The sequence below is a fragment of the Tenrec ecaudatus genome, chromosome 9 (genome assembly GCF_050624435.1).
Source record: "Tenrec ecaudatus isolate mTenEca1 chromosome 9, mTenEca1.hap1, whole genome shotgun sequence".
NCBI classification, from domain to species: Eukaryota; Metazoa; Chordata; class Mammalia; order Afrosoricida; family Tenrecidae; genus Tenrec; species Tenrec ecaudatus.
Genome location: NC_134538.1, coordinates 117,615,917 through 117,688,005, shown reverse-complemented (window position 1 = coordinate 117,688,005; position 72,089 = coordinate 117,615,917). Strand labels below are relative to the sequence as shown.

General features: G+C 38.7%; 1 protein-coding gene, 1 non-coding gene and 1 pseudogene across 2 annotated transcripts; all 3 read left to right on the top strand.

Moving 5' to 3' along the window:
- Positions 1 to 7,443: 7,443 nt before the first annotated feature.
- LOC142456496 (malate dehydrogenase, mitochondrial pseudogene) lies at positions 7,444 to 8,138 on the top strand (annotated as a pseudogene).
- An 18,806-nt stretch (positions 8,139 to 26,944) lies between these two features.
- On the top strand, positions 26,945 to 58,181 carry LOC142456093 (small ribosomal subunit protein uS5-like). The gene is made up of 2 exons (XM_075557358.1): positions 26,945 to 27,100; positions 57,620 to 58,181. Exons 1-2 carry the CDS (start codon positions 26,945 to 26,947, stop codon positions 58,124 to 58,126), a joined length of 663 nt encoding a protein of 220 aa, XP_075413473.1. The 3' UTR covers positions 58,127 to 58,181.
- Positions 57,422 to 57,553, top strand: LOC142457552 (small nucleolar RNA SNORA64/SNORA10 family). The gene has a single exon (XR_012786267.1). It is a non-coding gene; the product is annotated as a small nucleolar RNA SNORA64/SNORA10 family (small nucleolar RNA).
- Positions 58,182 to 72,089: the final 13,908 nt, after the last annotated feature.

Genomic DNA, 72,089 nt, shown 5'->3' with positions numbered 1-72,089 from the left:
CGTTATTGTAAGCGAGTGTGTCAAATAGAAACTTCTGGGTAAGGGTAGGTGTGTAGCTCAACCTAAGAATTGTGTCTAAGCTTGACGACACCTCTTTGAAAGAGAGAGTGAGCAGAGGCGATTCTTCTTTGGCCTTTCTTCTGTCAATGCTGGTTCCCTTAGCTCCTGGTGCCAATCTCAGGAGCGGTCAGTGAGCTACCACTGGTGGATTCATTCAGCGAACAGCCAACTTTGGATTCATGTAACCTCTATGCCAGCCTGCCTGTTCACTCTGCTTTGTTATCCTGCTTCTTGTTCATCACCTTTCAGGAGTCAGAAGAAGCCTGACTCGAGCCAAGCAGGACTTACGTATCTCTACAAATTTGGAGGCCATTTATTGGTATAAACATTTTCCAATATACAATACATGAAAGTGTCCTTGATTTTCTACTCTAGAGAACCCAAATGAACATGGATCCAAATCAATACTCAAAGAAGCTACCACCAATAAATCTAAAGGTGGATTGCTTGCCTTGAGAAAATCTGCACACAAGATAATTTATGAATTATTAAGGGTTCATGAGGTGGGGGCAGTGGGGAGGGAGGGGGAAAATGAGCAGCCAATATTAAGGGCTCAAATAAAAGGCAAATGTTTTGAGAATGGTGATGGCAACAAATGTACACATGTGTTTGACACTCTGGATGTGATAAGAATTATACGAACCCCCAATAAACTTATTTTTTTTAAAGAGTTTAAGAACATACAGGTCACTTTGAGGACTCAGATGAGCCTGACCCAAGCCATGGTGTTTTCATTCATCTCATATGAACGTCGGACAGTGAATAGGAAAGACCAAAAATAGTTGATGTCTTTGAATGATATTGCTGGAAAAGAATTTAGCAAACTCCCATGGATTGTCACAATAACAAAGAAATCTGTCTTTGGGGAAGTACAGAATGCTCCTCAGAAGTGAGAATGGTGAGACTTTTTCTCATGTCCTTTGGATATCTAATCAACAGAGACTAGTTCCTGGTACAGCACATCTTAATTGGCAAAGTCGACGGACAGTGAAAGAGAGGAAGACTTTCAATGGAGTGGAATGCACAATGGCAGTAACAAAGGGCTCAAACATAACAATTTTGAAGATGGTAAAGTACTGCCATAAAAAGTAGCAACAACACCAGCAAACAAACCTGCCCACTGCTCTCTAGTCAACCAGGCAGTGCTTAATTCTGTTAGCAACAGGGTCACTCTGCGTCAGACCTACTGGACGGCACCTAACAGTAGCAACAACAACAACAAAATGGAAGGCAGGTATGAGGATGTCAAAGGAACAGATTTCAAAGGGCAGCCCAAGAAGAGTAAATAAAGTGTTGTAATAAAATATGCAAAGACCTGGGATTAAAAAACAATCAGGAAAGGATGCGCTTGGCATTTTTCAAGCTTAAAAAGGTGAGGAAATCTCAAAAGCCTATGGTAGCTGTAGTAAAGGATTCTTGTGCCAACCGTGCGGATGGTGCAGGCCTGGGCAGCATGGCATTCTGTTTACATAGGGTTGCTATGCATTGGAACCCACTCTATGGCAACTAACAAAAACAATCTGAGCCAACCATTGAAGGACACAAGAAACAAAATGAAGAAGGAAGTAATGAAGCATCCCTGCACCACACAGAACTTGCTGACATTCAACTATTTCCAGAATATCAAGGGCTTACATAAAAGTAAATGTGTAGAAAATGATGATGGCCACTTATGTACAAATATACTTAACACAATGGATGTATGGAATGTTATAAGAGATGTAAGAGCCCCAATAAAATGATTTTTTTAAACAAGAACTAATAGCGTTGAAGGAAGAAATTCAAGCTGCACAGAAATTTAACAAAGAAAAATGATTTTAAGCACTTAAGGAATACCAATTGAAGTATTCCAACAAACTACTGCAGAAAGTGATCACTAATTGTTCCAAGAAACTCAGACAACAGCTACCTGGCCAACCAACTGTAATAGATCCGTTAGTGCCCATTCCAAAGAAAGGTGATCCAATATAATGAGGAAATAATGGACCAATATCATTAATTTCTCACCTAGAAAAATTTGGCTGAAGATCATTTTAAAACAATTGCAGGAAAGAGAGAATGCCAGAAATTCACGCTGGATCCAGAAGGGGCTTGAAATAACTTACTTGTAGCAAATGGATATAGACTGAAGCAGAAAATACCAGGAAGATGTGGAGCTAGGTACATTAATATGATCTATCTAGCCATCATTTCCTATGTGACACAATATAATTCTGGATTCCATGCCTGTGGTATGATCACATGTTGGAGGGAGTTGCCTGTTGTAGGAATAGCTCAACTCTTAACACACTGTTCTCGAGTCCCTGCTGGCTCATAGCACACTACAGTGGAGGGCAGGACTGCACCTGTAGGTTGTCAAGCCTGGAACTCAGTTTCCAAATCTTTTTCTTCCTGGACTCCTTGACATCATCTCCCTATTACACCACCCTCACCCCCAACACCATTAACCCTATTCTCCTTGTTGTCCCTATAGTTCATCAATCCTTGGATTTATGTACAGAAAAGCAGAGTGCGCAGTAGCTGGAGAAGGTCATTATCCTTAGTAGAAGGTCGTGGAAGAAGAGAAAAGCCTTCAGCAATATGACCTAACAAAGGGGACACCACCCTAAGCTCTGATACGGCTACACTGAGCAGAACAGAACTCCCCCTGCAGTGTTTTGGTCCATGGCACATAGGGGGTGGTTAGGGATCATGATCAACTCATGGGACATGCAAGCAATACACGGGTATGGGATGACCAGCTGTAACACTGACAATGATTTCCTAGAGTTGCTAATAATAGCAAAATAAACAATCATGGTGTAGTGGGTTACCAAAAGGCCATCAGTTTGAAACCACAAGCTGCTCCTCAGGGGAAAAACAAAACTTTCTACTCCTTAACCTACAGAGGCAGCTCTACCCTTTCCTACAGGATCACTCTGAGTGAGAATTGACTAAATATTGAAATAGCATAAGTAAAACATTTTGGTCAACACTAAAGGACTTTATTTAATTTAGTCCAAAATTGGTGAAATATATGTTTTTACTAATTGCCCAGAAACTTATAGATAAATATAGAGATCTATTCATAAAGTGATTAACAAGCTTTTCTAATAGGTTTATTTAGCTGCATCTTATAAATAATCAAAACTAAGAACTTAAATAGGCTAAAACATTACATTGGCTAAATACCAACATACCATATATTATTTTTATGACTCAGACATGTAGAATGTTATGTGTTTGATTTACCTGTAGTCATAAAGATCAACTTTACACTGATAATTATAGGCAATATTGTTCCTGGTTTGTTTGTTTTTTCTTCAGTACAACCACTAAGGATTTATTTATAAGGAGTCAGTACAATTTATGACATTTCATTTAGCTGGAAATCTCTGTACTTAGGAATAATTTTATGTACATTGCAGCTTCACTGTATAGTTTCATTCAAATAAACAGTTCTAAGGAATATGATCAACTTAGTTAGGTAAAACTAGGCTATAGAAATAGATGATACATTTTCTTAATAAAAATTAATGGGGGGTAGCCCTAATTTACTAACTGCAAAGAAAGTCCAACTTAATTTTTTATATCATAGCTAACTTACCCAAGAATTTAGAAACGTCAAGAATAACCAAAATTTTAAAGCAATAAGAAACTTATAATAACATTAAAATTAGAAATAAAAAATACCCTAAATTTTTTTTTTTAATTCTTCAAGAAAAAAGAAATGAACACTACTTGCCTCTTATGCAGAAAAGAGCAAGGCAGCTCTCACTGTGATAGCTCAGGAACTTTTACCAACATCTGGCAGAACAAAAACTAGTCAAATAAAAGTATATGCATGTCAGTGGATTGAATGATTTTATTAGTTAAATTATTAAAAATTTACTTGTGTAAAAAGTTATTCTGTAGTTAATGTTATGACAGGTCTCCAAAGAAAGCAAGGGTCCTTACAGGATTAGGAACAGGGAGAGAGAAGAGGAATGTTTCTACACATTCTCTATTATATGTACACCACTTGTGATTCTAATCAGCTTATTAAATTAATATTTGGATTTCAGATATCAAATATTATGCAGCAGTACATTTGCATTTGCTTTGCATTATATAGTGTAAAGATATGATGAAACCAAATAGAGAAATTAAACTACTTTTGAGCACATACACTAATTAATTTAAATATCTTGAATGCTACTGGCTTAAAAAATATTCTATTTATATGAGATGTTGAGATTCATATTGAAGTGATTAGATTTTGAGCACTGACCTGTCATCATGCTTTCCTCACACGCACTTTCACCTGCTCATGTGGTATGCACATGTGAAAAGAAAGCCATACCTTCAGATCCCATTCAAAGAGATACTTGTGTCTTGGCCGATATTAAATACAACCAGTAACTAATTCTCTGTTTAAAATGTCAGTTTGACATACAGTAGCTCTTTCATTGCTTTTAGTAATTAAAAAAATTACTTTTTCTGTGTTATGCAGCTGTAAATTGGCATGAATTAAATGTTCATTTGCTTTGGAATATAAATTTTATTTAAGTTTTTATTTATATGGTTTTAAAATAATGGGTGTGAAAACATTGATAAAAATACAATCATTTTTCTTATACAATTATTTTGGAAACCATCATTTTCTACTGCTTCTTATGAATGAACATCATGTAAGCAGGTAAATAAGTAATAATTTTAAGGGGAAAAGCTTGAAAGATTATTATTTGTTGTAATACACTGTTTCTATCCTATTTATTTAACTGTTTATTTACTTATCATAAGCCTACAGTTAATTTTTAAAATGTCAGATATAGGAAATTACTCCATATTCAAGTCACTTCCTGTCTGTGAGTACACCTTTGAGACAGTAAAAACAGAAAAATTATGAATTTTTCTTATTAAGAATTTTTTCTGCATAGTATTATTCTTGAATAAGATAGGTGGGATAAACAATCTGGAGGAGAAAACAATGGACCAATGGTTCTGGAGGAACATAGGAGAGAGGGAGGCAGGGAAAAGGAAGTGGGTGTTAGCAAACCCTGAGACAAAAGAACAACAAGTGATCCAAAATCGATTATGAAGAGGGTGTAGGAGGCCTAGTAATGCTTGATCAATGACAATGTAACCAAGAGGAATTACTGAAACCCAAATGAACGCTAAACATGATAGTCGGATAAGAGGTAAGTTAAAGGAAATAGAAGAAAGAACATTGATAGAGGTCTAAATACAGGCATGTACATATGTAAATATATTTATGTAGGACAAAGGGGAAATAGATCTATGTACATATATTTATAGTTTAGTAATAAGGTAGCAGATGAACATTGGGCCTCTAATTAAGTACTCCCTCAATGCAAGAACACTTTGTTCTATTAAATTGGCATTCCATGATGCTCACCTTCCGACAGGATTGCTGAATACAAAGCGGGTGCATAAGCAAATGGAGTAAAGAAAGCTGATGGTACCTGGCTATCAAAAGATATAGAATCTGGGGTCTTGAAGGCTTGAAGATAAACAAGCGGCCACCTATTTGAGAAACAACAAAGCCCACACGGAAGAAGCACACAAGCCTGTGTGATCATGAGGTATAAGGCATTAAAGAACAAAAAATCATATCATTTTGAATGAGGGGGAGTGCAGAGTGGAGACCCAAAGCCCATCTATAGGCAATTGGACATGCCTTTACAGAAGGTTGTGGGGAGGAGACAAGCAGGTCAGGGTGCAGTATACCACCGATGAAACATACAACTTTCCTCTAATTCTTTAATGCCCCCCCTCCCCGCCACTATCATGATCCCAATGCTACCTTACAAATCTGGCTAGACCAGACATTGTACATAGTACAGATAAGAACTGGAAACACAGGGAATCTAGGACAGATAAACCCCTTGGGACCAATATTGATAGTAGTGATACCAGGAGGGTAAGGGGAAGGTGGGAAGTGAAAGGGGGAACTGATCACAATGATCTACACATAACCCTCTCCCAGGGGAATGGACAAAAGAATAGTGGGTGAAGTGAGACATCGGTCAGTATAAGACATGGCTAGTAATGATAATTTATAAATTATCAATGGTTTGTAGGGAAAGGGGGGGCAGGGAGGAAAGGGAAAAAATGAGGAGCTGATACCAAGGGCTCAAGTAGAAAGCAAATGTTTTGAGAATGATGGTGACAACAAATGTACAAATGTGCTTGACAAAATGAATGTATGTGTGGATTGTGATAAGAGTTGTACAAGCCCCCAATGAAATGATTTAAAAAGAAAAAAATATTATAGCATTGTATATTTTGTAATACTCGATATTGTATTCAACTGCAAGCTACACATATAAAGTAGGTCTAGTTGATATTTGGTATCATTTATATTTGGTATCAGCTTGTTTGGGTTGTTAGTTGCTGTCGCATCCGTTACTCACAGCGCCCGCTGTTGCAGAGTAGAATTTCTCCAGAGCATCAGGACTGGCCTCCTCTGAGAGCAGCTAGCACGCCAGCAGGTCAGGGTGGATCGGCGTCACCCTGCTTTTATTTCTACAACAAAGCTGAATGTGTGATAAAGAGACTCAGCTTCCAAAGGCAAATCTTGATCAATTTTCTTGAAGGAGACAGGATGATTAAGGGGCTCATTAGGAATAAACTTTTAAAAAATGGCAAATGCTTTGGCTTCAAAAGGGGTAGGAAATGATGCTGAGGATTCTTTCCTTCCCATTTTAACAAGGTGCCTGCTCATTTAGGGAGGGTTGTATTGACTGTGCCGTGAGAATTTCTTTGAGAAACTTTACCCCATCCACTCTGTGCTCCTGATCTAGCCCCTTCTTTATGTTCCCGAAATTCAAAGAGCATTTAAAAGGAACACAATTTGAGTAGCAGGAAGATACTAAAAACTATTGTTTTGACAGGTATAAATTAAAGAACAAAGAATTATGCTGAGCAACGTAAAAGATATGGAAATATTGCCTTTGGAAGTATACCTGGATGGAGACGTTGTAAAACAAGTGTAACGACTCCCCCTCCACCCCCCCCCCCCCCGTGTGGAGGTCGTTTGAGTCACTTGCTTGCCGCCAGCTCCTTTGCTTCCCGGCCTGTGCCCCTCCCGCCCAGCCATGCTATCGGTCTTCGCCCGGCTGTGGCCGCTGCTCTCCGCAGCAGCTTCAGCACCTCGGCCCAGAACCATGCTAACGTAGCCATGCTTCTGGAGGAATCGGGCAGCCTCTCTCACTCCTCCTGAAGAACAGCCCCTTGGTGAGCCGCCTGACCCTCTACGATACCGCTCATACCCCTGGAGTAGCCGCGGACCTGAGCCACATCGAGACCAGAGCCCATGTGAAAGGGTACCTCGGACCCCAGCAGCTGCCCGGCTGCTTGAAAGGTTGCGACGTCCCAGCGGGAGTCCCAAGAAAGCCGGGCATGACGCGGGACGACCTGTTCAACTCCAACGCCACGATCGGGGCCACCCTGGCGGCCGCCTGTGCCCAGCATTGCCCCGAAGCCATGATCTGCATCATCGCCAATCCGGTCAACTCCACCAGCCGCATCACCGCAGAGACGTTCAAGAAGCACGGCGTGGACAACCCCAAGAAGATCTTCGGCGTGACCACCCTGGACGTCATCAGGGCCAACACTTCCATGGCGGAGCTGACGGGTTTGGACCCGGCTCCAGTCAACGTCCCCGTCATTGGCTGACACGCCGGGAAGCCCATCATCCCCCTGATCTCCCAGTGTACGCCCAAGGTGGACTTCCCCCAAGCCCAGCTGACGGCCCTCACGGGCACATCCAGGAGGCAGGCACGGAGGTGGTCAAGGCAAAAGCAGGGGCAGGCTCTCCCACCTTGTCCATGGCCTCTGCGGGCGCCCACTTCGTCTTCTCCATCATGGACGCGTTGAACGGCAAGGAGGGTGTCATCGAGCGCTCCTTTGTGAAGTCCCAGGAGACGGACTGCACCTACTTCTCCACGCCGTTGCTGCTGGGGAAAAACGGGCTGGAGAAGAACCTGGGCATCGGCAAGGTGTCCTCGTTCGAGGAGAAGATGATCACCGACGTCATCCCCGAGCTGAAAGCCTCCATCAAGAAGGGGGAGGAGTTTGTTAAGAACATGAAGTAGACGCTGCCAGAGGAGGCCGCCGGTCCCTTAACTTATTCGGGCTTCTTGTCACATAAAGTCATTTCAGAGATCTCCGTTGCTTTTCTAACTTGTCCTGGCAATGTTTGTTTTAAGAATGTTACCATCCCTTCCAAATCAGAGCATCAATAAAAGCCATCTTTGATTTCTTTTCCAAAAAAACAAGGGTAACATAATGATAAATTTATCTAATAAAGGTTTTTATGATTTTGTGGTAATACTATCTTATTTTTGGTAATATTTTATGTGTGTGTACATACATATTCATAACCATCTATGTATATACACATATTATATTGAATGCATATTATTCATTTGAAAAACATAATCCTATAGTTATCTTTGTAATTTATGACAAATAAATTGTCCCAGGATCAGGTTTGCTTCCTTACTGGCTTTTTTTGATTAACACAAATTCTTTTGTACCAAGTGGAATTTATCAGTAATTTCTATTATCATTATTTCTCTATTCTCCTTTTTATTTTCCTTTATTTCTATGTAGTTTGCCTTTCCCAAGATCATGATATAATCTCCTTAAATATTCTTCCTGAATTTTTATTGCTTAAGCTTAATTTTGTTGCTGATGTTTTTTTTAAATTATTTTATTAGGGGCTCATACATCTCTTATCACCATATATACATCAATTGTGTAAAGCACATTTTTACATTCATTGCCCTCATCATTTTCAAAACATTTGCTCTCCACCTAAGCCCTTGGCATCAGCTCCTCATTTTTCCCTTCTCCCCACTCCCTCATGAACCCTTGATAATTTATCAATTATTATTTTGTCATATCTTTCCCTGTCCAACATCGTCCTTCACCTGCTTTTCTGTTGTCTGTCCTCCAGAGAGGAGGTTATATGTAGATCCTTGTAATTGATTCCCCCTTTCCAAACCACCCTCTCTCCACCCTCCCAGTGTACATCCTCTGGTCTAGCCAGATTTGTAAGGTAGAATTGGGATTATGATAATGCGGGTGGTGGTGGTGGAAGAAGCATTTAGAAACTAGAGGAAAGTTGTGTTTCATCATTGCTACATCACACCCTGACTGGCTCATCTCCTCCCCAAGACCCTTCTGTAAGGGATGTCCAGTGGCCTACAAATGGGCTTTGGGTCTCCACTCCACACTCCCAACTCATTCACAGTGATATGATTTTTTGTTCTGATGATGGCTGATACCTGATCCCTTTGACATCTCGTGATTGTAAAGGCTGGCGTGCTTCTTCCATGTGGACTTTGTTGCTTATGAGCTAGATGGCTGCTTGTTTAACTTCTGGTGTGAGCAAGTGTAATATAACCAAGAGGAATTACTGAAACCCAAATGAAGACTAAGCATTATAGTGGGGCAAGAGATAAGTCAAAGGAAATAGAGGAAAACACTAAGCGGCAAAGGGCAGTTATAGAGGTCTAAATAAAGGCATGGACATATGTAAATATATTTATATATGAGGATGGAGAAATATGAGGATGGGGAAATATATTTATAGGTTTAGTATTAAGGTAGCAGAAGGACATTGGGCCTCCATTCAAGTACTCCCTCAATGTAAGAATACTTTCTTCTATTAAATTGGCATTCTATGATGCTCACCTTCCCAACACAACTGTGAAGACAAAACGGGTGAATAAGCAAATGTGTTGAGGAAAGCTGATGGTGCCCAGCTATCAAAAGATATAGTGTCTGGGGTCTTAAAGACTTGAAGGTAAACAAGCAACCATCTAGCTCAGAAGCAACTAAGCCCACATGGAAGAAGCACACCAGCCTGTGTGATCCCGAGATGCCAAAGGGATCAGCTATCAGGCATCAAAGAACCAAAAAAATCATATCATTGTGTGCTCACATCCCAAATGCCATCACTGAAGACAAATGGGTGCATAAGCAAATGTGGTGAAGAAAGCTGATGGTGCTTGGCTATCAAAAGATATAGCATCTGGGGTCTTAAAGGCTTGAAGGTAAACAAGCAGTCATCTAGCTTAAGCTTAATTTTAAGGAATCATAGCATTAATTAAATGTAATATTAGAAGATCTTGTGACAGTGGATGTATAGACATATAATGTGCTTAGTATAATTCCATTTTATAATATTTATTGAGTTGGCTATTATGAAAGGTATAGGAGCATTTAAAATTTTAGCATGACTTTCTTATCTTTATGCAGCACATGCCGTGATACACAAAGATAAACTGAGAATAAATAAAGGAAAATATCAGATGACTTCTTTATTCAAATAATTAATGAGATGTAGATTAAAGAATAATCAATATGGGTCTGAATCAGTAAAAGCATCAGAGAGATATATGTGAGGCAAAAAGTACAATAAATATTGGCAAAATGGCTTAAGAATATTGAAATCCACTCAATGGCAGAGAGTGTTTAGAATGTTTTGGGAAAATGGAATAATATTGAGGAATGAAGGTCAAAAGTTTATTTGAATAACCACACAAACCATGTAAGAGTCTTTGGAATGTATTCTCTTGGCAATAGGCACATTAAAAGTTAGACTTAGGTTTTAAAAAGTAACATGATTGAAACTGATTATAGTAGCAATTGCAAAATACTGCTTGCTGTGATTGAACTATGGGATGATATAGTACATGTATTAATTCTCAATTAAAATAATAGATTAGAAAATAACATGTAAAAAACAAACAAAAAGTAACATGAAGGCGAGCATAGAGATGCAATAAAAATGGAACACTGATATATAAGCTAGTTTAATCACTAGTCTCATGAGAGAAACAAGAGGGAGGAAAGCAAAGACAGAGGAATGTTGACTCATTTCAAAAATATTACTAAAAACTTCATACTGACTGCAATTATTTTTATAAAGGTGTAATAAGAGGCATTTACAGAGGAAACGTTTTTTAAGATGAGGTATATATCTTAAACAAAGTGAGTTTACAAGGTAGTTTGTTCCAACAAAGTGAAGAAAAATAACAAATATTTTCATGAATATTGGAAAGTTAGATCAGATATATGGGGCAGAAACTTAAGACGTTATCTTTATAATAATAATAATAAATAATTTATTCATTAAAAAGCTTTCATTGAACTTAACACAAATCATTTATTTCAGGCATCACAAACTAATCCTATGAAAGAGCTATTGCCATTAATTTTAGACTGAAAAGAACATTAGATCTGGATATCATATAACTTGCCTAAAGTTAACTAATTAAGTGGCAGAATTAGAATTATTTCGCATTTTTCTGGCTTTGAAACCCACGGGCCTTCTACTATTATTCACTTTCTATTCTCAAAGGGCATATGGGAGTTGCTAAATTAAGGTTCGATTGAATTGACACTTTAATACATGAACGAAAGTGGTAGGAATGAATGACTGCTTATGTAACTCCCATAAGCCGCTCTACTCATGATGTCTAGTTAGGATGGCTAATCTGCAAGAAGACCCTGAGGACATTTAGAAGACTCCTTGGAAGCAAGCATGGCAAGACCTCTAGTCACATATTTTGGAAATGTTAACAGGAGAGCCTAGTCCCTGGAAAAGAACATAGAGCTTGATAATTGGGACATGTTGTCAGGACAAACTAGTCCCTGGCAAAGGGCATCATGCCTGATAAAGCAGAAGGTCTATGAGAAAGAGAAGACCATGAATGATATGGATTGACACAGTGGTTGTAGCAACGGGCTCAAACATAACAAATATATGTATACATTTATATATTTGATATATATAAATATTGGATATATATATTCTAACTGAACATTGCTGTCTTATTTTCATGCAAAAGAACTACTGGTTATGTAAGTATAGAATTTTGTTTCATATCAGATTATGAAAGAGAAAAATAATTCAAAATTTTTATTTCTCTGTTAATGCAAATTTTACAGATTTTAGTTCAAAATACTCCCTTCATAGTCCACATCTCAGATCCCTGGATACTCTGAGAAGCTGAGTCACAGTTTTCTCACTGTGGGTAATTGAAGGATCACAAAATTCCAATCCACAACCGATAAGGGGGATGGATAAGGCTCAGGTGGTATTTAATTTTACTTTGCTTAGCCCTCATGTCTAGTAACTAGATGTGGGAATTGGCTTATCCATGATCCAATCCCTTCATTTCTGGCTTCTATCCTGTCCTTCATGTAATGTTGCTTTGAGTCTGTGTTAGTAGCTAACCTCATAATTGAGGCCTTCATTCATTTTTCTCTAAGGGACTAAATTCCCATTAGTATGTTGCCACCCAGTACTGCATGATATACATGGACTGCCCTTCTGTGTCACTGTAAGATCTACTGTTGGAGTTTCTAATGTTAGTCACAGTTTCCCTGCAAAGATGGCCGGATGTTACTTCGCGCTGATCAGGTCTGGAACCTAATTATTAGTTCTAGTTCTTGTTGAGACAATACCAACTCATGAAGATGCTATGTGTGTCAAGTAGAATTGTCCTCTCTAGAGTTTTCATAGCTGTGATATTAGGACCTCAGATTAGACCTTTCTTCTGCACTGATTTTTGGATTGAGACCCAGCGAGTGCTTAACTCTGTGTGCCACCTACCTTCTCAGCTATGTGGGTAACAGTCTGTGCTGGAACACTCCATTGAGCTCCTTTGGAATTGGATAAAAAGGAAGTGTGTGAACAGAACAAAGGAAAATTGCATGGCTTTAGATGAGGAAAGGTGTGCAGCAGGATGGTACCCTTTCATCAGACTTGCTCAAGCTGTGGGCGGAGGAAATGGCCAGAGAAGTCAGAGGGCATGATAAAAAATGCAGCATCAGGATTGGAGGAAGACTTTAAGTAACCTGCCATGCTCAGTTGACATATCTTGCTTGTTGAAAGTGAGGAGGACTTGAGACCCTTGTTGGGGAATACCAAGGATTGCTGCCTTCAGTGTTGATTTCAACTCAATATAAAGAAGATCAAAATCCTTACAATGTGATCAAAGGGTAACATCATAACAAAAGGGGAAATGGCTGAAGTTGTCCAGGATTTTGTCTTGTCTTGCTTGGCTCTACGATGAGTGCTCATAGAACCAACAGCCAAGAGATCAGAGGGCACATTGTATTGGGTAGCTCTGCTCCACAAACGTCTTCAGAGTATTGGAAGCCAAGATGTTACTTTGAGAACCAAGGTGTGCCATATGTTCTTTTCCATGGACTTAATTGCATGAGTAAAGAAGACTGAAAAATAATCGATGTATTTGAAATTTGGTGCCGGAGAAGAATGTTGAAAGCACGTACCAGAAAGAAAAATATCTGTCTTGGAAGAAGTTTGACTCCAGTACTCCTTAGAGGCAAAGATGACAAGACTTCATCTTACATACTTGGGACATGTTGTCAGGAGTGATCAGTCCCCGGAGAGGCAGCCAAAAAGAGGAAGGCCTTCAATGAGATGGATTGGCATAGACGCTGAAACAATGGGTTAAGGACGGCCCAGGCCCAGGCAATGTTTTGCTCTGCTGTGTATAGGGTTACTATGGGTCAGAACTGACTCACTGGCCCCTAAGCAAAAACAAAAATAAAAATAGTGTCTTTGGCACCGGACTTAAAACTCAGTGCCATTCAATTGATTCCAACTAAAAGTGACCTCATAAGACAAAGTAGAACTGCCCCTTCGGTTTCTTTACTTGGAAAAGAATCTGGTCTTTCTCCGATATGCTACCTGACTAGACAACCATGTATCACAGGTCTCATTATTTTATTTGCTTGTTTTGAGCTTCTGGGACCATCATAAGGAACAAGAAATACATTTTTTCTATGTATCCTTAGTTTTCTATAGTTCCATATATCATAATAAATATATATGTTGGCCAAAATATTCGTTACTTTGGTTTATTAAATGTTGCATGATTATTGAAAAATAACAGTTTCCCTTCTTAGATTCCACTCAAATCTCTAGTAAGTCAAATTCAGTCACTTCTACCTCAAATAGAACTAAAATGTCCTTTTGCTGGAAAAGCACTTACCTGTTCTCCTCTAATTGACTCCCACTCACAGTCACTTGTGGACAGGGTCGAACTTCCCACTGGTATAGCAAGACTACGGTCGTCACAGGTGGAGACTGACACATTTTTCTCCAGCAGAGCGGCTCATGGGTTCAAACCTCTGACCTTTCACTTACAGCCAACATCTTGGCCACTGAACCAACAGGGAGCCTTAACAAAGCACGTGTAAGTATTATGTAACAGCAAAATGACTTATTCAATTAACAATTACAAAAAGTCATTACACAAGATAAAGTCTCTTTGAGATAAACATTTCTGAAAGAGTTAAGTTTTATTTGATACTTTAAAAAAGGATCAGAGTTCAGTCCGAATAAATGAAAATTTAGTCTGACTCATTTTCTTTTATATTAGACTTGTTTACATGCCAAACGATAGATAAAGGCAAATTTAATTTAGAGTTCAAGTAAAAGCAATCATTAGCATGACTTACATTTGTTATGTGTAGTGGTGTTTCTAGTTTTTAAAAAGGATTATTTTCTTGTCTTCTAATGTCAGGATTCCAGGGTCAACCTATAAAACATTATTATTAATAAATTCCAACGAATTCATCTGTGCTGTATAGTGCAAAGGTGAGGTTTTAACAAATCTTTGACATTCCATTTTATGTAATAATAGCTTAGTATTTCCTTAATTTTATTTTCAATTTTATGGAAACATAAAATTTTATTTTTCTTCACCTTGATGGCTTAAATCAAATTGAATAAAAGAATTTTTATTTTACTCAATAAATTTATACCCAGTGGCTTCAAAGTGAAAACACACATCAGAACTTCATGAAAATTCAATAATGCAACTAAGGCATTTGTATTTTGAATTTCAATATGATTTGGGAACAAATGCAAGAAGTCTTAATTTTTTTTCCTCAAAGGATTTTCTCAGATCTTAAAGTTTTATTTTAAAACATTTTCTTGCTTCCTGCACTATAGGCAGTCAAAAACTTGAAATGAATCTTATGACAATAAGGATGACATCTGGAAGACATTTTTAGCAACAGAAAGAGCCAGAAGTCCATGGAATGCAACATGTGGATAGAGTATTATAACTTTAGCTATGTGGTTTGGTATTTGAATGCCTTTGGCAGTTAATACCTTTCTTTTGATACGCAAAGTTAGAATGGTAATGTTAATGAAACCAAAGGGGGGAGGGTGGGAATCAAAAACAAACTCATGGCCTTCTAGTGGACTAGCAGTTACTCTATAAGAAAGAACACAACTGCCCCCTGGGATACAAGGCCTTAATTTGTATCCAGTGGAGCCGTTGACCTTAGCTTAGCAGCTGAGTCTTGTAGCCACTGTGCAAGTCAGGCTCTCAGCCATGGAGTCAGTTCTGACTCAGAGTGACCCTGTACTATGAGCCCATTAATGGTCATGGAAAAGGCATTTGAACATGGACACATTAATGCTTGTCACTTGAAAAAAAGTCTAATTTTGTTTTTAGGTGGATCAATAACACTACGTTGATATTTCATAACATTAATATGTTCTCAAATCTATCATCTAATGGTATTATTACTTTATCTAAAACCTCAAAACAATTTAATTCCATTTACTACCTTTATATTTTTATGAAATTATTTTTAAAACTCTCATCAAATAAATTATATAGTGTTGAATAAATAGTTGCAGGTAGAGAAGGCATGGTTTGAAATCAAGAGAGGTGTGCATCAGCGTTGTATCCTCTCACCATAATTGTTCAATCTAGATGCCGAACAATTAATCAGAGAAACTGAATTCTGTGAAGAAGAATGCGGCGTCAAGATGGGAGGAAGGCTTACAGAAGACACGAGCTGGCTTGCTGGCAGTTGGCAGGTCTTGAAGCCCGTGCTGATGGAGATCAAGGATCGCAGCCTTGAGTACGGGTAACAACTCAGTGTAAAGGAGACCCCACATCCTCACAGCCGGACCAATAGGAGATGTCAGCCGATCAAAACAACAGCCAGGGGGAAAGAGATGAGCCAGGGAAGGAAACTGGCAGAAATCCTAAGCAAAAAAGGGGTGGAGACGGCTTCCATTCACACCTCCCCAGCATACTGGAAGGTGAGGGGCAGTGGAAGAGACCACAGATATCAGAGATGATAAAATGGCCAGGGCAAGAAAAGACAGGACGTTCACACAACGCCCACAATAACTGGAAAGCATCTTGAGGCTTGGGTCTGAGGCAAGAGCACTACATGAAATCTGGGGAACTGGGTGGTCGGATCCCAGAATATCTTTTCGTGCAAGGAGGAGGGACCCTAACAGAGGAACCGCCAGAAAGCCAGCCTTTGGGGGGGAAGTCCACCAGTAGTGGGATATAAGACCCAGGGTTACATTTTGCTGGGCCTTTCAGACTAGCGAAGGGCCTGTGGACTTCTTTACCAGTGTCCCCTTTCAATAAACGTATTCTTTCTATTCAAACCTTTGCTTTGACTCTTCTCTGAATTTTGTCCCTCACCTGAAATCTTTCTGGGGAACAGAGCAAGAACCAAAAAGTGCAGAGCCTTGAAACTGTAAGCCCCTTCCTGGTTACAGTAACATCATGGTAAGTGGAGAAAAGACTGGGTTGTCAAAGACTTTTATTTTGTTTGGATCCAGGCAATGCCCAAGGAAGCAACAATCAAGAGATCAAAAGATAAGTTGCATAAGGCAAATCTGATGCATAAGACTATTGAATATTAGAATATTGAAAAGCAAAGATGTCTCTTTAAGGACTGATATGTTTCTGACCCATGCATTTTTTGAACTGCCTCATCTGTGTGTGAATATTGGACATTAAATAATCAAAACTGAAGAAAAGTGGATGTATTTGAATTGTGGTGCGTGGGAAGAATATTGAAAGCATCCCGGACTGCTTAAAGGACAAACAAGCGTGTCTCAGAAGAAGTCTGGCCACCGTGCAAATGACAAGACTTCACCTTACAGATTTGTACAGGTCAGGAGAGACCAGTCCCTGGGGAAGGCCATCATGCTTGGTAAAGTGGAGGCTCAGCGAAAAAGAGGGAGCCCTTCAATGAAACGCTTAGACGCAGTGGCTGTCACCATGGACTCAGGCACAGAAACAGTTGGGAGGATGGCACAGGACCAGGCAGTGTTTGAGCTGTTGTATATAGGGTTGTTATGGATGGAAACAGACTGAAACCTAACAACAAAAACAAGGAAATAATTGGAAGTATATTTATTTTGTGTTGCGCAAAATCACTTGGGGCTTCAGAGTACATTTGAATCACCAGCCTCTGAGGAAATAAGGCAATGTGGAAATTTTGTCCACTCAATCATTTGAACATGTGAAAGGTTCTCAGGTTGCCCCATAGAGGGAGTGAGAAGAGAGAAAGGCAGATGGGATTTAACATCAAGGACAAAATATGTTCAAAAAAATAATATCATAGTGAATGAGGTGGAGAGTGCGGAGTGGAGACCCAAAACCCATTTTTAGGCCACAGGACATCCCCTTATGGAAGGGTCTCAGGGAGGAGAGGAGCCAGTCAGGGTGCGATGTAGCAACGATGAAACATACAACTTTCCTCTAGTTCCTCAAGGATTCCGCCTCTCCCACTACCATGATTCCAATTCTACCTTACAAAGCCGGCTAGACCAGAGGATGTACACTGGTACAGATAGGAACTGGAAACACAGGCAATCCAGAGCGGATGATACCTTCAGGACCAGTGGTGTGAGTGGCGATACTGGGAGGGGGCAGGGAGGAGGGTGGAAAGGGGGAACCGATTATAAGGATCTACATGTGACTTTCTCCCTTGGGGATGGACAACAGAAAAGTGGGTGAAGGGAGATGTCGGAAAGGGCAAGATATGACAAAATAATAATTTATACATTATCAAGGGTTCATGAGGGAGAGGGGAGAGGGCAGGGAGGGGAAAAAACAAGGAGCTGATGCCCAGGGCTTAGGTGGAGAGCAAATGTTTTGAGAATGATGAGGGCAATGAATGTACAAGTGTGCATTACACAATTGATGTATGTATGGATTGCATAAGAGACGTATGAGCCCCTAATAAAATGATTTTTTAAAAACCCACAAAATATGTTATATAACTCTGAAATCCTATATCTTTAGTCTTTAAAAAAGTATTTTATTATGCTTTTGGTGAGAGTTTACACCAATAAAGTTCCCATTAAATAATTTCTATACACACTTTTCAGCAATATTTATTACATTTTTTACAATGTGTCAACATTCACATCATTGCCATTCTGATTGTTCTGTTTCCATTAATCAAGCTTCCCTGACCCTCCCTTGCCTGCTCATTTTTGCTTTAGGCTAAATTTTGACCATTTGTTTTCAAATAGTTGTTTTGATGTTATTTTTAAGGGCTAAATTTTCAACTGGTGACATTGTTTATTTTATGAGCTAATCTGTTATTTAACCGAAAAATGATCTCCAGCAATAAAGGAATAATTTCAGTTTCAGGTTTAAAGGATCTCTCTGGGTCTCAAACGCTCCTCTTGGCTCTATTAGGCCACTAAGCCTGATATTTTTTCCTTTAGATTTTGAGTTTTAATATACATTTCCCCATTATATTGAAAGTCATCTATTGTATCACTAAAGAGAATGGTTTGTATTGATAGCCAAGAACCATCTAGTTTGTCTGATCTCAGAATAGAAAAGGCCAGGGTCCACATGGCCTATTAGTTGTGTAGAACAGTTTCTTCTTTGACACCTTGGCTCCCAACAAGTAGGCACTAATAGTTGCATCTCTCATGGCTCTTCACAAATCTTTATCCTTGAGGACATTACGAAGGAATCTGAAACCACAAGATTTATCAATTACAAGGAGTTGAGTTGCACAGTGATGGCGAAAGTGCTGAGCTGCTAACCAAAAGCTTGCAAACCCTGTGGGAGCAATTCTGCTCTTTCTTGCACAGTAACTCTGAGTCCACTAGAAGGCAATGATTTTGTTTCTGATTTTTCTTTTTGGTTCCATTAGCATTACCATTCTAATATTACATATCAAGTTACCTACATAACTTCTGAAATGAAGAAAAACCCAGTGATTTTTGGTTTTTAAAATGTAACACCAATGTGTAGCAAGAGATAATAAATCATATTAATATTTTATAATGTATATTATGTTTATTTTTTACAAGGAACAACAAATTTAATGGCTTAAATCTACATTCACTCATTTGCTCACAGTTCTGTTTGGCAGAATCATAGTCATGGCAGAGCTGTGTTCTCTCTTCAGGGCCTCATCATGCAGAAATAAAAGGAGACCTCCCATATTAACATGTGAGAACAGGCAGGTGAGATACAACTGTTGGTGCCTACTTGTGCGGTCTAGGTTTCAAAGAAGAAATGACTCTACAGAATTTTAGCTCTTAGGAACTATGGTCCTTTCTATTATGAGACAGAAAAGCTAGATGGTTCTCAAGTTCTACTACAGGCCAGCTATCCGCAGATACAATAAATCATATTGATTTGGGGAAATACAGAAGAAAACTCAAATTCTTATCATCGGAGTCCAGGATCCTCTTCTCAGCTGTTTCTGTTTGTTGGCAGAATTGAATTCTAGTGCTTCCCGCTCTGGAATACAAGTCGTGCATGGTCTTCACTGGTTTCAAGCCAGGTGTTTTTCTTGGGTCCTAGAACTCATCAGCACACCTTTAGTATAGCACCCTTCCTCACCAAACCAGCAGTGGACAGTCTAGCATGCATCCAGTCCTCCTCCAACTTTATACAGTCTCTTCAGAAAATACCTGGTCCTTTTAAAAGAGGTCCTTTTGTAAGGTCCACATATGATAACCTCTTGTTCACTGCATCGACTATGCAATATCACACAAACTAATCATGAGAGTGACTGTCCCATCGGATTATACAGGTTTTTGAACTATAGTCGCAGTCATAGATTCAATTGAAAAAAAAGGCAAAAAGCTTCAGACTATCCGTGTCTACCTTAGAAAGTCAAGTGACTTTCTACTTAATTTTCTGTATTGATCCTTCCACTTAGCTAAAAGCCTTGGTCTAGACATGGCATAAGGAATTAGCAATTGCAGGAGCGCTGCACTGGGCTGGACAGAAGTCTAGGGAAAGCCTATCTTTCAAAATAACCCTGGCCACTGGGTTGAGGCTAATCTGAATTCCCTTCATTGATGTTTCATTGATCACATGAGCTAACACCAGGGACAGAGTCAAACCACATTTTGTAATTGGGTGAGTCCCATTTTAGAAACTAGTTCCCACGGAATGTCTGTTTTTCCCCCAGCACATTCTCCTTGTATCCATGGGTCGCTTCAGTCCTACAAGCAAGATGGATCTCCTGGGGGTGTTTCCTTAAGCCTTTCAAGGTTGTCTATGACGTCTGCAAACATCATTGTGTTTTCAGGAGGGAGGCAACTAATGCATGCCTTTAATAGGCTTTCTGGCTGCTACACTTCGGGTTCCAAATTCACTTTAAGTAATCGAATCTAGATAATGAAATGAGCATGCTAACAAATTTAGAAAGTAATTAACTAATTATCAAGAAAGCTTGTTAGACAGCATTTGATAAAATAACCTTCTTAATGTCACTAAATATATACCTTTGATTGAGTATTTTTCGTGTTCTCTGTAATGAAATTGAAAATGTATACAAATCTCCCTTCGTGCATATATATCAATGAGCAAAGGTGATCTTGAGAAAAAGCACTCGTGTGATTAAGTTGAGAACTCAGCTAGGCACTTTTTTCATGTTTTTTTTCCCTTTGTTTGAAAAAAATGTGTAGTGAGCCATGGTAATTTAGTCTTTGGTATTTGAGAGCTGTTTTCTTGAAAATGAATAAGGTAAGCTTGCTATTGGAGGAAAAGCAACTGTCAGTGACTATTGCGGAGGATACCATTCGAGTTTAAACCAGAAATTAAAGTTTGGGGAATATTGTCCTGCCACTTTGAGCTTGACACTGCTAAATATCTAAAGACTTTTCTGATTAGATTGTGGTAACATTAAAGGGAGTGATTTTTTATTTTTATGTGGAACTATATAGCAACATTAATACAAAATTCAGTAAACTAATACTTTTATTAAAATAACCAGTGTATTATTCCCCCCCCCAATAGTTCAAAATCTACATGGCTTTCTTGAAGGTGAAAAGACATGAAATGTCTACCTAGTCAAAGAGTCACCACCTACCTGAAGGATAGCTAGAGGTCCTTCTTGAGAGAGTAATAGCCAGTACTCTCAGAATTTGCCTCAGTGATAGCTAGTCTTGAACTAGTGAACCTTGGGCTAAACAAACAAACAAACAAAGAAATACAAATCATTTACTGAAAGACCGTGAAAACCCCAAATCCATTTGTAGAGATCCAGTAGGCAATAAGCGTCTATTGAATGCTCTCACATGCTTGAGCAGGGGTATGAAAATCTCTGCCCTCAGAACAGAGTGCATATGAAAATAAATTAATGAAAATATAATTAGAATGAAATTTAACATCTTATTGTTTGATTTCCCATTTTACTCAATCTTAATTTGATATATATATTGCTTGGGATTTAGCACATATATCAGTCCGTATTTCAATTGCTATCACTATCAGTTTCCAACCATTCATTTTCTAAATGGCACCTTGACTTTGTCTCCCTTTCACCCCCTCCACCAGCCCTATACCTCCCTCCTCCTGAACCACTGTTTCTACTTGCTGTCTCTACACTTTCATCAATTCTGGGTTTCATATACACCAAAAAATGACACAGCATGTAACAGCTTCAAGAGGGTGACCTCCATTGACCTAACACCTCTAAGATACGCTCTACTATGAATGAACGAAAAACAAACAAAACAGTACAAACCGAAAATACAGAAAATTTTGGAAGCCAGATCTGGTCCAGCCTGCATCATTGGGGGCAGTCTACTGACAGTTTTAACCGTTCAGGTCAGATTTATACCTTTGAATTTTTATCCCCCTCTCTCCCAAACACTCTGTTTAGTGGCCGCTTTCCTCCCATCCCTCAATTTCAGGTAGGGGTTGTTCTCGGGAGGTGTATTTCCTAAGCAATCCCACAAATGAATCTTGGACAATCACTGCCATCCATCGCCTCCTGTGCCTCGGATTCTCACAATTTAGTCTCTGATACTGATCCCTCCATTGACTTCAGATTATATGATTCCAATCCTTTGGTGACTGATGATGGTGTGCTTCTTGCATGTGGACTTAGTTGACATCTCAGTTAGATGGCTGCTTGTTTGGAGACAAGCCTTTAAGCCCCCAGATACTATTTTATCAGACTGCCGGGCACCATCTAAATTCTTCCCCACAATTTGCTACAGCTGCCAAATCCTCTGTGTTCCTTGCTGAGGGTGAGTATCAAGCAGGGTTAGGATGTAAGAATTAATTGTTCTTACGTTGGAGCTAGGATTTAGTGCCAGCCCCAAACCCAATCCTGGATATACACTTTAAAAAATTGTTCGCTCTTGGGAGTTAATACCTATGTCATATCATTCCTCAGTTCAATATTTTATTATTTGCTGCTTTCTTTTGGATTTCATAAAAAATGTAGCCAATGTCATTGAATAAGTTGTATAGAAATTGTTATGTCTTATACTGTTCAACATCTCTCTTCAACCACTTTCCTGTTGTCTGTCCCCAGGAAGGGGGTTATATGTAGATCGTGGTAATTGGTTCCTCCTTTCTACCCCACCTTCTCTCCACCCTCCCGGTATCAGCCCCTGGAGGGTTCATCTGTCCTGGATTCCCTATATTTCCAGACATGACAAAATAATAATAATTTATAAATTATCAACGGTTCATGAGGGAGTGGGGAGTGGGGAGGAAGGGGAAAAATTGAGGAGCTGATACCAAGGGCTCAAGTAGAAAGCAAATATTTTGAGAATGATGAGGACAACAAATGCACAAATGTGCTTGACACGTGTATGTATGGATAGATTGTGATAAGAGTTGTATGAGCCCCCAATAATATGCTTAAAAAAAAGAAATTGTTAAATGAGAACCTAATTTATAAAATGAACATTTAAATCACAATTAATTTTATCTTTTAAAAAAAAGTTTTGTTATACCCCAAACACTTGAGATGTAATGATGTTCCGAGGACTGGAAAATACAACAAATATTGATATTGGGAATGGAAAAAACAAAAACAGCCCTTGGTCCTTGAGACTTCTGATACCTTGTCAACAGGCATTTCTGGGCTTGCCATCCTGGTACGGAGGTAGGTCCCTTGTTAAATGTTTAATGTGCATCCTGGAAGTAGCTTCCTTCTCATCATTTTCATTCAGGAGGTTCTTTGCTTTCCAACCTCTCAGCCACATGGGCAAGAGATCTTCAGTAAGATGCTCCTTGGAGACGAACCAGTTGTCTCCTCTTGCTTCCTGCTTTTAGAAAGTTGGTGTCCCTAGGGTATTTTTTAAAACTTATATGATGCATTCATTTATTTCAAGTATACAAGTATACATTTATTGAAAAAATCCATCATATGAAATTGAATTTGCACTAAAACTCCCCTAGGGCATGGGGAAAGAAACAGCCAAGAACTTCAAAAAATACCAGTCTTATAAGAAAATTTTTCAGAAAATTAAAGTGGGTAAAGTACTTAGCACCACTATTGAATCAATCGCAACTCATAGTGACCCTCCATAGTATTTCTAGACTGTACACCGTTATGGGAGCTGACAGCCTCTTCTCTGTTTCACAGAAGGACCCATGTAGGACACCGTAGACCTGGAGGTTAGAAGCCAGCACAGAAACCACTGTGCCCCACGGACCATTTAAGCCAGTATAGAAGGCTATAGCTTTTCTCCTTTTTTGGGGCTACAAAATCATAGAAATACTTATTTAACATGAATATCAAAAGGTGAAGCTATTGTTTCTTAACATAGCTTCCATCTAGGTCTGTAAACTTAAAAAAAATCATTTTATTAGAGGCTCATACAACTGTTATCACAATCCATACATACATCAATTGTGTAAAGCACATTTATACATTCATTTCCCCCTAGGATTATTTTAAACCCTAAATATTTTAAGTCATAGTGTCTTATGTTAATGGTTCCTAGTTGTCCCAGGAGTACAGCACTCTAGGAAAATTAGAGTTGCCCATTTGATTCTCAGTAGTACTATGTGCAGGAACCAAACTCATTACTCTTTTTATAATATAATTCTCTCACCTGCTATTTGTTTTCATCTTTCTACAGGCCTTCTGTCTTTCTGCTTAGGAGTGCACCTATCAGCTTAAGGGAAAGGTGTTAACTTTAGATCTTGTCCCTTTGTCTAACTGAAAGTTCTGCTAGGTACTACCTTAACTCATAGAGAAAATTTAATAATGAATGAAATTTAACAATGAATGCAGTTCTTTCTATATTTAGTAATGTCTCTCATTTCATAAAACAAATACATTATTATCTTGGATATTGTCCAAACCTATGAAATATCTCTATGTTCCACAGGGTTTCTATTTTTTAATCATATTACTGGGGGCTCATACAACTCTTATCACAAGCCATCCATCCAGCCATTGTGCCAAGCACATTTGTATATTTGTTGCCATCATCATTCTCAAAGCATTGCTTTCTACTTGAGCCCTTGATATCAGCTCATTTTCCCCTCCCTCCCCCTCCCTTTCTCCCTCACAAACCCTTAATAATTATCATTATTTTATCATATCTTACACTGTCAAATGTCTCCCTTCACTCACGTTTTTGTTGTCTGTCCCCCAGGGAGGGGCTTATATGTACATCATTGAGATTGGTTTCCCCTTTCTCCCCCACCTTCCCCGCTGGTATCTCTACTCTCATTATGGGTCCTGAGAGGTTTATCTGTCCTGGATTCCCTGTGTTTCCAGCTCTGATCAGTACCAGTGTACATCCTCTGGTCTAGCGGAATTTGTAAGGTAGATCATGATAGTGGGGGGGGGGCGGGGGAGTATTAAAGAATTAGAGGAAAGTTGTATGTTTCATTGGTGCTATATTGCATCCTGACTGGCTCATCTCCTCCCGACGACCCTTCTGTAATGGGACGTCCAGTTGCCTACAGATGGGCTTTGAGTTTCCATTCTACACCCCCCTCATTCACAATGATATGATTTTTTTTGTTCTTTGATGCCTGATATCTGACCCCATTGACACCTCACGATCGCACAGGCGGTCCACTGCCTTCTTAATGGTCATGAAGAAGAGTTCCTTCTCATTGACTGGAAGAGAGGTGACAGTAGGACAGCTGAGCACCACAGCCTTTGAAGATTCCTCTAAAGCTTTCCCTTCAGATCATTTTGTGTGACTGGTTTCACGCTTCCTCCCTCTGGAAGGCAACTGCCATTTTCTTTTCAATTTACGCAGGTGCAAGGAGAATGGCCTGTTTTTAAATGTTAGCTCTGTATACTCCAAGGATTTAAAAATGCAGTCTAGACAGAGAAGCTATGTCTTTTCACTCTATTGCCATACCGATAGAAGAATAAGCTACTTTTTAAAGAAAATGCAGATCACATATATATTTATAAGGTGCTATAAAAATGTGATGAAATACTGAACTTTGAGAAGACCACAAACCCAGTGCATGAACTTTTCGACACAGACATTAATGTTGGATTTCTGCCTTCCCACCTGTGAATAAATAGACCTTTCATCATGGAATAACTATTTTAAGAAGAAATATTATCAGAACTTAAATCCAGATACTTGCAAGGAGCCTATTTCTAATGTTCACTATTGGGGTTTTGGTTTTCCCTAGGAATACACCAACCATGCTGTTTCCCAGTCTATTGCTAGCATTTCTCATCGAATATTCCATTAAAAAGCAAGTATACCTTCAAAGTTTTGTTCCACTTAGAAAAAAAGATTCTATTTTTCAACTTTGTTCTTTTGTAGATGTACTTTGAAATATATCATTAATTTATCTATATTAATCTGTGTTCACTGCAAAGTATTTTAATTGCAGTTCAAGTGGAGTTTTTCAATTATCTGACATTTGAATGTCACAATCCAAAACAGTGATATCAATGGAGAAGGAATTTTATAGACTTTTCACGATAAGCAGAGGTTAATTTCACTAAGTTAGAATGGGGGAAATAACCAAGAGATCTCATGCAAATAAACATTAATCCCTTATTTAGAGTAATTATTATGTTTAATTAATAAATTTCTTATAAAATCATAACATTAGCTGCATGCACATAGTACATAAAAATCTGAACTCAAGTGTCAAACTGTTGACACTTAAAATTTAAATTTTTTGTTGTGATTTACCTTGTGTTTTCTTTATACATAAATATAGGTGTTTATTAAATTATTAAATTTTGCTCTCTGATCTATAAAAAATATATATGCAGTATTTAAATTATAGTGTCAGAGAATGTGACAGGTAGGTTTATTGTGCCAACCTGGACGATGAACACATGTGGGATTGATTAAAGGGCGGAGAGCTAAATGGCTCAAAGAACCTCACCTTTCTTGTCTCTTGCTCTTTGATCATCAGACCAGCGTGCGGCTGCCTTGTTTGTTCTCTGCCTCCATTTGCAAGCTACACTACCTGTGGGAAAACTAACCTGTGGACTGTGTCGCTGTAATTTGAGGTTCCTTCAAGACCTGCTTTGCCACACTACTGGAGAATCCAGCTCTTGAGTTGGGAACTGCAGGCCCTGTCATCTGGCTGACTGTTGGTGACCTACTTTGCTGTTTGCTGCCTGTGACTGGGTAGCCTGAATTGCTCTACAGAGAACTAACCGGCAACCCTCAAGACTTGACAACTGCCAGTGTATTATCTGTCTCACAGAAGTGATTTGTATTGAGCCATTGGTCCTGCTTCATAGATTAATTAATTGTTTATTTCTTATGTTATAACTCTATCTATATAAATATATATATAAAAGTATTAGCGTCTTTGTTTTCTTTCTCTAGAGAACCCTGTCGAACATGGCGAAGAGTAATGAAAACTCCAGCAGATCTGTCTTGGGAGAAGTACAGCCAGAGTGCCCATTAGAAGTCTGGATGGAGAACCATCGTTCACATGCTTGGGACATAGGAACACGAGAGACAGCTCCCTGGCCACGGGGCATCATGCTGAGCAGTGTAGGTGGGCAGGGAGCAGAGGAAGCCCTCAAAAAGTGATTGACACATTGGCTGCAAGAAGGGGCTCAAACCTGACAAGCCTTGTGAACAGGGTGAAGTCATGGGGGTGTTCCCTTTTGTTGGGCCCGAGTCAGAAGGGACTCCACTGCACTGCACCTCCCAACGACAGTTTGAAGTATTTGTCATATGGAATAAATTTGGAATGAAAAGCAAGATTTGGGGGTTAGAAAGAGAGAACTTATATATGAAAAAAGGATGATATTAAAGATGTGACAGCATTTTATATATTGTCTACAGAAGAAGATGGCTTTAAAAACGTAATTAGGGCAACAGAACATGTCATTATTTCCATTGTTTCATCCTGGAGTATTACTTTTATGGGTAGTGTTGTTATGAGACTGAGTTTAGGAATCAGTCGGCTTATGCCCTGGAGCAGTGGCCTTACATTCGCTAAGTTGTCCTCCCTAGTATGTGGTTCAGGAATCGGTTGGTTTATGCACCAGGGAAGCGATCTTTCAGCCTCTAAGCTTCGCACAGTAACTAAGCCCGGTTCTTTCATGAGCATAACACTCTTTATGAGTCAAAGAGACATTTAACCAATTTATTCTGTAGGGCATTTACACCCATCAATACCGAGTTAAGGAAAAACAGGCAAGACTTACCAGCAAGAGCAATGGAGACTGCGAGAATTCTGTTCCATTGCAGTGGTGCAGAGGCTGTACCCCTGTGGGGTCTTAGCTGGATTTTGATTCCATCTGTACAGGTGTAGCCATCGGTGTGGTTGCAGGTGTTATTTTAAAAAGGGGTGCTACCTCAAGTGCTTAGTGAGATAGTCTTGGATTCTGGCCTGTGTCCGTTTTGTTGTTTGCTTCTTTATTCTTGGTCGTCTCTTGTCAGCCGTTTTGTTGTCCATGCTTACTTCATTTTGTATGCTCTAGTCAGTCACTATGAACTATAATCAACTTGTCAGCCGTGAGTTTGGGAGGCATTTACTGAGAATAAGGTGCCCTGGTGGCACAGTGCTTAAAGCACTTGACTGGTGACCATACTGTCAGCACTTTGAATCCACTAGGCACTCCATGAGAGAAGGCTGTGACAGTCTGCGTCCATGGAGATGTCATCCTGGGCACCCTATGCAGCAGCTCTCCTCTGTCCTGTGGGTGACTCTCGATAGGAATTGACCTGATGACACTGGCTTTGATTGGTTTTGTACTTTAAGGATTCTCCAAATTACAAGATTATCTTTACCATGATCTCTGATATTTTAACAAAACACACTTCCTATGTGAGGGAATAATTTGATGATGGGTTGGGGGGCATATCTGATAAAATACACCAGAATTTTATCTATTTGCTTATTTAATGTAAAGGGAAGTTTAGACTTCTCAGAGTTGTAGAAAACATAGAGTATTATTTGGAACTTCTTTTCAAGACCTCAAAACCTTTATATTAAATTCTGTTAGACTTATTATTACTGTAAAATATTACTTATAATACCTTAAAAACATTTTTACCAAGGAATAATATATATACTTTTTAACTTTTCCTATTTAGGATAGTTCTGAGTAAGTGTAATTCAATAAAATTTTTCATAGTTCTGGGTGAATATAATTCAATCAAATTCTTCATTTCTCATTCCTTTTTGCAGGCTATATTCACTTTACTATGAAAACTCAGATGTACATGTGTGCCTATTTTCAGAAAAGCACACTGCATATTCATTGCGGGTGTGGTAACTTTCATGCTTGCACATTTGGAATCTCCAAGGTGTTGAAATCCTTGTTGTACTTTTAGTTTGGGATAAGGACCATGTCTTCCAAATAATCTTAATCAACAAGATGTGCTGGGGAGTCCTGACAAGCACCCTCCGACGTTGTGTGCCAGAAGGAAATTTCAACACTTTCACCATCTAGCTCTGTGAAAATAAACAAAAAGTGGAATTGATTCATGCATTATAGATTCCTGCTGGGCTAAGCTGTGTTTTCATGACTAATTTCCTTCACTAACCACAGCTTCATAGCCTGAGTTCACCAAATAACAGCCTTCTTTAGGCAAACCCAGGCTCAGTATTAGAACTGCGAGTTGAGCTTTTTTCTCATCCAAAATTCCTTGCAGACTTGTTAAGTGACCAAACATAAACATCTTCAAAGGTCCTACTGAAAATACTTTGTAGGTATTTCTTTGTTTTGTTTTTCTTCTCAGTTTTTCCCCATATTATGAAAGAAATCTTCCTATTACAAAATAAAAAATTGAAATCATAATAAAGCCAGTCATCACCCTAAGAACTGAGTCAGCGAATTTAATTTGTGTTAAGTCAGTGAATTTAGTCACTGTTCCAATAGTTCTGGTTGGAAGAAGTACCCTGATCTGGTCATTTCCTCATGATCAGACAGATGACAAACCACCCCAGAAATATGGCATTTTGAGTGACAAAACTGAGCCCAGCAGGGAAATTTGAAGTTCATACTACAATCTAGTACTCTTTCTATCCCATATCTGTTGTATCATGCCTCTTGGTTAGATTTGATTCTACAGAAGAAGTATCTCATGTTAAATTCAATATATACTTACTAATGAAACAATGAGATTCCAAAACAAAAACAAAACAGCAACAACAATAAAAACCAGCCAGCGCAGGAATCTTCCATGTTGACTTTCGCCCATTGAGTATTTATTCATCTCAAGTAGCAGCATCTGTTCAAAGCAGATTTGAACAACCATGCTGAGCAAATTTTGTACCCCGTTTTGTTGTTGAGAATATAGGCGGCAGAGTGAACACCGATTCAAGTGTGTCCAAACTTACAGCTCAGTGGCACTGATCACATTCTGGGAGTTGTGCGTTTCCTCTCACCTTCGGTTCTAGTCACATAGATCACTGTCTGCTACGCTTTCTTATCTTTTGAGTTGCTGTTGTCACTTTGACGGCATATAGATGATACTTAAGAGTGCAATTTTTTTTTTACTAGTTCACCTCTTGTTTAGCTTAAAGAATACTTCAGGGAATTGATTTGGTTTAAGGCTTAAAGATTATCTCAAGGCAGTGGTTTTGGGGGGGCGGGGCTCTTTCACAACTGCTGTGAAAACAACCCTAAACACACCGCCAAAGGTCGCTCCCTGCTCACAGCGGTGATACGGCAGAGAACTGCCACTGCAGGCTTCGGAGACGGTACATCTCTATGACAGTAAAAAGCCTCCTCTTTCTCGTATGGAGCACCTGGTGGTTTTGAACCGGTAATCTTGTGGTTTGTAAGCCATTAGGGCAGGAAAAAAGCAAGCAAAGGGCATGAGATCTTTCACTTCCTTGTTCGGTATCATTAACATTCATAGATAAACGTCAGAAACATTTTTATTTCATTTATCGGGGTTCTGCCTTGCTCAAACCCTTCTCTGGGGAAATTACATATTCATACACCATCAGAGACTCACCTCTTCAATTGTGTTATTTTCTGTTATTGTTCCCTTGCCCACCCATTGCTAATTGGAGAGAGACTGAACTAAAAAGTAAACCCCACTGCTATCAAGTGAATTATGACCCGTAGAGCCCTGTCTAACTCCCATAAAGGCTTTCAGGACTCTGCTATTTTGTTGCTGGTGACGTGGTGGTGGAACACTGCCCGTCCGTGCACCATCCTCGCCTGTGTTGTGTTAAAGCTCATTGGCAAAGCCACTGTGCCAATCGATCTTGTTAGATTGGAGGTGATCTGTTTCCTTCTCTTGGGTTTTAGAGTAAGGTTATGGAAATAATAGTCCTATGATTTCTGTGCTGAAGCGAAGATTTTTCTATGATTCCCTTGCCTCTGCTAAAGCCTCTAACAAACGACACACGAACCTGCATTTAGCTATTTATGTCTACCTACCTGAATTGGAAAATCAGTTCCTAATGGTAGGTGTCATGTCTTATTTGTTTTATAATCTATTAAATATCTAATAGATAATGTAAGTCAAACAACTTAGTTGGTTTTGTTGCATTTCCAATGTCTTTTGCCAGTTTCTTTGATTAAAAGTTGCATTATGATGACCTTGTTGTAATTTAACCCCATTAAATGTATTTATGATCCTACTCCTAGTAACCAGGAACAATTTGAGATTTGAATATGATATGGAAAATAGTGGCAAGAACATATTTTAAATTCATGTTTTTAACACAAAACCCCAACAACTTAGTGTTCTGCTAACTTCTTAATCAGACACAGCCTGTGTTCCAAAATGAGAAATAGATGAATACAACTTTAGTCATTAATATCATTATTATTATTTTTTAATATCATTATTTTGTTTACTATTTTTGTTAAGATGGATAGCTATGAGTTTAATATAATTAAATTTTAGACATAAACAGTATCCCTAGACAATATTTACCAATTGGAATATAAATCATGTAATCTTTTGGCAATCTTTCATTTTTCAGTTATTTACTTTTAATTTCAAGGGAAAACACTGCTAGACTTATAATTAAGAGGCCAGGGTTTCATCTTGCTTCTACAATTGACTACTGTGATATTGGCCAAACCTGGCAATTTTTTTTCCCTGTGTCTCAGGTCCTCATTATTAAAATGGAGGAAATGATACTTTGCATGTTCCACGGGTTTGTCATGGCATCAAATAAGGCTACACATATGATAGTGTTTGGCAATTTAGGAAGCTATATAATTAAACTGTAAAATATGATTACATTTTCAGATTGAAGTCTCCTTTGGGTCTAAGTACATCTATGGTATTTCTAATACCTCCAGCTTGTAGCACACGTGCAGCCTACAACCTTGACCCACTCTCCTGCTCCAATGTAGCATTCATTCCCTGCCAGCTGATTTATAAAGAATGAAGTTTCCAGAAAGCCATTTGTTTTCCCTTTCTTTCTTTTTGGCTTTAACAAAGTTTGGCTCACATTTCTCTCTTGAGTATAACAATTTCCAGCCAGGAAATAACTCCCATGCTCATTTCCTTCAGGAGATGCCTACCTGCAACTTCTACTGATGCTCAGGTGATCTGCTCCTGTAAAGAATTACAGCCTCTGAAACCATATGGGTTTTCTTGGAATCAGAAAGGACTCCATGGAGGAAGATGGAGAACAGGATCCTAGTCTAAGGAATGCCGCTTCTGAGTTAAAGGAGATTGTTTGATCAATTACATTGTATTTCCCTAACCTCTAAATGTAGTCCCTCTTCCCTGCAATGTTCAACCTGTTTGAACACGTATTTAATGTGCCATGATAAGCTCTGAAGTAAAAATGAAGTGCTTATTATCAAAATGATACTTGTAGAAATTGTGAGTGAAAACCAGTGGCCTCAATGAGCAGGGCTGACGCAGCAGTGGATTCAGCACATCGGTGACTGTGCAGATGATGCAGGACAGGCAACTTGTTGATCTGTCACACAAAGGGTTCTTTGTGTCAGCGACAACTGGATACGACTAAAAAACAAGAATAACTTGTTAAAAACTCCTACTCTTATTGTTAAAATACACTACATGAACTATAGAAAAATTGTGCTCTATAAATTATTGCATGTCTATGTGAGCATTGGGATTTACAAATGATACTGAGAATCACCAGTTTAGAACAAATGCTGCCTAAATTTGACTTTTAAGATTAATTTTTTTGAATGAGAATTCCACTACACTGTTTATTTCTGCAGGCATCTAAGGCAGCTCAGCATATGTAAAATGTCAGAATTGGCAGCTCAGGGATGGAGTAGGGAACAGAAGAAGGGGCAAATGTGCCGACTTTCCCCCGTGTACCCTGAATGAATGGCACAGTGACTAGACCATGTAAGCAGAGCAGAAGAGAAGCTTAGTGTGCATGGATCTGAGAATCATATTTTTCTGCTCTTCTTAGCATCAAAACACACTTAAAAGAAGTGCATTGGTTCTCTCTAACTTCTTTTCTACCATTGTGTCCTGAACCTATTCTAATGAGACTTTCATCCTCAACACTTTATCAAATCTGATTTCTTGAAAATACTACTTATAAGTATGATGTGAAATCAAGTGGTCATTTCTTTATCTTCATCATATTGAATCAATGAACAGTATTAGAAAGAGTATTTTCCTAACTTGGCATTTGCTAAACAATACTAATCTGACTTCTGTCTTCAAATTCTCTACCCTTTCCATTCTCTTTTCCTCTTGTTCCAGATTCCCAAACATTGATGTGTCAATGGGTTTAGTCCTGAGTATTTTGTTGTTTTTTTATCTTCATTTACTCAGCTATTCTTATATAGCCTCCTGGCTTTAGGTCTTATAGGAGTTTTATAATTCTCAAATAATTTTTTAAAATCTCTATTCTACATTCTAAATCAATTGTGGTCTTTATATTATATGAGGGGATACCACCCCAAAAGGATTTTTCAAAGTTATGTATTTAAAATTTTTTATAAAACAATTATATCACCTCAAAGTATACATCTTCATTACACTTAATAGATTTGTCAAATCTGTGATTCCATTATTGGAAACAGTTTTCAAACTCATCTGTTTGGATGACTGACAACACCTCCCTCATTTTTTTTTCTTCATCTCTTCTATGTCATAAAGTCAGTCCTTTCTTGTCCCTCTTCTTTTAAGGTTGTAAGAATAGCACAATATTTCATCACAGGAATGACCTTGGAGAAAAAAGTCTGGGTCATTTCTGAGCTGTTCTTGCAAAGCATGCATGTTTGCACCCAGCGCTGTGTGTCCTGGTCAATCAGAACCTGAGGAACAACTTTCACAGCGACCCTTCTCATTCCCAAATCTTCCATGAAAATTTGCTGAATGAACCAAGCAACAAGGTCTTCCAACTTCCCCATCTCTTCAATGCTCCATCTTCAGTCTTCAAGCACAAGTGCATGAATTTGGTCAACATTTTCATCCATTTGGGAAGTTGACAGACGTGTAGAATGAGGTTTGTCGTCATCAATAGACATCTCACCTTTTCTGAAATGAGAAACCCACTCTTACACTCGAGTTCTTCCCATCACGCTGTCCTTGTGAGCTGTGTTCGCATCACAACAGTTTCTGAGGCACAAAATTTCACACTCACATGCTGTCCCTGAAATTGGCCTTCAAAAAAATGAGGTTTGAGTGAAAATGCTTGTACAAAAAATGTCACTGTGACCATAGAGAACCTTCCCCAGCAATGGCTCTGGGCGCACTAACTCAGAGCGAGTTGCTGAATGCCTGCCTCATGGGAAAAAATGCACTATGAAAGCTCTGAGCTTGGCAGGTGTATATATATATATATATATATATATATATATATATATATATATATATACACATATATATACATATACATGTATATATACTCATTAATTAAGAAAATAGCAGGATTGCCTCAGAAACAATCGATTAATTAATACAAACTTTACAATCTTTTCCTACATATTCTACTACTTTCATAAACCTTTTACTTCATATTGCACAGACTAGCACAGATACTGGCAAAAATATGTACCATCTTTTAACTTTTAGAGGTTAAGGCATGATTAAAAGTATCATTTGGTATGCTCTGAAGAATTATTTCATTTAGTTCTGCTAATAGACCTCTGAAATTTATGTTATTGTTATTTCAATTTTACAAATAAAAAATAAGGCACAGAGAAGATAACTTGCTAAAGTCCCAGAGAGTAAGTAAAACGGCTGGGAGTTTAATAGCAGTAGGCTCATTCGAAAGCCTGTACATTTGAAAGTTATGCAATTCTGAAACTGCATGACGAATGTTAAATGCACAGCATACTTCTTAAATTATCGATAAGTAGTAGTTCGCTCTTTACCATTTGTTTCCATAATGACCAGAAGTCCTAGGGAAGTTGGAATTTCTTCAAGAAGCCACATGCTATGTTCTCATGGTGTAGGAAAGAGTATGGAAAAACGGTGCTGGATGAAGATAACAGAATACATGAAAACCATATAATTTTTTTAAACCCACAAACATTGTTTCCTAAGACCTAGAGATTTGATTAGACTGGATGACTTGATGTTCCATAATGCTAGGTAAATAGTAAATTCTTTGCTAATATCATTCTACTAAAACATTTCTTGTTATACTACCTCCTGGCACCATTTTGGTTAACCCTGACGACATAATCTCATCTTTGTTTACTTTGATAAAACCCGTCTACTATCAGATAAATTATTGGACCTTATCTCACGTTATTTCTTATCTATCATTTTGCAATTCGTCTTGAGAATCAGCCTCTGGCATAATACATTGAGTAAATTTATCTGGAAACTCACTTATAGCTATTTACTGAAGACAGTACTAAAGGAAAGTTAACACGGATGCTTTGGACAGAAAGAAAGAATGGATTAGCAATATTGATAATATTGCTAACCTCTTATTTACTTAGGTGTTATTTTTATTTATAAGCATAAAATCCTGCATTCAGATAGTCATACTGCTCAGTTGCCTAGAAAGGTGCTTAGATCAAACGCCCACGTCAATCTATTCCAATCATAGTGAACGTATGTTAAAACACGCCTGTTCCTGCACCATCTTCACAATCTCTATCGGAGCTAGTTCTTTGTGTCTTGTTATTTTTCAACAGTTTATTGATATAAAATTCAGATAGCATATACTTCCATAGGTAAGCTGCTTCTTAAAAGAGTGACTGATTATAAAAAAATTACAGTCAGTTCTAGTGAACCCTCCTCTGTTGTACTCGATATTTGCTCCCCAATTTTCCTTCACCTCTCCCCACCCCTGCCTCTGCCCCTGATAAGCTATTATGTCAGTTATTGTCTCTATACATCCACACTTTCTGTGCTTCAAATTTGGAAACATAACAAAAACAATAAGAAACAAATACAAAACAGAAAGAAAATACCACCGGCAACATTAAACTAAGCCAGAAAGAAAGTTTCTCTCTTAGAGCAAGTGAAAAATATTTAACCCTAGAGCAAACTCAGGATAGGTCCAGAGGGGCGTCAGCTGACTAGGTCTTACATTATACCTTGGCTCCATCCACCATAATCAAGTCCACAGACATCTCTGCCTGATAGTAAGGGGAAGAGAGATCCCACAGAGGGTTGATCTGGGTAGGTCGTAAGGACTAGTTTTACCTGCCGCACATGACTGTGTGCTTCCCCCATGTGGATAATTTACATTATGATAACTTCAAAGGGAGCCAAAATTGGACTTCTCATAAACAAAGAAGAAACAATTGAACCTCGATTTTTAATAAACAAGTGAGCTTCCAATATTTTGCATAAGTAGCAGAAAAACACTCAATTTTTGAGTCCACTCACTTAAAAGGACCTTTGGACATTGAAGGCAGAGGACCAAAAGTAAATGGTTTCTTTTCCCCCCAGAATATTTTCTTTTAGCTGAACCAATAAAGCCGTTAACATTTTGTCCATTGCCGTAACAAATTTTGTTTGCTTGTGGGATGATACACTGCACAATATTTTAAAATTTTTACTTGCTAATTTTGATGGAATATTTGGGTAACGGATATTTGTATAGTAAATTATTATAAAATGGGGTGTAATTATTTTAACCTAATAACTTGGCGTCAGTGGGACTTTCCTGACAATTATTAAAATTCAATGCACAATTTATGATTAACGGTCAAACTCAAACTCACGGCCATTGAGTTGATGCCCGAGCATAAGAAACCTATAGAACAGGGGAGAACTGCCGCTCTGAGTTTCAAAAGCCCCTTCTTTCGCATGCTGAGCAACTGGTGATATTGAACTGCTGACGTTGGGGATCTCAGTGAAATTCAGAACCACTATGCTACCAGGGCTTCTTCACTTGAGGAAATTCATGGTGTTTGGTTGGGAAGAATAGAGTTTTAGAATACAAAACTACAATTACTTAATGAAAAAAAAATCACACGAGAGAACAACATGGCTGGCCCTACTATGAGACATGATGCCCCTCAGTGACTAAGGGCGATACAGGGGACAGCACCGGAGACACAGTGTGGGAATTGCACCTGACCTGATCCCACCACACCGAGGCAAATCACTGGGGGAGTGCAGCAGAACAGCAAGGGAATGGAGTGGCAAGGTCCCCAGGGAATGCTGAAAGTGGACTTTGGGGCCAGGGCGTGGTGCCCCAACAGACCAGACTGGAAAACGCTCCTAAGGGCCAGCAAACGATCCTTGAACGAACTACAAGCCTTTCTTTTGTGAAGTGTTTTGTTTTGTTCTTTGTCAGTGGTTTGTTTTATTGTCTGGTTGTATACTGTTGCTTTGTTTTCCTCTGTCTTGTTTTCGTGCATGTTAGTGTCTCCACAGGCCTGTCTGAATAGGACAGGCTGGATGAACTATCTGGAGGAAACACAATAGGACAGACAGTTCTGGGGGGACAGACAGATCCGGGTGGGGGAGGGGGAGGAGGGTAAGGAAGTGGTATTAATAAACACAGGGACAAGGGAACAACATGGGACCCAAAATGGTAGTGAGGGGGGAGTGACAGGCCTGATGGGGAATGATCAAGGGTAAGGTTGCGTTGAGAAGAGGTATAGCTGTAGCCCAGGTGGGGATGGAGCATGGTAGTAGGGCAGGAGGAAAGTCAAGGGAGAGGGAGGAAGGAGCTGGGAGTCAAGGGGCATTTATGGAGGTCTAGACAAAGACGTGTACATGCAAACATATATATGAGGATGGGGAAATAGATCTAATTGTCTACATTTATAGGTTTAATATTAAGGTGGCGGAAGGACCTTGGGCCTCTACTCAAGCACTCCCTCAATGCATGAATACTTTCATTTATTAAATTGGTACTCTATGATGCTCACTCTCCCGACACAACTGCTGAAGCCAAAGTGGGTGAACAAGTAAATGTGGTGAAGAAAGCTGATGGTGCCCGGCTATCAAAAGAGATAGTGACTGGGGTCTTAAAGGCTTGAAGATAAACAAGCGGCCATCTAGCTCAGAAGCAAAAAAGCCCACATGGAAGAACACACCAGCCTGAGTGAGCAAGTGATCCCAAAGGGATCAGTTATCAGGCATCAAAGAACAAAAAATCATCATATCATTGACTGCACACCTCCATGATAGGATCGCTGAAGACAAATGGGTACATAAGCAAATGTGGCAAAGAAAGCTGATGGTGCCCGGCTATCAAAAGAGATAGTGTCTGGGGTCTTAAAGGCTTGAAGGTGAACAAGCGGCCATCTAGCTCAGAAGCAATAAAGCCCACATGGAAGAAGCACACCAGCCAGTGCGATCACGAGGTGCCAAAGGGACCAGGTATAAGGCATCATGCAAAAAAAAAAAAAAGAATGTGTGTGTGTGTGTGTGTGTGTGTGTGTATACCACATTGAATGAAGGGGGAAGTGCAGAGTGGAGACCCAAGGCCCAAGTGTCGGCCACTGGAGATCCCCTCATAGAGGGGTTTAGGAGAGGAGATGGGTCAGTCAGGGTGCAAGGTAGTACTGACGAAGAGCACAGCTTTCCCCCAGATCCTGGATGCTTCCTCCCCCCAACTACCATGATCCGAATTCTACCTTGCAGGGCTGGATAGGGCAGAGGCTGTACACTGGTACATATGAGGGCTGGAGGCACAGGGAATCCAGGGTGGATGATACCTTCAGGACCAAGGGTGTGAGGGGCGATGCTGGGAGAGTGTAGGGTGAGTGAGTTGGAAAGGGGGAACTGATTACAGGGATCCACATGTGACCTCCTCCCTGGGAGAGGGACGGCAGAGAAGGGGGGGAAGGGAGCCTCCGGATAGAGCAAGATATGACAAAATAACGATGTATAAATTACAAAGGGCACATGAGGGAGGGGGGAGCGGGGAGGGAGGGGAAAAAAAAGAGGACCTGATGCAAAGGGCTTAAGTGGAGAGCCAATGCTTTGAGAATGATTGGGGCAGGGAATGTATGGATGTGCTTTATACAATTGATGTATGTATATGTATGGATTGTGATAAGAGTTGTATGAGTCCCTAACAAAATGTAAAAAAAGAAAAGGGAAAAGAAAATGATTAGGGCAAAGAATGTACAGATGTGATTTATACAATTGATGTAAGTATATGTATGGAGTGTGATAAGAGTTGTATGAGTCCCTAACAAAATGTAAAAAAAGAAAAGGGAAAAGAAAATGATTAGGGCAAAGAATGTACAGATGTGATTTATACAATTGATGTATGTATATGTATGGACTGTGATAAGAGTTGTATGAGCCCCTAATAAAACGTTTAAAAAAAAAAAAGGTTGAGAATGGAAAAAAAAAATCCCACATATCATTAGAATTATTGACCTTTAAAAGATGGTTATAGCAGCTTGACAGTCATATTTCATATGTAACAAACTATAATCTAATAGACTGATATTAAAAATTAGTTCAATTGGATTATTTAATTGGATGTTATCACCTGTAAAACAGGATTTTGTTCATAGTATTTCACAGTTAATAATGTATGGCTGAATTCAAAGGGTCAACAATTTTGAATCTGGTTTAAAGCAAGCATTTATCATAACATTATGTTCAATATTAAGCAATAGTATGTATATTAGAAGTGAGTTAAATAAAATAATGACAATATTGTATGTGTGAACATTTAATTGAATTTAAAGGAGGCAAATAATTGAAGACAGCACTGAAGATTAAAGAAATAGAAAAATGACAATTTACTGTACCGAAGCAGATTAAACAAATTATAATACATATTACATAAATTAAAAAACTAAATAGTTAAATGAGAAACTAAAAAGGCACTAAGATGGTATGTATTTATGTTAAGCCAAAAACTACTGGTACTAAAGTTCATACACAAGTTTATCCCAAACATTTTTAAGCACATCTGCAATCAATGGATAACTGCAGACAACTTCTTGTAATAATGTCCTCATCTTGGACACATTAGAGTGCTTTCATTAAAAGGATATTTTTGTGCCATGAGGGAAGTTAAAAACATTTCTTTAGCCAGGACCAATATAAGACTTTTAATAACATTCAGGTGAACATCCTCCAAAATTACTGAAACAGCATAACAACTCCGTGGGAGTCTTGCATCACCTGAAATGCTGTTTTTAGATGGACCAAGCATTTCAGAAACATGCACTGAGAACCATCAACCTCAAGACATGCAGAAACTATGGCTGATGCCCAGAAACTTAAAAGAAGATGGGGAAATTAGTCCTGCTGCAATAGCTACTGAAGTTGGGATCTCACTGCACTTTGCATTATAAGCAAACGCTATTGCTTCAGCAAGCTGTTGGCTTGATGGATGCCAAAAGCATACAAGGAAGATCAGCAAACTCAAAGAGCTGATTTTTCCATTAGTTGTTAAAACAAGTTCAAAGCGAATGAAAATGATCATGGATAAATCATAATGAGGTGGGGCTGGCCCCAATCCCAACTACTTGGATGGCTGCCCCTCCCTCCCAGAAGAATTTACTTCAGAGGACAGCACTGAAGTTGCAGGTCAGGGAGAGGGACATGTCAGATCAGAACACAGGGGAGTAAATGAAGGGGGAGGAAGAGAGAGTGGAGCACATCTTGACCCATAAATCCTTGAGGATGATATTCTCATTCAGGCAGCCAATCCACAGAGAAGACCATATGGCCAGTCCCAGTATGAGACATGACATCCCTCGCTGATCCATAGCCCTCTAGGGGACAACACTGGAGACACAGTGTTGGTATTGCGCTCAATGTGATCCAACCACACCAAGGCAAATCACTACAGGGCACAGAACAATGAAGTCCCCAGGAAATACCAAAAATAAACTTTGGGGCCAGGGCTTGGCACCCTATCAGACTCAATCAGAAAACACTCCTAAAAGCCAACAAACAGTCATTGAACTAACTACAGGCTTTTCTTTGTTATTGTTGTGTTGTGGGGGGGGAGGTTGGTTTTATTTTATATTTTTGTCATTGGCTTTTTGTTGTTGTTATTTTGTTTTCTTTTGTTGCTTGGTTTTGCTCTGTCTTGTTTTTGTGCATGTTATTATCTCTACAGGTCTGTCTAAATAAGATAGACTGGATGGACAATCTGGAGGAGAAAACAAAGGGACTGACAGTTCTGGGGGACATGGGAGAGGGAGAGGTGGGGGGAAAGGAAGTGGTATTAACAAACTCAGGGACAAGGGAACAACAAGTGATACAAATCAGTGGCGAAGAGAGTGTAAGCGGCCTGGTAGGGTGTGATCAAGGAAAATGTAACCGAGAGGAATTACTCTAAACCCAAATGAAGGCTGAGCATGATAGTGGGACAAGAGGAAAGTAAAAGGAAACAGAGGAAAAAGCTAGGAGACAAAGGGCATTTATAGAGGTCTAAACAAAGGCATGTGCATATGTAAAGGATGAGGAAATATATTTAGGCACATATATTTATAGGTTTAGTATTAAGGAAGAAGATGGGCATTGGGCTTCTGCTCAAGTACTCCCTCAATGCAAGAATACCTTGTTCTACTAAACTGGCATTCCATGATGCTCACCTTCCTGACACAATCTTTGAAGACAGCTCTGGTACATAAGAAAATGTGGTGAAGAAAGCTGATGGAGCCTGGTTATCTAAAGATATAGCATCTAGGGTCTTAGAGACATGAAGGTAAACACGCGACTATCTAGTTCAGAAGCCACAAAGTCTGCATGGAAGAAGCACACCAGCCTGTATGAGCATGAGGTGCCAAAAGGATCAATTATCAGGCATCAAAGAACAAAAAATCATATCATTATGTGCTCACCTCTCAGATATGATTGCTGAAGACAAATGGGTGCATAAGCAAAAGTGGTGAAGAAATCTGATGGTGCCTGGCTATCAGGGGATATAGCTCCTGGGGTCTTAAAGGCTTGAAGGCTTAAAGGCATGAGAGAGGGAAGAGTGGGGAGGGAGAAAAAATGAGGAGCTAATGCCAGGGGCTTAAGTAGAGGGCAAATGTTTTGAGAATGATTAGGGTACTGAATGTCAAAATGTGCTTTGTACTATTGATGTATGTATGGATTGTGATAAGAGTTTTGAGTCCCCAATAAAATGGTTTTAAAAAAATCATAATGAGAGATGAGTGTTGGGTTTACATTACTATACAGAAAGTAGGGTCTAACCAAAATAATGACTTCTGAGAGGATCTACTTAGTCGATACTACTAGAACAGATCATTTAAATTAAGCTCAAAAAGGTTTGGGGTTTCCAAATAGATAATCTTGATATGTTTTTTTGAAGGACCTAGGACAAACATGAATGCCTTTTATGAAGAACTTTTAATAAAATTGAAAAGTGCATGGTGATAAACAATATCAAGAAAGTTGAGCAAAGATGATTATTTCTTTAACCAAGACAATGCCCAAGCTCATCCTTCAAGGGAAGCAAGGAATGTCCCAAGAGGATTTCTTTTAGAAATCTCATCCACCATTCATACCTGTATACCTGTTTTTACCGCTATACTTGTTTGTCTAATAACTTTAAGAACTTTTTAAAGGAATATGATTTAAGTCCCTCAAGGCTGCCAAGACTGGCATTTTGACATGGCAGAGGGCATGGAAACAGAGGGTAAAGAAATATTGGGAGAGGGATTAGTGCAATGGAAAAACTGCTTTAAGAGTGCATGACCTACATGGAGGATATGTCAAGAAACAATAGCTTCATAGTTTAAACTTTTATTTTCATAAATTTTTATGGTTTGGGAGCAGTTCCTTTTTGACATACACTAATGTATATATTCTGTTGAATGAAGGAATACAGCTTAAATATACAGAAAGCAAAAGTGTAAATAAAACAAAAATACTCATGAATGGTCAAATAAGAAATATTATGATAAATGGGGAAAATGTTGAAGTTATCAAGGATTTTATTTTATGTGGATTCATAGTCAATGCTTATGGAAATAGTAATCAAGAAATCAAAATTCATATAAAGTGTTAATGAGCAAAGATGTCACTTGGAGGACCAAGGTGTGTCTGATCCACATGTGGCATTTCCAACCACCTCACAGCCACATGAAAGCAGGGGAGTGAATAAAGAAGACCGAAGAAGAATTTATTTATATGCATTGTGGTGTTAGCAAAGAATATTATGAGTAAAATAGATGGCCAGAATAAGCAAACACGTATGTCTTGAATAAAATATAACCAGGATGCTCCTTAGAAACCTAGCAGGTGAGACACATAATTTGGACATTATTAGAGAGATCAATCCTTGTAAAAAGACATCATGTTCGGTAAGTAAGATGGTCATCAAAAGAGAAGAAGTCACTCAAAGAAATGAATTAGCACAGTGGATACATCGAATCAAACATGAAAGAAAATTAAGGATGGTGTTGGACTAGGGCTTCAAAAAATTATAACAAGTCCACAAGAGTCCAAATATGACCCTAAAAGATATACCACTTGCATTAGAAATCACCTTAAAGGTACGTTTGCTGCATTGATTGCTAGTGACCAAGGACCAAGCCAGTGGTGGGATGACATCAAAAGCATCACGCAGGAATGAAGAAAGCAAATGGTTACTAAGACACGGGGTAAGAAAGGGTAAACCAAAATAGCTGCAAGAAGACACCCTGAGACTTGATTTTGAGAGTAGGGGACGTAAAACAAATGGGCGAAATGGTGAAGTAAAGGAACTGAAAAGAAAATGTCAAGCAGTACCTTGAAAACACGAAGGCTAGCCTTTAATGAAATATGCAACGACCTGGCGTGAGAAAAACAAAAGGCAATAACCTGCCCAACGTTTCTCAAATGGTAAGAACTGAAGAAAAAATCTAGGCCCTGAGCTGAACTATTAAGTGACTTTATGTTCAAATGTCAAATATTATGGGTAATATTAAGGAAAAAAGAGGTAGAAAGAATATAGAGTCACTATTGCAAAAATAACTGGCCAGTGTTTCCATTTCAAGAAGTAACGTAAGACCAAGAATGGATGGTATTGAAAGATGAATTTCAACGGCTTTAAATATGTCAATCAGAGCACTAAGGTATCCTCATTCAAGTCATCGTCATTTTCAGTTGCCTCATATATATGTTGTGATAGTTAGGCTTTGTGTTAACCTTGCAGTGTCATTGTTTGTCAGTTGAGTCCTCCCTCATGTGATCTACCAAGATGTAAACGACTCCACAAAACCTGCTGTGAGAAGCAAAGCAGTGTGTACAGTCTCCTTTTTCAGTTCATCAGCCTGATGCCAATGAAGTTTCCTAAGGCGTGTTGCCTACTCTAATTTAAATAGATTATATGGGAAGAAAAGGAGCTGGGGTGGATCCTGTAATGATTGCATAGATCCCAGATTCCTGGATTTCCACTGATGACTAGCCATAGTACCAGTCAACCTTTGGAGTCACCAGCCTGACTTGCTGACTCAACAGCTTCAGCTATCACCAGCCTGTGATGTTTCTGCTTCTTGATTTGTCAGCCCTAGCAGCTATGCATGTCAGCAAAAGCCTCCAGCTGAACGTCTGACCCATTGAACTTAACAACGTCAACAACTGCGTGAGTTACTCTCTTGACAGAAAATTCTTTCCTGAAGGAGTTAAGCATGTGTGAGAGTATCAGGGTGGAGTGCCACCCCTACCCAAATCATGGTCCTGATTATGTTTTTTGGGGGTGAGGCTCTGCATGTATAATTAGGTGCTGTGGAGAACTTCTTGCTGGTCTGGACCTATGTCTGGTTCTCAAGTCACTTGCCATCTGTGGCTGCCATTTGCATGCTTACTTTGGATGTCTCCACCTCTGCATCCACCGGGTGTCCCCTTCCTGCTTCATCTTCCTGCTTTCTGATGTGTCTTTCTGCCGCTTGTTTTGTCAAACCCAGTAGCTCTGTGAATAATAAAAGCCTTCAGCTTAATATCTGAACCATGGACTCATACCAAATTGGACCTAACCCTTTCAACAACTGTGTGAGTCAGTTTTGTGATACAGAATTCTTTCTTTATAGAAAAGCATCACTAGTTTTGTTTCTATAGGTAACCTAGACTTCCATAGCATGTAAACAAAAACTGGACTATGAATTGTCAAAGAATATTGAGCATGCTCTGAATTGCCATGTCAGGATAATGTACAAAACTGAATTGAGAAAGGCCCAGTTAGAGGACTCTTTAGAAGCAAGGATGGAGAGACTAACTCATATACTGTGAACATGTCATCTAATTTACCAAACAATCTCTGGAGAATGACATTATGCTTGGTAAGTTAGAGTCAGGAGAAAGAGGAAACATTTACAAAGATGGATTGTAGTGGCAACAGTGGATTCAAACACAGCCAAGATGCTGAGGATGGCGTGGGAGCAGGCAGTGCTTTGTCATGCTTGCCCTGGGGTCCCTAGGAGGGGGATCAATCCCTTGGCATGACAGCGGATGACCAGCCAAGCTTTGGGAAGATCCGCCTGATTTGCTGACCTTCCTCAAAATCATCTAATGTCGCCGGATTTAGCATTATCTTCCATGAATATAAATTTAAGAATCTAATAGCAAGACTTGCCAATTTTACTATGTTCTAAATTTCTTATTCCATAAATTGGTTAGAATAGAACATTATACTACATTTTTGTTATCTTCTTTGTGTCTGTTTATTGTCTGCATATAACTCGTATATGATTTTTTATGGGGAACAGTCAGATACAGAATGAATAAAGCGCTATGTTGAAAGGGTTACATGGTATGACATCATGACAGAAAAGATGCATGGCATTACATAGTAAGAAAAATAACAGTTGCTGAGATACAAAAGAAAGTAGAATTATATTGGAATTAATATATTTTAACAGAAGGGCATACCAATCAATGTTTTCAATTATACAAAAAATTTCCATCTGGTACAATTCTGGCAAGGAAAAATACTAAGGTGGGGTATTGAATCTCATTTTACATCAATAATAATAATAAAGTGGGGGAAAATTATTCTAGTGTGCTCTTTTTTGCAATCGCATACAGCTGGGTTCTATTGTTGTATATATTATTTAAGAATTCCATTTTCTTAAACTTTTATCACTTCGTTTTCTTACATCTGGATCTAGTTGGCACTTGCTATAAAGTGAATATAATAGTTTAGGTGCACATTTATACCCATCTGTAGTAAAAAAGAATGTGGGTTTAATATAAAATATACATGTGTATCATTATGTACAATTTAATTAACATTTCTATTGTTATAATAATATTCTGTCAGTATCAGTTAAAATGACTTATAGTGGGCTAATTAAATTTAAGAGATGTTACTTTAATGCTGAATCTAATCTTTGATTAATTAATTTCTTCTTTTGTCAAATACCCGTCCAGGTAACAAAGTTAATTCTGGCTCACATTGACTCATGGGAATTTGCTGTGATATTGATCAAAGACCTTACAATGGACCAAATGCTAGGTCCATATTGGTCATCGCCAGCGAAGGTCTCAGCATGTGGGTATAGAAAGAGGACCACACCCAATGGCACTGTGAATAGACGTTTAACTGACTGCTGAATGCCCAGTCACAGGCTTTACACAAAAATGTACCAAGACTTCTTGTGTTTAAAAAAATCACATTACTATTTTGGAGCTAGAGATAGATGTTGCCTTCCTTTTTATCCACGAAGTAAATCAGGTGTGGTATCTTAGGACCAGGTCACATTCATCCCCTCCCAATATGTCTTTTGTCATTTAGAATCTTATATTCTGGATCTCTTGTAAGAAAGACCCAACTCACTCACCAAACATTTTTAAAAGATTGGTTAATTTAATTGAAATGTAAAATGAAACCCAAACCAAAAAATAAAAAAACCTTTTGTGTGGAAAAAAACCCAATACTCTTAAATAAAACCAGAAGTCTGACAAGGGGCTTGAAACTTTGCTTTCAGTGCAGTCGACCTGGAGCTGCCTGGAAGCACTAACCCACGGGCTATTCCACAGGACAAGGTGAGTCCGTCAGACCCACAACAATGTCCATCCTGGATACACTGTGAGGCAGGTCTTCTCTGTCATGGGGGCTCTACCATCTGGACTCACCAGAGTGAATTCTCCAGTAGCATAAATAAGCAATGAAATAAATATGCACTTGATAGGAAAACAATTCCAGTTAGCAATACATACATTAAGATGATAAATTATGACAACTAGAATAAAATAGTTTTCTTCTATAAGAATTAGCAAGTCTGCTGAAAAATTTGCTAAAATATAAATAATCAAATTAGAAAATGGTCAGTTTCATGCTGTTGGTGAATGAGAATGTGAATCATGCTTCAGGACATGATGGTAATATACATCAAGTCGTATAAGGCACACTGACACAGCAGTACTGCAGTTAAGAATTAGTCCTTTGACTGTGTACTTAAAAGATAAGTGTTTGAGAATGATCTTTAACTGAATTAATGAATCACTCAGTCTTCATCATGGTTGTTCCATGGTCACTAGCGATTGCAATCAGTTTTCTTTGCTGATTTTCCTTTCCTGTCGACAAGTTTTTCCCATCAGATTTGGAGTGTCCTTTACTGTGGAAGTCCCAGCAAGTAAGTAAAGCAGATTCCTGGGAGTTCGCATTTATCACAACATATTATCAGTCTTGTGCAAAGAGTGTGTGGGTGTTTGTACAGGTTTCGCTGACTGATGTATGGGTATAGGATGAACACAATTGTATCACTGGTTCTTTAGGGAATGTCAGAAAAAATGTTTAAATAAACTTAAAATTTATATATACATATTGTAAACAGTCCTGGAAAGAGCGTTTTATATATATATAAATTTTAAGTTTATTAAAACATTTATATATATATATAATGCTCTTTCCAGGATTGTTTACAATAGCACAATACAGGAAAACTATCAAAGTATCCAACAATGGGAAATTTTCTATATAAAACATGCTGCTATCTAATTATTCTGCTATTGTTTAAGAGAAGGCAGAATACATAGACTGCTGAACAGGGAGTTTGTGAGGTATGCTTTTAACCTCAGTAAACACCGATAGTGTGGACAGTAATCTACCTACTGTGTACTTGTGGCTGCCCTTGCTTCTTTCTGAACACACAATAAGTTCCAAGGGCTCTGTCTACATCTTTCTCACAAGCAGTCACCTTCTGTCCCCTAACCCAATCTGTTCATCTTGGCTCTCAGCTGCCTTTTCTGAAATTTGTCATCATGGGTCTAGTTCAAAAAAAATTTTTTCTTCTTGATTACAGTACTGATTTTTACTCTCTCTTTTGTTCAAATCACAAATGTACAGTCTCATAAATATTTTTGCTTTAATCACCGAGTGAACAAAATATCACACAATTGCATACATAATTAACCCCCTTTTTATAGTAGCAGACAGTCTCACATTTAACTAGTGAGTTTAAACCACCTGCTTTGTGGTTAGACCTCCAATGCTTAGCCCACAACACCGCCAGGGCTTCTTATAAGCATGCTTCATTTAGGTGCACTCCGCTTTAGAATGCTTCTCAGATATAGCAGGTTTTAGCAATTGAAGGTATGTGGGAACCATGCATTGAGCAAGTCTATCGGTGGTATTTTTCCTTAGCATATGCTCGCTTTATTACATTTTGGTAATTCTCAGAATATTTTATATTCTTCCATAGTGCCATTGTATAGTTAATAGCCCAGAGCACAGAGTAGACATAACTTTCTGGGCACAACAAGTATTTGTGTGACTCACTTTGTTGCTACAGTCACATCATTTCCATTGTTTGGAACCAAATCCACAATATCTCTGAGGTTTTCCTCTATTTATCTAATTTTTATGCTTAGTGAGTACTTTGAGACACTGGATTAATCTTGGCTCTTGGCAACATGAAAAAGCATACAGTAGCAAATTTAGCAATCCATTAATCATGTGTGATATTAGATAAGGTGTCTTTGCTTGCTGAAAAAGAAGAGGCATTTATTCACTAAAGATCAAAACCTCCAGTCTCTAATATGATTTATACTTCAACATAAAGAACAGAAAAATCCTCATAACTAGAATGAGCACATAATGATGAATTGGGAACATATTGAGATTTTAAAATATTTAATTTTACTTGGATCCGCAATCAGTGCTCATGGAAGCAGCGGTTAAAAAGAAATCAAATGATGTATTTCATTGGGAAATCTAGTGCCAAAGATGGCTTAAAATATAAAGTGAAGAGGTGATTTGAGAACAGAGATGTGTCTGACCAAATCATTGTATTTCCCTCACCTTTTATTGAGCCAAAGATGCACAATGAATAGGAAAGTCTGAAGAATAATTTGTGTCCTTGAATTATGGCATTGATAAGGAATATTAAATGTAACATACCATAGGGTGGTAGAAAAACAAAATAGTGTCTTAGAAGAAAAATACTCATTCATAGCAAGGCTGGTGCAACTTTTTCTCTTATTCTTTAGATTATCAAGCGGCACCAGGCCCTAGAGAAGACATGCTTGCAAAAGTAGAAGGTCAGACAAAGTGAGAAAGAGCCTCAGTAAAATGAATTAACATGGTAACTGCCACAATGGACTCCCCCCTAGACGGGGCTGGCTGTGAACATGGCCCAGGACAATGCCACGTTTCATTCGTTTCACATGGAGTCATTGCCGTTTGAATACGATGCAATGGCACCAAACAAAAACTCTTCAATTAAGTAGCTCCCATATGTATCAGGAATCAGAGAGAGCTGTTACTCAACTAACATATTTATAACTGAGGAGATATAAAAATAATTTAGTCTATTATCCCTACACCTTTTCCTCCTTTATAGAATTTAGCTTGTTCTACAGGTAATTTAGGTTCACATTTTTACTGAACTCCATCTATCTCAACTGTTTCCAACTCAGTAAAATATGTCATAAATGCTGTTGGTATTTTAACTATAGACACCTGGATCATATTAGTCTTTAATAAATGTTTAACACAATGTCCAAAGAGAATATTCCAATCACCATAGGAAGGTTTTAGCATGGGTTATTCTGCATGAACCTTGATAAGAAAACTAGACAAGGAAATCTGAGCCTTATGATATCAGGAAAGTGAGTAAAAACAGGAATTGGAGATGCTTCATCAGGTCATGGGACTAAAATCTGACCTTGAGTCCAGGGCAGAAGAGTAGTCTTCATCTTGGCTAAAATAAAGGAAGCTAGTTTTCATAGTAGGTTACTTAAGGCTGGAAGTTGTTAGATTGGGGTATTAGGGGGAGGGGAGTCAGTCCAATTTACTGCATCTTAAGTAAAAAGTTTATTCAAAGCAACAGAATAGAAACACAATCACTTGCTTAAAATGGTGTGAAAGTAGGTAAATTAATTTGATGTAGTGTCAAATAAATACTGATCTAGGGATTATATATACTCTAAATATTTCTATTACACATATAAAATATGTTGTGATAAAGACAGGCTACATTTTAAGATTTGTTGTCAGTTTTATATGATGCAAAGTATCAAAGTAGTTATCATTTTGCAGCATCTGCAGATTTCCTATAAGATTTTCTGCCACACGTCTGAGGTTGTGATGGTTAGTTCTAGCGGCTACCCGAGCCCCAGAGCAGCTATGTGCCAATTTAGCAAGATGGAAGCCTGCAACTTCCCTACACATTCTCCTGCAATGCTAAAGGAATTATGGTCAGGACAGGGGAGGTTGGCTGGATACAATAATAGATACAAGAATAAAAAATGTTCTAACATTTATTTTGGTGATAAATGCACAATTCCTGGCAATATATTAAAACCACTGAATTGTATGTAAAATTATATGTCAATAAAACTGTTTTAAAACAATAAATGAGCAGAAATAATATTTACCCATCATACTTGCTCTCCAATAGGACTTCGAAGTGTCTTTTGTCTGCACAGCTGTGGCAGCCTCCTGCAGAGTCCTAAGCAGACAGGGAAGGAAGTGGTGCTTTCTGCCTGGTTACGACAGAATACAGAATTTTTTTTTACACATTTATATGTTGTGCTTTGTGTACAAAGACTCATATGGCTTACAGAACTGATAGCTACATTTTCTATAAATCCTACAAATGATCGGTAACTTGAGAACTGTCATAGGGTGATTTCTAGTTGTTGGTATGTGGTTGGGTACCATCCAGTCAGCTTCCAACCGTACCAACCCTATGCACAACAGAACAAAACACCGCGCTGCCTTGTGCCACCCTCATGTCTGTTCTGTGTCTCCGCCCTCTTCTCTGTTGTCCATCCCACAGGGAAAACGTCATATACAGATTCTTGTAATCACTTCCCCCTTTCCACCCCACATTCTCTCCACCCTCCAGGCATCACCACTCTCACCGCTGGTCCTGAGGGGTCATCTGTCCTGGATTCCCTGTGTTCCCAGTTGCAATCTGTAACAATGTACATCCTTTGGTTTAGCAGATTTGTAAGATAGAATTGGGATCATGAAAGTGGTGGGGAGGAAGCATTTAAGAATAGAGGAAGGTTATATGTTTATCGTTGCTACCCTGCACCCTGACTGGCTCATCTCCTCCCACAGCCCTTCAGTAAGGGGTGTCCAGTTGCTTACCGATGGGCTTTGAGTTTCCACTCTGCACTCACCCTCTTTTACAATGATATGACATTTTGTTCGTTGCTGCTTGATACCTGATCCTTTCAACAGTTTGTGGTCACACAGGCTGGTGTGCTTCTTCCATGTGGGCTTTGCTGCTTCTGAGCTAGATGGCTGCTTGTTTATCTTCAAGTCTTTAAGATCCCAGATGCTATATCTTTTGATAGCTGGGCACCATTAGCTTTCTTCACCATATTTGCTTGTGCACACGTTTGTCTTCAGTGATCATATTGAGAAGGTGGGTACCCAGTGATATGATTTTTTGTTCTTTGATATCTGATTACTGGTCCCTTATACACCTCGTGGTCAGACAGGCTGGTATGCTTCTTCTGTGTGGGCTTTGATGCTTCTCAGCTAGATGGCTGCTTGTTTATCTTCAAGCCTTTAAGATCCTAGATGCTATATCTTTTGACAGCCAGGCACCATCAACTTTATTCAACACATTTGCTTATGTACACATTTGTCTTCAGCGATCATTGTCAGGAAGGTGTGCATCCTGGTATGCCAATTTAATAGAACAACTTGTTCTTGCATTGAGGGAGTACTTGAGTGGAGGCCCAATGTCCATCTGCTGCCTTAATACTAAACCTATAAATATATGCATGTAGATCTATTTCTCCACCCTCCTATATAAATATATTTACATATGTACACGCCAGTATTTAGACCTCTATAAATACCCTTTGTCACCTGGTTCTTTGCCCTATTTCCTTGTACTTTCCTTTTGTCCCACTATCATGCTCAGCCTTCTTTTGGGTTTCAGTAATTCCTCTTGGTTACATTGCCCTTACTGAATTCCTACCAGGCCTCTCATACCCTCCTTGCCACTGATTTTTGGATCACTTGTTGCTCCCCTGTCCCTGGGTTGCTCAGCACCACCTTCTTACCCCTGCCCACCCCCCTCCCATGTCCCCCCGGAACCATTGGTCCCGTTGTTTTCTCCTCCAGACTATTCATCCAGCCTATCTTATCTAGATAGATCTGTAGAGATAATAATATGCACCAAAAATCAAGCCCTAGCAAGACAGGCAACGAATGAGAACACAGCGATGACAACAATAAAGAAAACCAATGACCCATAAAAGAATAATTGGCTTTGTTTTCTTGAGCTGCCTTTTGAAAATTTCTATTTAGCTCTTTGACTTCATACATTTTTTCCATTTGCTTTAGCTACTCTATAATTAACAGTCTCCTCTGACATCCACTTTGATTTTTCCTTTCTTTCCTGTCTTATTAATGACCTTTTCTTTCTCCATGAATGATGGATGTGGTGTCCTCCAGCAGCTCACCAGGTCTTCTGCCATTAGTGTTCAAAGCATCAATTCTGTTCTTGAAATTCAGATGGCATAGACTCAAGGTCATATTTGGGCTCTTGTGGACCTGCTTAATTGCTGTCAGCTGTATCCTGAACTTACGTATGATCAATTGATGATCTGATCCGTAGTTGGCCTCAGTTCTGGTTTTAGCTTCTGGGTTTGAGCTTCTCCATTGCATCTTCCCACAGATGAAGTCAATTTGATTTTTGTGTGTTCCCTCTGGGGAAGTCCATGTGCATAATCACCTTTTGTGTTTTGGAAAAATGATATTTGCTATCAACAAGTCATAGGTTTTTCAAAATCCATTCATGTGATCTCCAGCTTCATTTGTATCACCAAGTCCATATTTTCCAATAACTGTTTCTTCCTCTTTGTTTCTAACTTTTGCTTTCCAATCACCAATAACTATCAATGCATGTTTGATCAATTTCTGACTGAATTTGTTGATAGGGTTCTTCAATTTTTGCATCATTAGCGCTTGTTGGTGGTGAATACATTTGAATAATAGTTGTATTGATTGTATGTACTTGAAGGCAGATAGATGTAATCTAATCACAGCATTGAACTTCATAATAGATTTAGGAAGATCCTTTCTGACAATTAATACCATACCATCCCTTTCGATTGTGTTATTCCTGGCATAGCAAATCATGTGCTTTACAGTATCAGTCCAAAATCAGTCCACTTCGGCTCACTAATGGCTAGGTTATCTATTTCCACAAATTCTATTTTATTTTTTGACTACTTCAAATTTTTCTAAACTCACATTTCATGAATTCCAAGTTCCACTCATTAGAAGATTTTTTTTTGCCACTGTTTCTCTTTACCTTGAGTTGTACCCCATCAGCAAATGATGATCTCACGGTTCCTCTTGCACAGGCTTCACCGGATTCCGGCCACTATCCATGGACAGCAGCCTGCCAAGAAATCAGATCTCTTCAGTCCCCTGTCAAGGGACTCCGCGCCTGAGAAGCCCTTTCTCCTGCTTTATCGCTGACAAGATTTTGCTTCCTCTGTGTAGATTTTCAGTATTTGACAGCGCTTTGAGGGTATGCATAAGATTTCAGTGGCTTCTTCCCACAAAGTAGAGCACCTAGTTCTCCTTCATTGTCTTAGTCTGGAAGCTCGGCTGAAACCTGTTCACTGTGTGTGAGCCCGGTGTTATTTGAAATACAAGTGACTGCATTCAGCATTACAGAACACACAAGACACCACAGCAGACAAACTGTTACACAAGTGGTGGATTTCTACTTACTTACTTAGATTTATTTTTAGCCACTGACATTACCAAATGGGCCTTTGCTTCATTTCATGTGAGGTGACTGCCCCTCCAAAAGCCAATCAGAAATCTTTGCCTGTTTTCTACCAGGTATTTAGATTGGGAACCTGAAATATAGGCCAAATTTGCCCACTTTGTGCGAGAAAGGGTTTTTTGTTGCTCATTTGTTTTGCTTGAGATGATCATAACATCTGCTGAATTTTTACATTTCTTCCATTGTCTCTCTCACTTGCTAGTTCGTTTGTTACCCCAAATACTAAGCCAATGTTTCCTCCTACTGTTCTCTCTTTTATACATTCTATCCCTTTTTAACTCAGAGATTTAATTGTGACCAGACACTGGCTCCTCCTGATGGCAAATACTGATGGAAATTAAACATTTGGATTCGTAGCAATCTTATATAGGCTTTCCAAGACTGTAAATCTGGGAGGAGATAGTTGCATCTTTCTTCCATGAAGAACCTAGTGGGTTTGAATCACCAACCTTGTGGTTAGCAGCCCAGCTTCTGGCCCACATCACCAGCAGGACCCCTTTTAACATACAGTTATGTGTGAGGAAAGTTGACGCCTTTGATATTGTAACCACTGGATTATTATTTTTTCCTATCATGGATTTAGAAGGTTCATTTTTATAACCTGTGGAGACTGAGACAGCTGGACTCAATGTGCTTTCAGCCATGCAGCCTTACTGGATCGAAATCGTATGGATCATTAATTGGGAATGTAGAAAAAATGTTTCTTTGGCATTATAACAAAACCCTTATTTGAAAAGTCCTAGGCTGCCTGTGACTATGGCTACAAGATGTGGCAAAAGCAGACTAGACTTTATAAAATACCTGAATCAATCATTTGTTCTGGATTTAGAAAGATAGGGTGCTGATTGGTAGACAAAGTTTTAGCTGGAAATTTGGAGTTCTTAACATGTGTTTTCCTATAAAATATTTCCATAAGACAATGCTGTAAGTCATGAAAGCATATTTGTTTTTGTTTCTAATTAAGATTAGGTTAATATCAGGAATACTCTACTAACTTTCAAATATTATAAAATTAGTCAAACAGCATAGATATATAGAAGTATTTGAGTAGTAAATAAATAGGCATGTTAATAAATAAACACTAAGATGTTAAATAAACATAGAGGTATATTAACTACCAAAATCGAATTTCTCTTTTCTTGACCACATCTCACTCTCTTCACCAAAGATAATTATTGTAAAAACCTTAAGATATATTCTATTACTTACATAAATTTTTGGTATTTAAACTCAAAAACTATTCTTAAACCTTGCTACCAGATAGAGTACAATGGAAAGTGGGTTAATATAGATGAAAGATAAATGGAGTTAGTTAAAACCTAGCATCTTTCATATGCTCCCCCCTTTGACCCACTTTTAATTTGTTTCAGTTTTTATTATTTTCTGCTTTCTTGTCAGTTGAGGTTTTTCTCAATTTTATTTTGTTATGGCAGTTGGGTTTTGTGTGTGTTTGCAATTTTTTATATGAAATCCAACACAGGTAAATTTATGGACACAATAATTGGATTAGTAGTTTCTTAGGATTATGACAGGAGAGGATGGAGGGAAATGGAGGTGCTAATAAAAATTAGTATTAGAAATAAGAAAATATGCTATTGTGGTGATGATTGTGCAACTATTTTTAATAGGCATAAACCATTGAATTGTATCATTGTATGAATTGTATGTTAATAAAACTGCTAAAATGTTTAAAGTATTCTTAATGAATAGAATTTATTATGGATTTTCATAACTTTTTCCTTTTCAATATATATTTTTATGATCTTTCATGTCATGTCTTTGCTTATGATTCTTTCTGCTTTATTAGACTCGTAGACTATTTATTTTAAAATTTGGATGTGCTATAATTTATTTAATCACTTTTTAATGGACATTATGTCATTTTTATTCTTCAGCATTTTAGCACAGTTGAATCCCTGTGTATGACATTTCTAACCATAGTACTTATAACTCCCAACAATTTAGTGGTTGGCAACATGCAATAGGGTGAATGAAACTAATAAGTTTTTCCATTTTGTTAGGTATAAAAAGAGCTATCTCAGAAACAGGAAGAGAGACTCACTATCAACAAGAAAAGCCAAGCGAGCATTGTGTCTGAGATGCCTGCAGGAGGTAGAAGGTGGGCATCCCAGCCCACAGAAGGAGGAAGCTGAGTGCCTTCAGGCAGAAGGCTGATTGGTTGCAGAGAGCCAGCCTAGGGCATTTGTCACTACCAAAGGAACTTTAGCACAGCTGCCAGGAAAGTGCAGAAGTCAAGAGGCCCTGTGGCGGCGGGCAGGGAACATACAGTGATTTTCCAGAAAGCTTAGCTGTGAAGAGGCACTGTGGACAAAAGAACTGTGTCTCTTATACACATAACTGACCTGTCGACTTGTCTAGTAAACTTCTAATCATGGATACAATCAGTGCATTCTCTGTGGACACTGCAGCAGATGATCAACCCCAGTAGAGAAGGGTGTGTGTAAGACAGTTGTTATCAGAATAGGGTGAACCATATTGGAAGGGAGAGGAGTCTGACCTCTCTGCCTTAGAGAAATCCACCTTGGGAAGATGGAGAGTCAATTCAGACTTGGCATACACATAATTTCCTCAAACATTAAAATACTAAGTGGAAATTAAAACCCTTGACACAGCTACTTATGTGTAAATTTCAGTAAAATAAATTACTTCAAAGGGGATCAACAGCATATGCATGCTAATTTTAAGAGAAAAGTCAAAATGGTCACTAAAATGAATACACAGATTTATCTTTATGTGAAGAGTGTGTAAAGATAACTATACTGTACCACTTGAAATTTTTTTCAAGCTTATTTTCTAAAAATATTTATTTATGCATGCTCATTTCCTGGGGAGGAGTGATATTGTGGTCTTAAATTAGTCACTTCTTAGTCTTCTCTATGTTTTAGCAGAAAAAACACATTATTCGATAGCCTGGGTCACCCACACAAAAAATGGAGAAGTCAGGAATTTTGTAGCCATTGAGATCATAAGAAAGAACCTAAATAATCCGCAAGGCTAATGATTAGTAAAAAGTGATGGCTGTCCGAATAAGTACTGTTTGTAATAGACACAGCAGTAAAGATGATTGGCAAGCATTTAACAAGGGACATAACCTATGGATTTTCAGAGGAGTGGCATGGACATATTAATAAAATTTCAATGAAACAGGGAGAGTCAGATAAAGATAGCATAAACTTTTAAAGAAATCTATTTTAAAACACTGAGGAATCGGGAAACCTGGACTAAAATCATCAGCTAGGAAAAGAATAATATAAACCTGGCAAGTCATCAAAAGATATAGCATCTGGGGTCTGAAAGGCTTGAAGGTTAACAAGTGGCCATCTAGACTCTCCCTGCTCTGCATGGTTACACCTGCCACAACATGTGTGACTTTCGTAAAGAGGAGAGAGAGAAAGGATGCCCGCAGGACCTCGGGCAGGCCTCCTGTGGCCTGTCCCTTCCGGGGGGCACGACAGGCCCTGGGAACTGCTAGTGCAGAGCAGCTCAGAGATCCGAAGATACTCACTCCTTGTCTCTACTGCAGGCCTTCGTTGCCATCGGGGATTACAACGGGCACGTTGGCCTGGGTGTCAAGTGCTCCAAGGAAGTCGCCACCGCCATCCGAGGGGCCATCATCCTGGCCAAGCTGTCCATTGTCCCGGTGCGGCGAGGCTACTGGGGCAACAAGATTGGCAAGCCCCACACGGTCCCTTGCAAGGTGACCGGCCGCTGTGGGTCTGTGCTGGTGCGACTCATCCCTGCCCCTAGGGGCACTGGCATCGTCTCAGCCCCTGTGCCCAAGAAACTGCTGATGATGGCAGGGATTGATGACTGCTACACGTCGGCTAGGGGCTGCACAGCCACCCTGGGCAACTTTGCCAAAGCCACCTTTGATGCCATCTCCAAGACGTACAGCTATCTGACCCCTGACCTCTGGAAAGAGACCGTGTTCACCAAGTCTCCCTACCAGGAATTCACTGACCATCTTGTGAAGACCCACACCAGAGTCTCCATGCAGAGGACCCAGGCTCCAGCTGTGGCTACCACATAGTCAATTTTATACAAAATGTAATAAAGTGAATTGAGCCTGCCTGCAAAAAAAAAACAACAAACAAGTGGCCATCTAGCTGAGAAGCAACAAAGCCCACATGGAAGAAGCACACTAGCCTGTGAGATCACAAAGTGTTAAAGGGATGAGGTATCAGGCATCAAAGAACAAAAAATATTATCATTGTGAATGAGGGGGAGTGCAGAGTGGGGACCCAAAGCCCATCTCTAGGCAACTAGACATCCCTTTACAGAAGGGTCGTAGGGAGGAGACAAGCCAGTCAGTGTGCAGTGTAGCAACGATGAAACATACAACTTTCCTCTAGTTCTTACATGCTTCCTCTCCGTCCCCCACTTCCTACCCCCATACTATCAAGATCCCAATTCTATCTTACCATTCTGGCTAGACCAGAGGATGTACACTGGTATGGAAAGGAACTGGAAACACAGGGAATCCAGGACTGATGATCCCATCAGGACCAGTGGTGAGAGTGGTGATACCAGGAGGGTGGACAGAAGGTGGGTAGAAAGGGGGAACCAATTACAAAGATCTACATATAACCTCCTCCCTAAGGGGTGGACAACAGAAAAGTGGGTAAAGTGAGACCTCAGACAGTCTAAGACATGACAAAATAATAATAATTTTTAAATTGTAAAAGGTTCATGAAGGAGGTGGTAGTGGGGAGGGAGGGGAAAAATGAGGAGCTGATACCAAGGGCTCAAGTAGAAACCAGATTTTTGAGAATAATGAGGGTAACAAATATACAAATGTGCTCGACACAATGGATGGATGTATGGATTGTGATAAGAGTTGTACGAACCCCCCCAAAAATGATTTAAAATATATATAAACCTAGCAAGTAACAATTTGTTAAATACTTAAGCATGAGGAAACATGCCACAGTATGTGGACAAATTCTTATAATTCAGTCATGATGAATTTTGAAAAATTTCTGTGTTCCATACATATGTTTTAAAATACATATAATTAAAGAAGCAACCAAAATGAATTCATGTATTTTATGAAGGCATGAAAATGGACAAGCAGAAAAACGAATGCTCTGGAGAAGCACATAATAATTGCCTTCCTAAGAGTAAAACTACTATAGTCACAAACTTGGTGCTATAGTTTAATATATGACATTAAGTTCTCACTGATGCTTTCTCTAAGAATAACTGTAAATTTCAGTTGTGTATTATCTTGATCAACTTGATTTTTGTGAATGGCTAATTATGAAATGATTAAGCTGGTAGCTATTAAAATTTTGCAGGAGTCATATCACACTCAACAATGTTAATGACCATCCTTGTTCATTGCTCCTTCTGGATCTAGCTAAATATTTAGCTTACCTATGTCTCAGTTCAATATTGAATATACCCTGGACTTTTAGGGAAACAAACAGACCTGTCTTGAAATAGGTTCAGTTGAATGTGCCTTGGAGATAATAATGGTAAGACTGTGTCTCATAAGTTTCGGAAATATCATTAGCATGGTCCACTCAGGGGAAAGGCATCACGCTCAGTAAAATAGGTCAGTCAGCAAGACAAAGGCCCTCAAAGACAAAGGTAGATTGACAGAGAGGATTTGACAATGGACCAAGCCCAGCAATTGTTTAAGGATGACATAAGACTGTCTTCATTCTGTTGTACCATGTGATGCTTGGCTGGAATCCCCTTGATAGAACTTGGAACAATAGTTCAACAATCATCTCTCCTAGGATGTCTTCTCTGGACTCAAGACTCAAGAACCTATTTCAAAATTAGGTTGCCCTGGAATTTCTGATTCTTGAAAATGAAAGAGCAAGATTAACTTGTGCATAATTTAATCAAAGAAATAATAACTGTAATCCTTAAACATAACATTTTATGAAAATTCTCACAAGAGTTTGAAGAGAATACTCACATGTCAAAAACTGAATCTAGAAACTGCCAGCATGCTAATGGGACTATAATTATTGGGGAAGAAACTCAGGAGGTCTACATAGAAAGTCTACAAATACCTCATAATGAAATGTGTTTATTGTCTAACTGTCTTGTTACCTGTAAAATTAATACTTAGATTATACGGTTTACTTATATTTCTTACCAGAAACAGGAAGAATTTTAATATCGCTGTGATAGATAGGTTTATTGTGCCAACCTGGACAACAAACACATGGGGGATTAATACAGTTGCAGTTTAATTGAAGGGAAAAGAGATAAATGGCTCAGTGAGCCTCTCCTTTGTTGTCTCTTACTCTGATGATCGGACCAGTGTGTGGCTACCTTAGCTAATTCTCTGCCTCAACTTGCAAGCCCCACTGCCTGTGGGACACCTAACCCATGGACTGTGTTGCTACAGTTGAGGTTCCTTCAAGACCTGTTTTGCCACACTACTGGTGTGTACATCACTTGAGCTGGGGACTCTCGGACTCTGTCATCTGGCTAGTGGTGACCTGCCCTGCTGTTTGCTGTTTGTGGCCAGACGGCCTGTATTGCTCTACAGAGGACTCAGCAGTCTGTTTCCTCGGTTTGCACTCAACAGTCCTCATGAGTTGAAGAACTCCCAATGTATTAACTGTCTCACTGAGCCATTTGTACTGTTCTGTGGATTAATTAGCTGCTTATTTCTTATGCTGTATCTATCTATCTATCTATCTATCTATCTATCTATCTATCTATCTATCTATCTATCTATCTATCTATCTATGTATCTATCTATAATCATAAGTGTCCTGGTTTTGTTTCTCTAGAGAAACCTGTCTAACATAGTCACCAAGGTCTTTTAGAATTTACATTTCCAATTAATAGCTTATAACATTATTTAGGACATTTAGTTTTATGCCAACCTCCTTTGTCTTTAAGGTAGTAATAAAGGTAGTTCATCAAATTTTGCTAAATATTTAATGGGTTTGTGAGTGTCAACATCACTAATTCATTATCTGATATGAGTCAATAAAGGTTTTATCACTTCTATTTTTTAATTGAGAGGAATTTCTACAGCACTGTTGATTTGTTCATTCTGGATTGCCCAACTTATATTAATAAGATTCTTTAGAATATATAATTAACAATATTTGGTAATTTTTCTTTAACAATTTTTACCGTGAATGATGAAGTAAATGTGAAATCCATGAATATTGTAGAAAGAGAGAAAAAAAGTGTTTACCACAGGAAAGATAAAAATATTAGTTAAATAGTCAAATGCTAGGATGATTAGCCTTTAGTCACCATTAAAATCATTTTAATAACTATAGTTGGAACGATTAAAATCTTTGGAATAAAATTGCATTTTATGTTTAATTTCTGGTTAGAGTCTTCTAAGAAAATTTTTTTAAATATGTAAACAAAAATAAGTAACCATGTAATTAAAATAGCACCCATAGTGGTGGGTGAAGTCTTTTTTTGATTGTAGAGCTTATAAACTTTGGTGGAAAACTCTTCTGGACTAATCTCAGTTATATATTTATTATCTGTTGTTTGGAAATTTCTAGTTTCCTATCAACACAGAACTGCACGTTCCAAATTAAAAGCATACAATCATCATTCTATCATTACAACATAAATCGAGGAAGATTTTTAAAATTGTTTTTCACTCTGAAAACATTTTCTTGTTATCATTACTGATCAATCTTGCAGTTTGCTGTGCTTGACAATTTAAATTAGAGAAATGAAAACCCCAGCCCCCAGTTCTGTCCTAGAATTTATGATCTAAGGAATTGAAAATATGCACCAAAAGTATATCACTAATCACTTTGGAATCTGGTATATATCAGACTTACACTTACTGGCATTATTCTGCAACCTACGCCCACCATTATTAATAACTCAGTAAGAGACATATTTCTATGTTGTTTTTAGATTGGCCCAATGTGCCTCACACTTGGAAATCAAGCAATTTTTGTGCTGTTTTTTATTCCAGAACAACCTCTTTTTCTACTGTTTTTCATTTAGGAGACTTGTGTGTGACAATAAGAGCGTTTTCAGATTAAGGAATTTAAGGGTCACATGTGCCCAAATAAAGGAGCAGCATTCCATGTTGTGTGTACTTGACTCGACAGCAAAGGCTTGTTCAGAACCTTGATTAACCATTTAGACAATGCTTTCCCTGGGAGACCCATCTTTTATTTTATTTTGTGTTTCTTGGAATTCTTCCTACACCGAGGCAGATGTCCTTCTTGTATTCCAACTTTGCTGCTACGTAATCCCTGACAAAGCTTTAAACTTGAATTGAACAGGTAACTCATAGTAAATTAGATGATGGAGAAAAGTGAATTAATAACATCCATAATTTTTACTTATGAAATTTGAGACAATCTCTCAAAAAAATTGTGAAAAGCAAAACTGCATTTATGGTTGTTGAAAAAAATCAATAAATCTCAGATGAAGGCTGTAGTAGACCCAAACCAGACAAAATTAATATTCCAGATTCTTTAATATTTATCTGGATATGACATCTCCACTCTCTTATCCAAATAGAGGGATCTGGTATGACATTTACATGTGATCTTTAATTAGCTACCTATCGTTGCTCTAGTGTGCTGTTCATTCCACTCCAGCCCACTGCTACCCTGTCTGACAGTAAAATAGCCCAATAGCCTCTCCAGGGTTTACAGTAGCAGATCCCCCAGCTCTTATTCCTTAGAGCTGCAGTTAAGCTCGAACCATCAACCTTTCAGTTAGCTGCCAATAATTGAATCATTGAGCTACCACGGGAAATATACCAGCGAGTTCTTTAATTCACCACAGTTTGCTTCAAACTTATTCATACCAAAATGTTCGACCAACAAGCGTTATTCGTTTTTATCATCACTGTGAAATAGGACATCTACGACTTCATTAGGGAATTGACTAAAGGGCCTCCAAAATGAGCTCACCTCGAGATGGGAGGAGAGGAGCTGGGTTTTAGAAGGCAGATGACCGGGGTTTGGTTGGACAGTCTGCTGAAAATACAATAATCTTAGATGGGTTACCATATATAAGTCAAAGCCTGTATAATATAAATCAAGGAATCTATGACTATAAATGCAGGTGGCTGTGCTTGGCAGGTCTGCCGCTGGGCCAGAGGAGAGCTGCAGCCGCAGTCAGAACAGGAGTTGATTCACATCTGAGTGCAGGCAGGAGGAGGGCACTAAGGTGCACAGGGGTGGCAGCAGGGACCAGGTGTGTGGGGACTGGTTCTTCTTATGGTACACAATAATCTCTATTGCAGTGCATCATTATTATTATGTTTAAACCAAGATGATATTATTGGTTTTTAACAAAAACAAAATTTGTATACTAAACCCTATAGTTGGAGATGTCGTGTTCTGACTATCAGTCTGCCTCTTGACCCTTTTCTCCAACAGATTCATTCTTTCATTCTTAAAACTATTTCCAAAACATCCAATAGTACTATAATATTTGTGACATTATTTTACTGCCCTAGCATATAACAATTTGAATGTTTATGTTTGAGTGTTTCTTTTATTGGTCTTTTACACTATTGCAATCTGTACTTGTTAAATTGGAAGGCATTTTCCTTTCTTTTTTTTAACAGAGATATTATATCAGCAAAAATCCAACTATTTCCATGGTGAGTTACAATGCCTGTAGGTATCTGGCACTTTTGATAGGTGGGTAGGGCAGGCCAGGTGTTGATGTTGTAAATTTCAGAGCCAGCACCTTATCAAAAGAAGCAAAATTTATATCCATCCAAGTGATTAGGTAATCAAGAGTATGTTGATTTAATGTTTCTCTGGTAGTTAAGGCAGCAGTAGTGTGGTAGGATGTTCTCATATGGTTATGCAGTAATAATTATGTAAGCCAATATGTATTGTCTGTATGTATATATGCATATATGCATATATGCTACTTAAGTGTGTCTGACAACATCCACAATGCATTCTGTAAAATAGGACAGTGTACAATTTGGATATTGTGTGAACACTCTATTATGTACAAGAAGTTTGAATATAATATGTAGTTTAATCCCCATTATTTTTTAAGCTTGTGGGTGTCCAGCAGCAAAGCCTAGAGTCTATCAAGTGAATAGAGAAGAATACTCTTGGTGTGCATGCAGTTGAGACACATAAGAGCTGGCAGCCAGAACAGGATTTCAAACATGTTCCAACACAGGGAAGGAGGAGCGCAAACAGAGATATACAGGGGTGGTTACAGCGCCCAGGTGTGTGGGTGCTAAAGATACAGGTGTCAGTTGTGGTCCTGACTGCTGACACCCTGTTTGTAGATTGGTTTCCTGATAATATGCAGACACCTGGATCTGCGAGTCCCCACGTGACTTGGGACCCGGGGACACCATCAGTACCCCAGCAGGACAGAGTAGCTTGGCAGATGCGACCCTGTGTCCATAGTGAGAAACTGTACACTCTGGGCGGTGATGGGACCACAGTGAGGGCAAGGAGTTGCTGCTGCAGCATTTGGGGCATGCCTGGAATCATACTGTGCCTTCACATTGGGAGTTTGGCGAAAATGAAAACTTTGGGGGAAAATAATGGACAAAAGGAGAGCTACTTTTCCTTTAAAAAAGAAATAAAACCTTATGGGACAACAAATATATATATATATGCAGTCCTGAGTTGCCTGAGAGGATATTAAGTAACTAATAGCTGCCTGATTGTTGCTGACTACATCAAATGACCTATACCTGTATTGCTGTTAGCAGCTGCAGAATTGATTCTGACTGACAATACACCTCCTGCAATATAATGACACGTTTCCCTACCCTGCACAATACTTGAACTGAAATCCCGTGAGTCCGTGGGACAGTCACTGTGTCAATCAATCTCAGAGAGGGTCTGCCTCATTTTTGGCTGATCCCTGTCTTTTCCAAGCACCCTATTCTGCAGGGACTGAACCCTCTGATAACTCATCCAAAGTACATGACACAAGTTCTGCCTGTCATTGAGTGTAAGGCTCATTCCGCCTGTACCTCTGTGAAGACAGATTTGTTCATACTTCCTCCAGTCCATGACACTTTCAATGCTCAATAATTCAGAATCGGCGATCCTTACTCAATCTCCATTATTCATCATCCAGCTTTCACACGCACATGAGGAGACTGGAAATGCCATGGCTTTGGTCCTGTACACGTTGGTCCTCAAAGAGACAACTTTGCTAAATATAACTGAAGGTTTGGTGGTTCAAGCCCAGCAGCTGGCCCATCGGGGGAAATGTGACAGCATGCTGTGCGACAGATGAGTCTCGGGACACCTCGGGACAGTCCCGCGTTGTCCTGTAGTGATGACCAGTTCTCCTGAGTCAGACTCTGAAACGGGTGTGCTGTAGTCCGTACAATAGCATGATCGTCTGGAGGCCATCGCACATTGGTTGTGATGTAAGTCAAATACCTCATTAAAAATCAATACTGCCAAATGATGAGGGCAAAGCATGTACAGATGTGCTTTATACAATTGATGTATGTATGGATTGTGATAAGAGTTGTATGAGTCCCTAATAAAATGCTTAAAAAAACAAAACAAAAAAAATCAATACTGCCTTTTATTTCCACCAGTATTTATTTTCATATGATCTTTGTCTTTTGGGTTGTATGTAAACATTACATAAAATGGAAACATTCTATAAAATACTTGTGAGTACTCCTCTGAGAATGCTAACGCCAACAAGTTATGTGCTGTAATAGTTTATGAAATAAGAAAACAAACAAATAAAAATCATGCACTTACCATATATACTCGAGTATAAGTCGACCCAAATATCAGCCGAGTCACCTAATTTTACGACAAAAACTGCATTACAAATGTGCTGAAAAACTCAGCTTATACACGAGTATATACTGCATGCAGTTTGTTGTAACTCCAATACATGTAAGGAAGAATATGTATGTGTGTATTTATAAACACACACCTATATTATATACATAGACATTTATATGATTCAATCATGTATATACACATATGTATACAAATAGGAACTTCAAAACGTTCATGACAAAAATGGAATATAAAAAATGGAAATTAGACAAACTTCTTTTCTATAACGTGGACTAAGAGAAGAATGGGGTGCTAGTGGCATAGTGGCTGACATGGGATTGCTGACCGAACAGTTAGTGGTCAAACCACCCGGGGCTCTGTGGGAGAAAGACAGGCATTTTACTCCTATTACGAGTTACAGCCTTGGACACACAGGCAGTTCTACCCTGACGGTTAGGGTCGCTCTGAATAGGCATCAACTCAATGGTATAGAGTTTGAATTAAGAATAAACATTTAAATCTTAGACGAAATGTACCCAGAATGATTCTCAGAAGTGAGAACAGTGGTGTTTGGGCTTGCTTGCTTTTGACATGTCCATTCATTACAAGAGGTAAATCATTGAATTGATGAAAACAAGAGGATCCCCAATAACAAATATTGTTACAGTAGAATGAAAAGTAGACTTATATCACCTGTAATTAAGGTGGTGCCAAGCTGATCACCCTTTCATTCTGTTAAACTTAACATTGCTAGAAATGGAAGCCAACTTACCAGCAATTAAAAATGGCAAATTTATTTCAGAATTTTTCTATGTGATTTTGGGGTTCAGCTAGGAAACTCTAAACCCTGTAGGGTAAGTTTTAAGAACTGAAAATCTCCCACGACCCTGAGATCCACCGGCAGAGCTTTTGCTTGCTTTGGGAAGTTTGGGGACGTCTCAGATGTCTCATCTTAGCTCTGTTTGACTTCGTGTCCGAGGCTCATCCTGCTTATGGAGGATACACTTTACTTCAATTCCACTTTGCTTTAAGTCTACTGTTTGTAGATGTTAATCACATCTACAAAAAACCTCCACAACAATTCTTACTGGGTATATGGTCATAGTTGAATCATACAAATTCATTAGTTTCAGCTTCTTTCACTTAAAAAAAATATAACGGTCCAAAGTTTTCAATTATGGTTTAATGATTAAATAGTATTATTTATAGAATGAAATTCCCTTTGTCCACTTGTTCTCTTTAGAATAGAAATTTGACTCTCATTTCAACCTAGATTTTGCTTGTCCAGTTTTATGTATTATTGAATTCAGTACAGAATCTGTATCCTGAGAAATATATAGAATTTTGATCCTGCAATCAGTGCTTAGTATCTTTGACTGCATGGTTCTTCTGTGAAATTTGCATAGTGCTTACTGAAGCATGGTTTTCTGTGTCCTGGGAGAGCCTAACTTATTGTGAAGATATTTTTGAAATGAGAGCTAAAGAGAAATATGTGTAGAAGGCAGTAAAGCTGTGTTTGTCTGGGTAGACTAGAGAAACACATTCATGGACACTCACGTGTATAAGAGATTTATATATAAGAGCACCTGAATATTGAGAAAACCACCCAGTCCAGATCAAGTCCATAAGTCTGTTATTAGCCCATATGTCTGATACCAATCTAAAAAATCCTCTTCAGACTCATGAGACACATGCAATCATGCCAAATGCAGGAAGGTTACAGACAGTAAGTGGGAAGTCTTGTGGAACCAGTGGCAGTGGAAGCATCTCAGCATGGGCAGGGGTCTCTACATGGCTCTTACAGCTCTAGAGCTCTGGCTGTAACAGTGTAGCTCTACCAGGCTCCTTGTCAGGAATGTCTCACAGGGAGTGAGTGTCCCGCCTCCAGTGAGATATTTATCTCATTAGCAGCTCCAAATGAGGTCATCAAGCTGCAACATGATTGGCAAGCTAAACTCCACCCCTTCACTCTTAAATTTCAATCTGACAACAGATTATGTAACTACCACAAAAGCCCTAACTATATGACCTTGTTGCTAAAAAACAGGTCTCATTTTAGTAGATACAATGAATAAAGCTGGCTATTTATGGTTAGGGCAAAATACATTATTTAGTTACAAATTAAAATCTAACTTTAAGACACAAAAGCAAGCTAATAGAGAAAAATGTGTCCATATATCATGCTGTTGGACATTGGAGTTAATTGAACATTTGAAAGTGAATATTCTTAATGCTTCTTTGTTCTGGTTTACAAATGATTGGTTCTAATATCTAGGATTCATAATTTACTTAGCTGTGAATCAATAATTTGATTGTTAACACTTTTCTTGTTATTGAATATATTTCACTAGCCAAATCTACTTACTATAGTTACTGATAACTACCTTGAAATTTAAGATATATTTTAAAAGCTATATCTTTCAGGTATCATTTTTTATAATAAAATGACTTCACCCGATAATCCTTTCCTAAACATTATCAGCATCACAGCAGACACTCAAAGACTAATTAGTACAGTAAAGCCAACTATAAAACATATTTTTTAAGAATTCTTTTTGCTCGGTGTCAGAATCACGACATATGGGATACATTTAGATCCAGCTTGCTTTTAGTAAAGCTTGTCCAACATTGACAATTGTTGAAGTGATTCATCTTTCTTATAATTAAGATCTGTTTATTGTTCCCAGTTGTAATGAACGATTGGTATAAATAATTATCTGTGTCAGTTAATAACTAAGAGATTTATATCATCATTAGTTAGTGAGCCTTATTTTTAAAATTGTATTTTGTTACTTAAGAAGACTTTTCAGCAATATCAACTGTTAGATGATATGTTATTAATTGGCATGAAAGTCAAATCACACATCATAATTCATATTATAAAGTGGACCCACTGAGACAGACTGCTCAATTATATAACCTTTCTGAGGTGCTAATATCTGCTTGACATTGCAGAGGTGTGAAGGGATCTAAGGTCTGTTGTTGATTTAATACATGAAATTGAATCCTTTCCTAATCCTTTGCACAGCAACTTGAATTACAGCAGAATGAAATATTGCCAGTGACTGTACCATCTTAACATTTGTTTCCATGTTTGGGACCGTGACGTAGCCCCTACATATCAATTCATTTAATTGAAGGTCATCTCCCTCTTTGCTGACCCTCTTTTACTTAGCATGGTGTGTTCCCCTGATAAAATGTTCAAAGCACAAGAGAAGAAAGCTCCTTCCCATTACTTCTAAGAAACATTCTGGCTATATTTCCAAAACAAATTTGGTTACTCTTCAATATTCTTCACCAATACCATAATTCAAATGTGCCAATTCTTCTCTGGTCTTCCGTATTTATGTATTGTCTAGTTTTCATATGCATTTGAAGTAAATGAAGACACCAGGATTTGGATCAGATACTCCTTAGTCCTCACAGTGACAGTTTTACTCTATAATATATTAAAGAGGTCTTATTAAAAAAATCATTTTATTGGGGGGGGTCTTACAATTCTTATCATAATCCATACATACATCCATTGTGTCAAGCACATATGTACATTTGTTGCCATCATTCTCAAAACATATACCTTCAACTTGAACCCTTAATATCGGCTCCTCATTTTCCCCCTCCCTCCCCACTTCCTGCTACATCATGAATCCTTCATAATTCATAGATTATTATTATTTTGCAATATGTTACACTATCTGATATCTCCCCCTGCCCTCTTTTCTGCTGTTCACCCCCCAGGGAGGAGGCTATACGTAGATTCTTGTAATTGGTTCCCCCTTTCTACCCCACATTCTCTCCATCCTCCAGGCATCGCCACGCTCACCACTGACCCTGAAGGGGTCGTCTGTCCTGGATTCCCTGTGTTTCCAGTTTCTATCTGTCAAATGTACATCCTCTGGTCTAGCCAGATTTGTAATGTAGAATTGAGATCATGATATTGGGGGTGGGGGGGGTGGGGGAGGAAGCATTTAAAAACTAGAGGAAAGTTATGTTTCATCGTTGCTACCCTGCACCCTGACTGGCTCATCTCCTCCCCTCAGCCCTTCAGTTAGGGGGTGTCCAGTTGCCTACCGATGGGGTTTGAGTCTCCACTATGCACTCACCCATATTTACAACGATATGATTTTTTTGTTCTACGATGCTTGATACCTGATCCCTTCAACAGTTCATGGTCACACAGGCTGCTGTGCTTCTTGTATGTAGGCTTTGCTGCTTCTGAGCTAGGTGGCCACTTGTTTATCTTCCAGCCTTTAAGACCGCAGATGCTATATCTTTTGATAGCTGGGCACCATCAGCTTTCTTCACCACATTTGCTTATGCATACATGTGTCTTCACTGATTGTATCTGGAAGGTGGGTACCCACTGATATGATTTTTAGTTCTTTGATGTCTGATAACTGGTCCCTTCTACACCTTGTGGTCAGGCTCATGTGCTTCTTCCATGTGCGCTTTGATGCTTCTCAGCGAGATGACCGCTTGTTTGTCTTCAAGCCTTTAAGACCCTAGGCACTATATCTTTTGATAGCTGGGCACCATAAGCTTTCTTCACCACATTTGCTTATGCACATATTTTTCTTTAGCAATCATGTCAGGAAGGTGTGCATCATGGAATGCCAATTTAATAGAACAACATATTCTTGCATTGAGTAAGTATTTGAGTGGAGGCCCAATGTCCATCTGCTGCCTTAATACTAAACCTATAAATATATGCATGTAGATCTATTTCTCCACCCTCCTATATAAATATATTTACGTATGTACATGTCAGTATTTAGACCTAAAGAGGTCTTTTAAGTACACTTGCTTACCACAACAGATCACTGAATTTCTTAATAATTTCCTTCTAGAGTGTTGATTGTGGATCCAAGTAAAATATAATTCTTGACAACTACAATATTTTCTACTTTTAGCATGATGTTGTCCATTTGTCTAGCTGTGCTGATTTGTGTGTGTGTGTGTGTTTAATGTTGAGGTGTAATGTGTAATGAAGGCTTTTAGTCTTTGCTCTTCATCTAAAGGGCTTTCGGCAAGGGTGTACTTCATACTACAAAGAGTTAATGAGTCTTCCCCCAATACTGGAATCATGTTCTTCTTTATATGTTACTGTTTTTAGGTGTCATTGAGTCAGTTACAATCCATAAAAACTTTATGCACAAAAGAACTGAACACTCCCCTGTCCTGCACTATATTTACAACCATTCCTATGCTTGAGCCCATTGTTCCAGCCACTGTGTCAATCCATCTTGTTGATTGCTCCTCTTTTTATTGCTCCTCTGCTTTACCAAGCATGATGTTCTTCTCCAGGAAGTGTTCTTTGCTGACAACATGTCCAAATGGCTGACAAAGTCTCACCACTTTGCCCATGAGGAGCACTCTGGCCATACATCTCCCAAGGCAGATAGATTTGTCCTTCTAGGAGCCAATGGTATTTTCAACATTGTTCTCCAGCACCACAATTCAAAGGCATTGATTCTTATTTGGCCTAAAGTGATGGTGGCATAATGATTATGAGTTGGATTGATAACTGCAAGGTTAGCATCTTGAAATGACCAGCCACTCTGTGGGAGAAAGACGGGTTTTCTACTACCGTAAGATATCAAACTCAGAAATTCACCAGGGAAGTTCTACCCTGTCCGACAGGGTTGCTATGAGACTACGTCAACTTGAAAACCTGAGCTTTGAGTTTGAGGTCATTCACCACTTCCTTCAGCACATAACCCAGGTCAAAAATATATTACCTGATCTCATTTTTTTTACTTTAAAAAGTTGAGGTATATAACAATTTTTTTAAAACAAATGGCAAAACACTAATAAGAGAGGGCTTCAAAATTTTTGTGAAAATATAGATGGAATATATAATGGCATTGTTCCACAATCTTTTTGAAGTCCTCTGATACAGATCTCAGAGTTTTTGTAGATAAGGGTAAATCCATAGGTATTGCTACTCGGGTCCCAGTTCATATGCATGTGGGATCAGTGCAAACAAAATATTTGAAACTATCTGCAATCATTTAATGGCTACAGACAAGTTCTCTCAGTCACACACTTGTCTTAATCTAATTAGGGTGCCTTAAGGAAATTTCCGATCAAAACACTGGCTTCAGAAGGGATTTTATGTTCAAATGCGAAGCAGAGCTAGCAGCTTAGAAAATTCTACCAACTTTTCTTTTTAGGTTCCAGAGAGTTCATCTTGATAGATTTTCTTGAAAGACTGGGTTAGGCTGGGTTGACTGGAGAAACAAATCCAGTAATACTCATATAAATATAAGAAAGAGC

Excerpts from the sequence above, each read along its gene's own strand:
- LOC142456093 (XM_075557358.1), top strand. The coding sequence starts at position 26,945 with ATGGCGAAGAGTAATGAAAACTCCAGCAGATCTGTCTTGGGAGAAGTA. Across the intron at positions 27,101-57,619 it reads GGGGCATCATGCTGAGCAGT|GCCTTCGTTGCCATCGGGGA; the intron begins GTAGGTGGGCAG and ends TCTCTACTGCAG.